Source organism: Artibeus jamaicensis, unplaced genomic scaffold (genome assembly GCF_021234435.1).
Source record: "Artibeus jamaicensis isolate MK-2021 breed Jamaican fruit bat unplaced genomic scaffold, CSHL_Jam_final contig_585, whole genome shotgun sequence".
Classification (NCBI taxonomy): domain Eukaryota; kingdom Metazoa; phylum Chordata; class Mammalia; order Chiroptera; family Phyllostomidae; genus Artibeus; species Artibeus jamaicensis.
Genome location: NW_026521894.1, coordinates 8357497 through 8421537, shown reverse-complemented (window position 1 = coordinate 8421537; position 64041 = coordinate 8357497). Strand labels below are relative to the sequence as shown.

At 40.6% G+C, this 64041-nt stretch overlaps 1 protein-coding gene across 1 annotated transcript; it reads left to right on the top strand.

Moving 5' to 3' along the window:
* The first annotated feature begins 30943 nt into the window (after window positions 1-30943).
* RAB39A (RAB39A, member RAS oncogene family) lies at window positions 30944-62243 on the top strand. Its single transcript, XM_037153590.2, has 2 exons — window positions 30944-31263; window positions 60999-62243. The coding sequence occupies exons 1-2, from the start codon at window positions 31037-31039 to the stop codon at window positions 61423-61425; spliced, it is 654 nt and encodes a 217-aa protein (XP_037009485.2). The 5' UTR covers window positions 30944-31036; the 3' UTR covers window positions 61426-62243.
* Window positions 62244-64041: the final 1798 nt, after the last annotated feature.

Sequence of the window (64041 nt, the reverse complement as noted above, 5' to 3'; positions counted from 1 at the left end):
GTGCCCTGTGACTTCTGGATTTCCCTAAAACTAAAATAACCTTTGAAAGGGAAGAGATTGCAGACCGTTGATGAGATTCAGGAAAATATGATAGGGCAGCTGATGGGTATTGGGAGAAATGTGTGAGGTCCCCAGGTGCCTACTTTGAAGGAGACTGAGGCATCATTGTCCTATGTATAATGTTTCTTGTATTTTGTATCTTCTTCAATATATGTGTCTGTTTTTTATATTACATGGCTGGACACCTTCTAGACAGATCTTGTATGTGTTTATCCTTGTTCTTTTCTAAAACCTCAATGAGTGACATAGTAACTCAGATTAATAACAACAAAAAAGTCTAATACCTCAAGGACAAAGATAACAGAAGAAAAGACAACAGGAGGAAAGGTGTCCATCAAATTTTGGTAGATAAAAGTAGTAAACAAGTGGTAACTGCACAGAACTGAGGAAACTGAAATCTCAGTGTGGAAAGTGAGAGGCCAAAACCAACCACCAGAGAGAATGAAAGGAACTCAGAGGAAATAGAAACTAAGCAGACAACAAAAGAAAACTTTAAAAATAACAATTAATATCATCAGAGAGATATTACAATAATGTATTCATGAAACAAGAACAGTATGCTGTTAAAAAATAATCAGAGAACAAGAATAAAACAAAAGCCTTTTGAAAATTAAAGTAGGATAGCAAAATTAAAAATTCAACAGAAATATTGAAAGATAAAGTTGAGGAAATACACTAAAAGGTAGTGGAGATAGAAAACGGGAGATAAACAGTAAGACAATCCAAAAGAAGATATATCCAAAAGATCTTACATCAAACTTTTACGCCAGGCATTTCAGAGTCAGAACAAAGAAATGGAGAAAAGGAATTTCTCAAAGAAAAAAACAAATACAAAAAACCCTAGAACTGAAAATTAAGAGTATCAATAATGAAAGTGTTGAGATCTGACAAATTGAGAACTAGCCTGACCACAGCAAAACAGGCTGATTGTAATCTGTTTAGTTTTAAATTTTGAAACCCCACCCTGTTCCCGCTCGCGGTCTCTGTCAGCAAATAGCTAACTGCCACGTCTGCTTCTGTTCAACGCTTGCTTGCTCGTCCCTATATAAGGACTTAGCTGTAAGCGCTCAGAGCGACTCCCATCTGCAGCCCTCCGGGCACTGTGCCTCTGGACACCCCGAGAGTTCGCCCCTGCGCAGGTTAAGCTTGGCCAATAAAATAAGATCAAAACCCTGAAAGGTCTTTGAAAATTATTCTCGCGTCCAGTGGATATAACAAAAGAACTTATAGTGAAGCAAACAAAAAATAACATTATTGTAAAACTTTATAAAATTTGGACTTCCGCCAAGATGGAGGCATAGGTGGATGTGTCGTGCCTTCTCATACAACCAAGTTTAGAGACAACTAAATATTAGCAACAGAAAACACAGCCAGAACACAGAAAATTGAACTTTTTGGAAGTCCATTAACAACAAATTCTTCAGCCTGACTGATAAGGGGCGAAACCAGCGGCTGGTGAAGCGGGGTGGCACAGGAAAACTTGGTCAGACGGACTCAGGCGCAGAATCCAGATACGCGGAATCCAGGCCCAGGGTTGGACCTAGTGAGCGACCCAGCGAGCCACCAGGCCAGCGACCGCGGGGGAGACAGCGGGGGAGCGGGACTGCGTGTTGACTGTGGTCGCGCATTTGTGTGCGGGCGGACAGGTGAGGGAGTGGGCTGTCCCGTGGCAAGCGGCTGTGGAGGGCGCGGCCATTTCCCTGCTCGGACCCCACCTCCACATACAGTGTCATAAACCAGCGACTCTGAGTGGCCTGGCCCAGGGGAACCACCTAAGGCGCTGCTTCTCACCCCGCTGTGAGAAACAGCAGAGGGGGTCGCCATTTCCCGTTCTGACCACGCCCCCACATATAGTGTCACAACCCAGAGACCTGGGAGTCCAAGGCGCGGCTTCTCACACTTAAAGGGCACGAACAGACCAAAAATAGCACAGGAAGATCTCAAAGCCCCAGAACCTATAGATCTAAGTGATGAAGAAATAGCAAAACTCTCAGACGCACAATTTAAAACACTGGTGATCAAGATCCTCACAGAACTGGTTGATTATACCCACAAATTAGACAAATATATGAAGGCGAAACTAATTGAAATGAATGGAATTGCACAGGGCACCAATAGGAATGAAAAGGAAACTGAGACTCAAATCAATGGAGTGGACCAGAAGAAAGCAAATAATGGCCAAACAGAAAAGAGTCAAGAAGCAAGAATTCAAAGAAATGAGGAGAGTCTTAGGAACCTCCAGGACATCTTTAAACGCTCCAACATCCGAATTATAGGGGTACCAGAAGGGGGAAAAGGCACAGCCACCAGTGGAAAACTTATTTGAACAAATAATAAAGGAGAATTTCCCCAATCTGGCAAAGGAAATAGACTTCCAGGAAATCCAGGAAGCTCAGAGAGTCACAAAGAAGTTGGACCCAAGAAGGAACACACCAAGGCACATCATAATTACATTAGCCAAGATTAAAATGAAGGAGAGAATCCTAGAAGCAGCAAGAGCTAAGGGGACAGTCACCTACAAAGGAGTTCCCATCAGACTGTCAGCTGATTTCTCAAAAGAGACCTTACAGGCAAGAAGGGGCTGGAAAGAACTATTCCAAGTCATGAAATCCAAAGACCTACAACCAAGATTGCTCTATCTAGCAAAGCTTTCATTTAGAATGGAAGGACAGATAAAGTGCTTCTCAGATAAGATCAAATTCAAGGAGTTCATCATCACCAAGCCCTTATTATATGAAATGTTAAAGGGACTTATCTAAGAAAAAGAAGTTAAAAAAACATGAACAGTGAAAGGACAACAAACTCACAGTTATTAACAACCACACCTAAAACAAAAGCAAACTAAAAGGACAGCTAGATCAGGAGTGGAAACATAGAAATGAAGATCTCAAGGAGGGTTAGCAACAGGGGAGTGGGAGAAGGAGAAGGGGGAGAAGGTACAGAAAATAAGTAGCATAGACAGTAGATAGAAAATAGAAGGGGGGCAAGAATAGCATGGGAAATATAGAATCTAAAGGACTTGAGACACATGGTCATAAACTAAAGGGGGGTAATGGTGGGGATGGGCAGGTAGGGTGGCGGGGAATGAAAGGGGGAATAGAACAACTGTAACAGCATAATCAATAAAACATTTTTTTTAAAAACTTTATAAAATTTGATATAATGAAAGGATCTAAAAAACTTCCAGAGAGGAAAGCAGGTAGTCTCCACACAAACATTTAAGAATGAACAGGGCCATGGCTGTTGTGGTTTGGTAGACTGAGGGTCAGCCTGCAAATGAAAAGGTTACCAGTTCAATTCCCAGTCAGGGCACATGCCTGGGTTGCGGGCCAGGTCCTCAGGGGTGTGCGAGAGGCAACCAATCAATGTATCTCTCACCCTTCAATGTTTCTCCCTCTCTCTTTCTCCCTTCTTTTCTTTCTCTTGAAAAATAAATAAAATCTTTTTAAAAAAAAGAATGAACATGACATTGACTTCTCAACCACAACACTGGAATCCAGAGACAATGCAAAAATGCCTATGAAATTCAAAATTCCTATGAAAATTATTTACAAAAATAAAATACTACATCCAGGCAGACTATTAAGTAAATATGAAGGTAAAATAAAGACATTTTGAAAAATAGGTTTCCTTTTTTTTTTTTAAGGTTTTATTTCTTTATCTTTAGAGGGTAAGGGAAGGAGAGGGGGAGAGAAATATCAGTGTATGGTTGCCTCTCATGCATCCCCTGCTGGAAACTGGCCTGCAACCCAGGCCTGTGCCCCGACTGGAAATTGAACCACGATCCTTTGGTTCGCAGTCCGGTGCTCAATCCACTAAGCTACATCAGCCAGGGCTAAAGACATTTTTAGACATGAAAATTCTCCAAAAAATTCTTGTCAATGCATCTTTTTGGAGGAAACTGTTGGAGAATGTGATCCACCAAATGAAAAAGTGTATCAAGAAATAAGGAGATACAGTATGCTAGATGCAGCGATGGGCTCCCTAAATAACTGTCCTGACCCCCCCCCCCCAGTGTACTTCTTTGGTTGTGTAAAGGTTGGGGAGATTAATATTGTTATTCACCTGATTCTCTTGAATATGCATACATGCAAGACTTGAATTCAGAACTGAATTCAGTGGAGAAGGGGTATATAACAGGTATGACATCTGTTTTTGCTGGCATGGCCATAGCAATTGTGACATGGCTGTGACAGTACTGTGGCAGCATCCTGATTTCTGTGCAAAGCTCAGAGGATATGTTCCTGGAGACAATCGTTGCAGCGAGGCTTCCTGATTCACCAGCTTCCTGGTCAGAGCAGCTGTGGCAGCACCTCAGTAGCCAGTCTTGTTCTGAGGGTCATCTCTGGGGGCCCAGCCTAGAGTCTGCTCCTCCAGCCCTCTCAGCAATCATCTTCACCACAGAATTCTTGTCTAAAATCATGTTCTGCTTTAAATAGCTAGAGTGATTTGTGTTGTCTATCTGTACCCAAAAGAATTGTAGGCGACAGACATTCAAGGGAGGATCTGGGATTATGTGACCTGGATATATCTGAAAAACGTGAGGAACTGTTACAATTGGAAGATGGGATACAGATAGTCTGTGCCACCCAAAGGCATGTTACGTAACTTGTCACTTGTGTTACAGTGAAGTGCCTTTTGTAGTTACAGCTTTGATGGAATGAGTAACCAAAGCTCCTCATAATACATAATACAGTGAGATGTACACAGAATATATAAGGACTGAGAATTTCAGGTTATTTTTTGACTCCCTGGGTTCCTTTAACTACACTCTATTGCCCTTCACCTTTAGGTAAAAACTGAAGCCATGGACTTTTCAGGCCACCCTTGTAGTCCTCCAAGTCACACAACACACTAATTCAATAATAAAAAGCTCTTGTTCCAAGATTCAGTTGTGGCTTCTCCCCAGCTCCCCGCCCCACACATACACCTGCTCTGGCCTTTTGTGTGAGAGGCTGCAATCAGGGAAGAAAAGGAAGGCAGCTTCTCCCCCTACACCACCTAGTTCTGCTCTTTCTTCTCCCACATCTTGCCAATCCTGGGTTTTGGCTACTCTAGCGTGTGAGGGCATGAGAAGGGAAGAAGAAAGGAAAGCAGAAAAAAAAGTCATACCTAACTGGAACTGTTGTGGTAATACTGTTACCAAACAAGAGGTCCGAGGGCGGGGGGCAATATTTGGCCCACCTAGGGATGCCAAAAACTGCTACAGAACAGGGGTCCCTCCCAAAGACAGAATACCAATATCTACTGGGCTCTTCTGTCCCCTGCTAATTGGAAAGACATCTCTCAATGCCAGAGATTTGTGAAAAGGAAATGAAATGTTTATTTAATGCTATTTAGGCTTAATGCCTCCACTAAAATATCAAAATCTTTTAGGGTATACACCTACACCCACCCACACAGCTCTCCCTTCTCCCACTGTCCCAACTCCGGGTACCGTAAATCAGGAAAAGAGCACACGTCTGTGTTGCAGGCCGCTGGCACCATCAGCTGTGTCACAGGCAGGATCTCTCTCTAGTTAATCCAAAGTACTGTGGTACCCTCTCATGGTCCACTGGCAAGAGTTCTTTGTACTAAGTTCCAGTCAAAGTCTCTCCTGCTTTGTAGGCCACACGGCCAAACGGGGCACCCCAAAGTTGCGTGGGCCTCTTCTACCAAAGCTGCAGGGGTTCGCACTCCACCAAAAGCATGTGGATTTCTTCTTCACCTGGCTACAGGGATCTCCATTCTGGCAAAGCTGCATAGTTTTCCCTTTCACCTGGGAAAGAGGGGGCCAGCACTCTGCCAAAACCACGTGGCTCCCTCTTTCACCTCACTAAGAGGGGATCCTCACTCTGCCCCAAACCGCGTGGCTCTCCCCTCACCTGGCCAAGAGGGGACCCTTACTTTGCTGAAACAGCATGGCTCCCTCCTCACCCGGGCAGTTATCACCTCATGTCTTGGAGCCAATCTTTTCCAAGCTCTCACGCAGTTGCTCTCACTCAGGGGAGCAGCCCCTAGTTACACCCTGGGTAGAAGCCACTCCCTTCTCCCTGGCTCAAAGCACTGCCACAGCTATTTAACATATCTATGAAACCAGTTAAGGGTTATAGATATGTTAAATGACCATTCCAGAGGTTAGCTGCAAAACTGTTGCTATGCAAAATAGCTCTCAATGGCCCTGGCTCTATTTGTCCCTTCCCCCAGGGGGAGGGGGGTGAGGACATCTTATATGTCTCTCCAATATTCCTTACGCTTTGAATTCTGGACACCATTCCAAATCTTTTTTTGCCCCCCCCCCCTTGGCTGCACCCTGTATCAATACGGCAAAACATTTTTTTCCCGTTTATAGAAAACACTTCCTCATCTTTTGCCCAAATCAAGAGGAGAGATGCAAGTTAGTTCCAAGATATCGGCAACCTCTCCTTTGCTCTTGCACTGTAACAGAGAACCAGCAAGTTCTCACTCTAGATTTCTCAGGGGAAACTCAATATCCCTACACTGGGCAGGGGGTGGTCCTGTGTTGAGCTCTGTAAGTGGCCTTGCTGAGGCCCTTTCCCTGCACGTGAGAGCAGTGGTGGGCGTCCCTTGGGAGGGAACTAGGGACACACAGAGCACTTCCAGCTCTCTCTAAAACTCTCTTCTCATCACTAACAACCCGTGACTTTTTATATTCTCTTTATAGCTGATTTTTAAATATTCTCTATATAAGAAGAGGTTTATGAGTGAAATGACCCAGTTTGGGGCTGTCTTCTTTGAAACTTTTTAATCTTGGTATGAATGTAACAGGGTGCAGCCAAGAGGGGGGCCCCAAGAAAAGGATTTGGGATGGGGTCCAGAGCTCAGGGTGTCCAGGAAATATTAAGATGTCCTCACACCCCCCCCCCCAGGGGGAAGGAACAAATGGAGCAGGGCCATTGAGAGCTGTTTTGCATAGCAACAGTTTTGCAACTAACCCCTGGAATGGTCATTTAACATATCTATAACCTTTAACTGGTTTCATAGATATGTTAAATAGTTGTGGCAGTGCTTTGAGCCAGGAAGAAGGGAGTGGCTTCTACCCAGGGCTGCTCCCCTAAGTTACAGTGCCTGCGTGAGAGCTTGGAATTGATTGGCTCCATGCCATGGGGCCACATCTGCCCAGACTAATGATGGCAGCCCAGTAAAGATGGGAGGGTATGAGAGTCCTGGCAGGTGTAACCGATTGTAGGAGGAGTTGGAAATGGGGCTGCAAAGGAGGGTGGGTGTGGAGATTTAAACAAAGATGCAGCAGCCATTTTGGGGAGAGCCACATGGTTTCAGCAAAGTAAGGGACCTCCTCTTGGTGAGGTGAAAGGAGAGAGCCACGCTGTCTTAGCTGAGTTAAGACCCCCCTCTTGCGGAGGTGAAGAGGAGAAGGAACCATGCGGTTTGGGGCAGAGTGAGGACCCCTGCAGTCATGTAGGAGAGAGTCACATGGTTTTGGCAGAGCGAGGACCCCCTCTTTACCAGGTGAAAAGGAAAACCACGCAGCTTTGCCAGAATAAAGATCCCTGCAGCCAGGTGAAGAAGAAAGCCACATGCTTTTGGTGGAGTGTGAACCCCTGCAGCTTTGGTAGAAGAGGCCCACGCGGCTTTGGGGTGCCCCTTTGGCTGCATGGCCTGGAAAGCAGGAGAGACTTTGACTGGAACTGGATACAAAGAACTCTTGCCAGTGGACCATGAGAGGGTACCACAGTACTTTGGATTAACTAGAGATCCTGCCTGACACAGCTGATGATACCAGTGGCCGGAAACACAGACGTGTGCTCCTTTCCTGATTTATGGTACCTGGAATTGGGACAGTGGGAGAAGGGAGAGCTGTGTGTGTGTGTGAAGGTGTATACCCTAAACGACTTTGATATTTTAATGGAGTCATTAGGCCTGAATAGCATTAAATAAACATTTCATTTCCTTTTCACAAATCTCTGGCATTGAGAGATGTCTTTCCAATTGGCAGCGGACAGAAGATCCCAGTAGATGTTAGTATTCTGTCCTTGGGAGGGGCCCCTGTTCTATAGCAGTTTTTGGCATCCCTAGGTGGGCCAAATATTGCCCCCCCCCCTCGAACCTCTTGTTCTGTAACATGAAAACTTACTTTGGAATATGGTCTCTGTTTACAGGAGATTCTGTCGAAACTAGCATTATATCTTGTTACGTTCTGGCAAAAATTTCAATTTAAATGATAGGCTTTCAAAACACTAGATAATTTTTAAGGTTTCTTCCAGCTCTAAAAACAGTATGTTTTTGGGTGGGGGAAGGTGTATATGAATAGAAGAGGAGGAAAGGGGACCAAATGTGTGTAGGGTAATGTGATCAGGGAAGAGTGTAGCAATAAGCCATGCAGAACATCCTGTTGACTGTCCGTGAATGCCACTAAGGATGAGGCCAAAAAGATGACCATAAAAGATTTCAAAGAAGGATTGGCCAGCCACTGTCATTCAAATATATGTTAAGAAGGTGGTTTGGGGGTGGGAGGAATAAGCTTTTTTCTTCTTCTTTTTGAGATCTTTAGGATGTTAGGGAAATGCAGTTCAATATAGTAACACTAGGGAGGACCATAATAGTGACTCTTTTATAATATGGTAGGTCTCTATATTTTTAATAAAAATAAATGGGTACTCTTTTGCAGTAACTCCATGAATGCATTATTGAAGAATGCAGGCTATATTCAGGTTGCCTATTCCTAATGAAATGTTGCTTGGTAGCAAATGTAGTAAAAACTAAATCATTTCTTAAGGAATCATCAGAGTCCAGGCATTTAGCTCTGATGAGGTGAATAGGTCCCGAACACTCTTTGGTAGACTTCCAGTCAGAAATAACTGGCATCTGAGAAGGCTTAGAACTGGAAGAGAGCCAATGCTTTCTCTTTCCTCTTCCTTAATAATATTGATTTTTGGAGCATATCTGTGAAGCAGAATTTTCTAAGTGTTTTAGGCTACTAGAGGAAAATTTGTGTCTACTTTCACAGTTCAGAAATTCCAACAAAATTGCTTTCTTAACAATCTTGAAATTCACTGTGATGATTCATATACCCTGACCGTTGATTCATTTAATTTTCAGTGATGGGAAAAGTGAGGTAAGGAAAAACTAGAGTGATCAATCATCAAGTTAGTCACCCTCAGCAAAACTGTCAATTTGATAGGCAAAAACAGCATATCATTGATTTAATTTACATCTTTTTTATTGCTAGTAAGGTTAAGCATTTTTTCAGAGCTTAATGGCCATTGTATTTCTTCAGCTGTGAATAGCCTCTTCATAGGTAGAGTGGTCTTTTAATAAATCAGGTAACAATTTCCAGTGAGGTAAAGACAAATTGGTCCCTCTCTTTCTGACTTTGCTCCTTAATGATAACGCTCTTGGATGCGTGGATTACAGGCCCCTAGCCATGAAACAAAACAAAACACCAGCCTTCATCTCAAATGTAAATTACTTTTAGTTTTTTTAGTAGTTAGTTATTTAGTATTTTAGTATAACCAATCTCCTCTCTATTTTCAGACAAGAAATGCTTCTGGAAAGTCAACTGTTCCAAAGGTAAATTCTTACCCTTAGATGCCAATGTTTAACTTACTTGTATCATAAACGTATACAAGTTAACTCATTCAGTTACCTACACATATTTTCACTTTGATTAGTTGAGATAGATATTAGTTTCATCTAATTTAAAAGTTTTCTGGGTTGACTTATTACAGTCATGCTCTAGTATATTGAACAAACTAGTTCCTGAGGAACATCTAGTCCCCAGCCAAGCGTACTTTCTTGGCCTACTCCATGCCTTCATAAGGCTTTTCTGCCTTCAAAAGATTTAGTTCTATTTCCAGCCCAGCTGACTGTGAAGACTTATGGCTCTACCTTTAACTACACTCCAGGTGCCTGGCAATGAGAATAGCATTAAATTCACAATACCTGTCCAAATGAGACAAAAATAATATTTTATGGAAGATTGAGTGAATGATCTATTCTCCTAATTCATGCTCAGGTCTATTATTAGTAAAGTCCACACTAGAAGGGACCTGGACCTCAGCCTCTCATTATCTGTTCTTGCTGAATTAAGCTATGACTTTGATGCCATTGGCCTACACCAAGGAGCTTTTATGTGAAATAATCAAATTCACTGGCCTCTCACTTTCCTGACCTCCTCATCTCCATGGACATTTTTTATCTGCACTACCTGAGGTATACCCACTTTCCAGAGTCATGTTCTGGATGTCATCACCAGAAACTGCACCACAATGACAAGTCTAACATCTCAACCTCTGTGCTGTCCACCCAGCTCCTTTACTCCAGTAGCAAACTGCCACACTCTTCCCTCACGCAGAGCAGCTGTCCGCTGACACCACCAAGACCACCAGCACCACTTGCCACCTATCAAAATTTTTTTGTCGTTACTTTCTTTCTTATCCACCTCAGGTACCATGGCCAAAATTTATCATCACAACCTCAGAGATATTACTGGTTCGGTTCAATTCCAGGCCACCACAATAAAACAAATATTGTAATGAAGCAGATGTTATCATAAAACAAGTCCTGTGAAATGTTGTGTTTTCCAGTACATATAAAAGTAATGTTTACACTGTAGTCCTTTAAGTATGCAATAGCATGTGTTAAAAAATAATGTAGGTAGCTTATTTAAGAATATTTTATTGCTAAAAAATGTTAACCAGAGTCTTCAGCAAGTTGTAATCTTTTGGCTGCTGAAGTCTTGCCTCAGTGTTGATGACTGTTGATGCGGGTGATGGTTGCTGAAGGTTAGGGCAGCTGTGGCAATTTCTTAAAATGAGACAACAATGAAGTTTGAACATCTAGATGCCATTGTAGGGTTATTAATTGGCCTAATTTCAATATTGTTGTGTCTCAGGGAATAGGGAGGCCTGAGGAGAGGGAGAAAGGGGGAAACGGCTGCTTGGTGGAGCAGTCCAAACACACACGACATTTTTTGATGATGTTTGCCATCTTACATGGCCGTTGTTTGTGGTGCCTGCCTCAAAACAATTACAATAATAATATCACAGATCACGATAACAAATACAGTAACAATGAAAAGTTAGGAATATTATAAGAATTAACAAAATGTGACACACAGAGACACAAAGTAAGCAAATGCTTTTGGGGAAAATGGCACCAATAGACTTGCTTGATGCAAGGTTGCCACAAACCTTCAATTTATAAAAATACAATGTCTACTAAGCACAATAAAGGGAAGCTCAATAACACAAGCTATGCCTGTAATTTTAAAATGCAAGGGTACATCTTGCTTTAGCTATAGTTTAATGCTGGACATCAGACCATATCAAGAGATCTTAGTCTCTTTTCTAGGTTTAAGAGTCTCTGCTTCCTCTAGATTGGCTCCACTCTTAGGCTGGCTTGGTCTTCATGATGGCAAGGAGGATGCAATTTGAAAATTTCAAATCCAACTAAAAGAGCTATTTCCCTTATTAATAGTTTTCACTAAAATTCTGGTATTCAGCCCTGGCTGGTATGGCTCAGTGATTGAGCACTGGCCTGCAAATCAAAGGGTCACCAGTTCAATGCCCAGTCAGGGCACATGCCTGGTTGCCAACTAGGTCCTGGGTAAAGGGCATGAGAGAGGCAACCACACATTAATGTTTCTCTCCCCTTCTTTCCCTCTCCCTTCCCCTCTCTAAAAAAAAAATAAATACAATCTTTTAAAAGAATTCTGGGATTCACTAGGAATCACTCACCAGAGGGTGCATACTTCATCCTTCCATCTTTGGGCTTACTAGAATATGGATGTAATGGCTGGTGCTCACACAACCATTTTGTAGGTGAAAGCCACGTGGAGAGCATGGCCAAGTAGCACAGGCAAAGCCTGGGTCCCTGACCTTGAAAAGCTGCTCTATTAGTCCTGGACACCTCTTTATACTTCTTTTACATGAAAGGGAAATAAACTTTCACCTTGTTTAAACCATTATTATTTTATTATTTTTCTTTCACTTACAGCCTAATCTAACCCTCAACCATTTGGAGTGTATGGTGTTGAGACAGACCATTTGCCCTTCTATTTGCCCTTATGGTGTTATCCGATCCATGGCATTTCAGGAGCCATGGATCCGATAACAACATAAGGGCAAATAGAAGTGGGAGAAGGAAAGAAAGTCCAGTGGTGACCAAAGAAGGTCTTTTATGCCACCCTAATTAATTTAAATTGTATCCTTTAAGCAGTATGTATGTGTACCTACAGGGGAATTTGAAATAGTTTGAGCTAGGTGTAATGTGATTGGATTACTGTATATGTTAGAAAGATTCTTCAAGTGAAATGATGGATATTTTGGAGGTGGGCAAGACAACAGGAATTGAGCTTGTATTGGGCTGGCTGAAAAGTCTGTTTAGTTTCTTCATAAAATAAGAGACAAGTTTTTCATTTTTACTAATAACTTTATTGATTTGGATATTTTGAGCCTGTCAGCTATTTCTTGTCACTGGCTTCTAGTGGGTAGAGGCCAGGGATGCTGCTAAACAGCCTCACAGCAGAGAATTATTTGGCCGAAATGTCAACAGTACCAAGAAACTGCAAACCACTTTTGACATGTTTGATCAGTCACAGCACCTTCTCCATACACTGCACAAATCCTTCTTAGTGTTTCAGTTGTGGTTTTACCTTTCTTGAAATAATCATGTATAATATACCCAAAATGTTGTGTATTTCCTTCCATCTTCAATATTAAAATACCTGCACAAAAATTTACTAATTCTGGTAAGTGGTTTTAAATGCACAGCTGCCACAATACAATCTAATGAAATTGTTTCAAATGAAGTTAAACACAACTAAGTGTTACTAGAACCATCCTATGGGAAAAAAAAAACTAAACAAACGTTGTTGGCCAACCCACTAGCAACTCTAGCAAGGAATAAGGATCAGGATAAGAGCAAACAGTGCTGGGGAAGGCAACAAAGAGACAGATTTAAAAATACATATACAAAGCAGAGTGGGCCAGAATTTGGTCAACCTGAACAAGTTCTAGAGCACTAGAGGCAAACAGGCACAATTAAACAAGAGTACAACTGGCTGGTGTAAGGAGTCCAAAAGGGCATTCCAGAGAGATGATGTGAAAAAATGCAGCTATCCATGTTGTAGATTGTTTATTTACCACTTGTGACTATAGTTCTCATAAAAGTCCTGAGATTCACGTGCATATTGTGTTTGAATGAATGTGCATAATTTTTTGGAGTGTTTTTGAACAGGCAAGATGTCTTCAAACTGCTGCCTCAAGCATGCAAATGAGCTGTAACTATTCTCCTACAACTCAATAGAGTCTTTATTCTTAGCCTCTATTCCAATTAATGGCCTAATATAGTTATTTAGGATATTTTTCCCAGCCATTGTAAGTTTAAATTCTCAGTTCAGGATATTTTCTCCTTGCCCATACTTGTTCAGATCATTTAAACTCCTGAATGTTTATATGTGCTCATTGTATTAGAGGCAGGGTATAGAATTGGACTGAGAGATGACAAAGACCTTCACTAATGCAATGGCTGTAAAGTCTTATCTCTTAAGTACAGAGGAGTATTTAGAGGAAATTCCACCATCTGATGCCCCTCATTACAAATATAACAAAATTAAAATAATGCCTACACAAGTTAAAAAATTATTATTACATTTTTTTTCTTTATTTTTTTTAATTTTTTTTATTGATTATGCTGTTACAGTTGTTCTATTCCCCCCTTCATTTCCCCCTCCACCCTACCCCCCATCCCCACCATCACCCCCCTTTAGTTTATGACCATGTGTCTCAAGTCCTTTAGATTCTATATTTCCCATGCTATTCTTGCCCCCCCATCTATTTTCTATCTACTGTCTATGCTACTTATTTTCTGTACCTTCTCCCCCCTTCTCCTCCTCCCACTCCCCTGTTGCTAACCCTCCTTGAGATCTTCATTTCTATGTTTCCACTCCTGATCTAGCTGTCCTTTTAGTTTGCTTTCGTTTTAGGTGTGGTTGTTAATAACTGTGAGTTTGCTGTCCTTTCACTGTTCATGTTTCTTTAACTTCTTTTTTTTTAGATAAGTCCCTTTCACATTTCATATAATAAGGGCTTGGTGATGATGAACTCCTTGAATTTGATCTTATCTGAGAAGCACCTTATCTGTCCTTCCATTCTAAATGAAAGTTTTGCTGGATAGACTAATCTTGGTTGTAGGTCTTTAGATTTCATGACTTGGAATACCTCTTTCCAGCCCCTTCTTGCCTGTAAGGTCTCTTTTGAGAAATCAGCTGACAGTCTGATGGGGACTCCTTTGTAGGTGACTGTCCCCTTAGCTCTTGCTGCTTCTAGGATTCTCTCCTTCATTTTTATCTTGGCTAATGTAATTACGATGTGCCTTGGTGTGTTCCTTCTTGGGTCCAACTTCTTTGGTACTCTCTGAGCTTCCTGGATTTCCTGGAAGTCTATTTCCCTTTGCCAGATTGGGGAAATTCTCCTTTATTATTTGTTCAAATAAGTTTTCCACTGGTGGCTGTGCCTTTCCCCTTCTGGTACCCCTATAATTCGGATGTTGGAGCGTTTCACAGATGTCCTGGAGGTTCCTAAGACTCTCCTCATTTCTTTGAATTCTTGCTTCTTGACTCTTTTCTGTTTGGCCATTATTTGCTTTCTTCTGGTCCACTCCATTGATTTGAGTCCCAGTTTCCTTTTCATTGCTATTGGTGTCCTGTGCAATTCCATTCATTTCAATTAGTTTCGCCTTCATATATTTGTCTAATTTGTCCGTATAATCAACCAGTTCTGTGAGGATCTTGATAACCAATGTTTTAAACTGTGCGTCTGTGAGATTTGCTATTTCTTCATCGCTTAGATTTATTTCTGGGGCTCTGAGATCCTCCTGCGCCATTCTTGGTCTGTTCGGGCCCTTTAAGAAGTGGTGCCTTGGATTCCCAGGTCGCTGGGTTGTGACGCTGTATGTGGGGGCGTGGTCAGAGCGGGGAAATGGCGACCCCCTCTGCCGCTTCTCACAGCTGGGTGCGGAGGAGCAGTGCCTTAGGTGGTTCACCTGGGCCGGGCCGCTCAGAGTCACTGGGTTAAGACGCTGTATGTGGAGGTGGGGTCAGAGCAGGGAAATGGCGGTGCCCTCCACTGCCGCTTGCCGTGGGGACCTGCTGGCCCGGTCCAATCGCCCACTCCCTCGCCTGTCCACCCTCGCACAAATGCGCGACCTCAGTCAACACGCAGCCCCGGCCCGGCTGTCTCCCCCCGAGGTCGCTCGCCTGGTTGCTCGCGCGGTTGCTCACTGGGTCCAACCCTGCGCCTGGATTCCGCACCTGAGCCCATCTGACCGAGTTTTCCTGTGCAACCCTGCTCCGCCAGCCGCTGGTTTCACCCCTTACCGGTCAGGCTGAAGAATTTGTTGTTAACGGACTTCCGAAAAGTTCAATTTTCTGTGTTCTGGCTGTGTTTTCTGTTGCTAATATTTAGTTTTCTCTAATCTTGGTTGTGTGAGAAGGCACGGCACATCCACCTATGCCTCCATCTTGGCGGAAGTCTGTTATTACATTTTTAAAGTATAAGATGACCTCTAATTCACTTGGATGGTCTGTCCTCCTCAGGAAAAAATTGTAAAGACACAAATCACAATTTTTTAGAGTATCGAAAGTGGCATGAACATACATTCCAAGCTGACTTTTCATTTTATGCAGTTATTTCCATCCACACGATTCACATACTCTGGAACACTGTTTTCTCCAACAGTCCCATTAGATAGTTAAACAAACGAAAATGAAGCTAGTTAATCAGCTGAAATCAGAAGTTTAGTTCTAGTTTAATCTGTCTCTGATTGTGAGGGTCAGGATATTTAGGGTACTGAGGGTTTAAATAGTGTCATATGGACCCTGCAATAGTTTATCTCATGACTCCCTGGTGGAACCACTAGAAAAATATCCAATTTTCACATTAAATTTAATTTATTATCAAGTTAATCTTTGGTAGCAAGAATTATGAAACACTCAATTTACAAATACAAACTTATAACTGATAAATCCCTGTCTCTACTCTCCATACCCAGAAATTTTTTCTTTCATACAAAGTCTAAAAGAATGGTGCTTTCATTTACTAAGCTGATGAAGATTAACAGAGGAGCAGATTCTTTCTGTTGTCTTCTCATGTGTGTATCCTAACAGCCATAGTGAGTATATAAAGTGCTTCTTAGTGTCTAATACAGTAAACACAAAGAGCACATGGAGAATTTCTGAGCATTTTAAGAGACTCCCAAAGCCAGAAGATATATTAGAGGTCATCTAGCTCACTGGCTTTTGAAATTTTTTACTTTGATCCATAAGAAATAAATTTTACATCTTGACTCAGAATACTCACATGAACACACACACACTTACACTCATACTTATGCATATATCATTGAAACACAAGTTTTATGAAACAAACATCCCTATTATATATGATGTACTCTGGTGTTTTATTTTACTTTAAAGCTTGGTAGTTACTCAGCAGATTGATTTTATTACCCCCAGTTTCAAAAACATGGATGCAGCTCAACCTTCTTATTGTCTAAATGAAGAAACAGAAACTCAGAGTAGGAGATTTATAAAAATCCCCCAAATTTGTTCTGTGCCTTGAAAGATGAATAGAAACTTGCCGACCAGATAAAGGGGTATAAAGAAAGAGAATGCTTCAGGAGGAAAAAAAGTAAAACATGAATAGCATGTCATGTAGAGGAATCACTGCTTACTTAGATCACAGATGCAACATTATGATTGGTCATGTGTAACATAATTAATCCTAGGTGAACAACTCATCAAAGGTGTTTAATAAATTAATTCTAGGAACAATGTAGATACTAAATGGCAAGATATTATGCATTGAATTGTATGCCCCCAAAAAAGATATGTTAACATCCTACCTCCAGTAATCCAGAACATGCCTTATTTGGAGATAGTCTTTGCAGACAAATGATGAAGTTAAGATGAAATCATCAGGGTGGGTCCTAATCCAATATGACTTGTGTCCTTATAAAAAAGAGAAAATTTGGACACTGACACAGACATGCACAGAGGGAAGACTATGAAGAGACACAAAAAATGCCATGTGAAAGACTGGAGTGATACATCTACACTCCAAGGAATGCCAAAGATTACCAACTAACCGAGAAAGAGGCCTGGAACAGACTCCCATACAGCCCTCAGAAGGAACCAACCCTGCTGACATCTTGATTTTGGACTTCTAGCCTCCCAAACTGTGATACAGTAAGTTTCTGGTACAGTTGTCCCAAAGTATCTACAAGGGATTGGTTCTAGGAGCTCCTTAATACCAAAATTCAAGGATGCTCAAGTCCTTATATTAAAATGGTGTCATTTTTGTCTGTAGCCAATACATATCCTGTGTTCTTTAAATCATCTCTAGATTTTTTGTAATCCATAATACAATGTAAATCCTATGTAAATAGTTGTTATACTGTATTGTTAGGTAGTAATGACAAGGAAAAACAAGTCTATATATGTTCAGTACAATACAGACACAACCATCCAAGGCCTAACTATGTAGTTAGTACATGTCAACCACAAGGTAACTTCTGATCTGAGTATTTTTGATCCAAGGTTGGTTGACTCTGTGGATATGGAACCTACATACACAAAGAGCCAACTGCATTTTAAGCCACTCTGTTTCTGGTACTTCGATACAACAGCCCTAGGGAACTAATACAGGCTATTGAGCAGTGCAGCGTAAAGTGATGGGACTGAAGACAGTGGCAGTGGGATGTTCAGAAGTATCATAAATCTGAAAGATACTGATGAGGTAAAAGCAACAGGATTTAATGATTGGCTGAATATGCCCAAAGAGAGGGAGGAGTCCCAGATGGATACAGCACAAACCCTCAGCCTCCAAATTCAACACCACATGCTCTCACTTATGTAGTGAGCTAGAATAGGCACTAAAGCCATTAAACAATTTGTAAATATATAGAAAAAGAAAACTTGGCAAGAAAGCTGATGAGTTCACTTTTGGACATTATAGAGAATATATTTTTAAAGATGTTACTTATTTATTTTGAGAGAGAGGGGAAGGGATAGAAAAGGAGACAGAGAGAAACATTGACACAAGAGAGAAACATCAATCAGTCATTTCTAGCACACCCTCAACTGGGGACCTGACCTCCAACCCAGGCATATGCCCTGACAAGGATTCAAACTGGTGACCTTTTGGTTTGTGGGATGATGCCCAACTCACTAAGTCACACCAGTAAGAGGGAGAATATATTTTTGACACAAAGGAGAGGAAGGTATTAACTTACCTTTTCTTCAGGACTGCTAATACCCCATATACACCATCCAAGGATTGCCCTGCTGCATATTCTTGTTCCACTGGCCATATCTCATTGGCACAAACACCTGTTTCAAACTGGGACAACTAGACTGTCTCTGCAGAGAAGTAGAAGTCAGTATCCATATGTATCTACATATTCAATGTGAAAACTGCAGAAAATTTTGTCTTCCATATAAACTAAGCAGCAGGGAAAACTGGTTTGCAGAGAGAGAAGAATTAAGTAGATGTTAGAGACAAAGACACATGATACTTGGGTTCCTTACAGCTTTCCCTTTTCTGGTTCCAATTCCTTTCTAATACCAGTCACATTTCTTCCTGTGGAGTCCATAACAATACCTCTGTATCTTTATGACAAGTTTATTAATCTTTTTATATCCCCTTACCTGGAGTTTATTTCAAAGAAGCCTGACCAAGGCAGATGTGTTGAGTCTGATATGTGTATCCAACATCCAAGAGGAAAAGTAGTTGAAAATGTGGGTCTGCAGAAGGTCATTTCATAATATTTAAGGGAAGACTCCAGCAAGAAGACATAAACATTATAAATATATATGTACCCAACATAGGACCACCCAAATACATAAAGGAAAATCTTGGAGGACCTCAAGAGAGATATTTACAGCAACCCAATTATAGTAGGGGATTTTAACACCCCACTGTCAAAAATGCATAGATCTTCCAAACAAAATATCAACAAGGACATTGCAGCATTGAACAATGTCCTACATCAAATGGACTTAACTAACATATAGATAGATGCTTTCATCCCAAAGAAGCAAATAGACATTCTTTTCAAATGCACATGGAACATTTTCAAACATAGACCACATGATAGGACACAAAACAAGCCTCAAAAAATTCAAGAAAATTGAGGGACTTCCGCCACGATGGAGGCATAGGTGGATATCCGTGCCTTCTCACACAACCAAGTTTAGAGACAACTAAATATTAGCAATAGAAAACACAGCCAGGACACAGAAAATTGAACTTTTTGGAAGTCTGTTAACAACAAATTCTTCAGTCTGACCGGTAAGGGGCGAAACCAGCAGCTGGCGGAGCGGGGTAGCACAGGAAAACTCGGTCAGACGGACTCAGGCTCAAGGAATCCCCGCACAGGGTTGGACCTAGTGAGCAACCGTGGGGAAACAGCAAGGGAGCAGGGCTGTGGGTTGACTGTGGTCGCCCATTTGTGCGTGGATAGACAAGCGAGGGAGTGGGTGATTGGACCGGGACCCAGCTGGTCCCCGTGGCTAGCAGCAGGGAGGGTGCCACCATTTCCCTGCTCTGACCCCACCTCCACATACAGCGTCATAACCCAGTGACTCTGAGTGGCCCGGCCCAAGTGAACCACCTAAGGCTCTGCTCCTCGCCCAGAGTTGCAAAACAGCAGAGGGGGTCGCCAATTCCCCGCCCTGACCACGCCCCCACATACAGCGTCACAACCCAGCAACCTGGGAGTCCAAGGCTCCGCTCCTCACACTTAAAGGGCACGAACAGACCAAAAATGGCTCAAGAAGATCTCAAAGCCCCAGAGCCTGTAAATCTAAGCGATGAAGAAATAACAAAACTCTCAGACACACAGTTTAAAACACTGGTGATCAGGATCCTCACAGAACTGGTTGATTATAGCCACAAATTAGACAAATATATGAAGGCGAAACTAATTGAAATGAATGGAATTGCACAGGAAACCAATAGCAATGAAAAGGAAACTGGGACTCAAATCAATGGAGTGGACCAGAAGAAAGCAAATAATGGCCAAACAGAAAAGAGTCAAGAAGCAAGAATTCAAAGAAATGAGGAGAGTCTTAGGAACCTCCAGGACATCTTGAAACGCTCCAACATCCGAATTATAGGGGTACCAGAAGGGGAAAGGCACAGCCACCAGTGGAAAACTTATTTGAACAAATAATAAAGGAGAATTTCCCCAATCTGGCAAAGGAAATAGACTTCCAGGAAATCCAGGAAGCTCAGAGAGTCCCAAAGAAGTTGGACCCAAGAAGGAACACACCAAGGCACATCATCATTACATTAGCCAAGATTAAAATGAAGGAGAGAATCCTAGAAGCAGCAAGAGCTAAGGGGACCGTCACCTAAAAAGGAGTTCCCATCAGACTGTCAGCTTATTTCTCAAAAGAGACCTTACAGGCAAGAAGGGGCTGGAAAGAGGTATTCCAAGTCATGAAATCCAAAGACCTACAACCAAGATTAGTCTATCCAGCAAAAGTTTCATTTAGAATGGAAGGACAGATAAAGTGCTTCTCAGATAAGATCAAATTCAAGGAGTTCATCATCACCAAGCCCTTATTATATGAAATGTTAAAGGGACTTATCTAAGAAAAAAGAAGTTAAAGAAACATGAACAGTGAAAGGACAACAAACTCATAGTTATTAACAACCACACCTAAAACAAAAGCAAACTAAAAGGACAGCTAGATCAGGAGTGGAAACGTAGAAATGAAGATCTCAAGGAGGGTTAGCAACAGGGGAGTGGGAGGAGGAGAAGGGGGGGAGAAGGTACAGAAAATAAGTAGCATAGACAGTAGATAGAAAATAGATGGGGGGGCAAGAATAGTATGGGAAATATAGAATCTAAAGAACTTGAGACACATGGTCATAAACTAAATGGGGGGTAATGGTGGGGATGGGGGGATAGGGTGGAGGGGAATGAATGGGGGGAATAGAACAACTATAACAGCATAATCAATAAAAAAAATTCAAGAAAATTGAAATCATACCAAGCATTTTCTCTGACCATCAGGGACTGAAACTAGAAACCAACCTCAAGGAAAAAATTCAAAAACACTCAGACTCATGGAGATTGAATAGCATGCTATAAAACAATGAATGGATCAAGAATGAGATCAAGGAAGAAATACAAAAGTTTCTGGAAAAATATGAAAATGAACTTGCAACAATCCAAAACTTATGGGACACAGCAAAGGCAGTCCTGAGAGAGAAGTTCATAGCAATACAGGCTCACCTAAAAAAGATAGAAACATTTCATACAAATAACCTAACCCTATGCCTACAAGAACTGGAGGAACAACAACAAAGACAGCCCAGAGCAAGTAGAAGGAAGGAAATAACCAAGATCAGAGCAGAATTAAATGACATAGACACTAAGAGCACAGTTATAAGGAGCAATAAATCCAGGAGCTGATTCTTTAAAAAGATAAACAAAATTGACAAGCCTTTAAGGAAACTCATCAAGAAAAAAAAGAGAGAGGATTCAAATAAACACAATCAGAAATGAAAGAGGAGAGATTACAAGTGACACCACAGAAATACAAAGGACCGTAAGAAATTACTATGAAGAACTGTAAGCCAAGAAATCTGAAAACCTAGGGGAAATGGACAAATTGCTAGAAAAATATAATCTTCTAAAATTCGATGAAGAAGAAGCAGAAAGCCTGAACTGACCAATAACAGGAGACAAAATTGAAGCAGTAATCAAAAAACTCCCAGCACACAAAAGCCCTGGACCAGATGGTTTCACAGGAGAATTCTGCAAAGCATTTAGGAAAGAGCTAACCCCTATCCTTCACAGACTATTCCCCAAAACTCAAAATGATGGAAGACTCCCAAACTCTTTTTATGAAGCCAGCATCATCCTAATCCCAAGACCAGATACAGACACAACAAAGAAAACTTCAGGCCAATATCACTGATGAACATAGATGATAAAATCCTCAACAAAATATTGGCAAACTGCATCCAGAAATACATTTAAAAAGTGACATACTGCTGTGGCTGGTGTAGCTCAGTGGATTGAGCGCAGACCTGTGAACCAAATGATTGCGATTCAATTCCCAGTCAGAGCACATACCTGGATTGCAGGCCAGTTACCAGCAGGGGACACACAGAGGCAATCGTACACTGATATTTCTCTCCCTCTCTCCTTCCCTTACCCTCTAAAGATAAATAAAATCTTTCAATATTTTTTTAAAAAAGGAAACCTATTAAAAAAAAAGATCATATACTATGACCAAGTAGGATTCATTTCAGGGATGCAAGGATAATACAGTATTCATAAATCAATAAATATACATCACATAAGCAATGGCAAAGACAAAAATCACATGATCATATCAATAGATGTGGAAAAAGCATTTGATAAGGTACAGCAACCATTTATAATAAAAACACTCAGCAAAGTGAGAATACTGGGAGAATTCCTCGACATAATAAAGGCCATATATGAAAGACCTATAGCCAACATCATACTCAATGGGCAAAAACTAAAATCTTTCCCACTAAGATCACGAATAAAACAAGGTTGTCCACTTTCACCACTTCTATTCAACATAGTATTGGAAGTTTTATCCATAGCAATCAGACAAGAAAAGGAAATAAAAGGCATCCAAATTGGAAAGGAGGAAACAAAACTGTTAATTGTTTGCAGATGACATGATAGTGTACATAGAAAATCCTATAGACTCCACCAAAAAAACTGCTTGACCTAATAAATGAATTTGGCAAAACAGTGGAATACAAAGTCAATATCCAGATATCAAAGGCATTTTTGTGCACCAACAATGAAATATCAGAAACATAAATCGGGGAAAAAATTCCACTTGATATAGCAACAACTAAAATAAAATACCTAGGATTAAACCTAGGGACTGCTGCCAAGATGGAGGCGTAGGGGGAAGCACTGTGCCTCCTCCCACAACCAAGTTTAAAAACAACAAAGTTTTAGCAACAAAAACACAGCCCAAACCACAGAACATTGAACTTCATGGAAGTCTGACAACAACAAACCCTTCAGCCAAAATGGTAAGAGGGGCAGAGCCAGCGGCAGAGCCAGCAGCAGAGCGGGGTCAGGCAGGAAAGATCCACCTGACTGACCCGGGCACATGACCCAGGCACCCCAGCAGCCGTAGGCGGATCCCAGGTGTGGAGAAGCGGGCAGACCCACTGAGGGTACAAGGCAGTGGACTCACTGAAGGCTGACCACGGTCACACATTTGCGCACAGATAAACCAGTGAAGGAGCTAGCAGTGAGACAGACCAGGCAGGCCCCAGTGGCAGGAAGTGGCAGAGGGGACCTCCATTGTCCCTCTCGGACTCCATCCCCAAATACAGTATCACAAAACAGCGACCTGGGTGGCCCCGCCCTGGTGAAGAACTAAGGCTCCGCTCCTCATACGTAACAGGCACAAACAGATCAAAACATGGCTCAAGAACAACTCAGAGTCCCAGAGCCAATAAATCTAAACGACCAAGAAATAGCCAAACTTTCAGATGCACAGCTCAAAACACTGGTGATCAGGATGCTCACAGAACTGATTGATTTTAGTCACAAATTAGAGGAACATATGAAGGCTAAACTAACTGAAATGAATAGAAATGCACAGGAAACCAACAGTAATGGAAAGGAAACTGGGACTCAAATCAAAGGAGTGGACCAGAAAGAGGAAAAAAATGACCAAACAGAAAAGAATGTAGAAACAAGAATTCAAAAAAATGAGGAGTGGCTTAGGAACCTCCAGGACATCTTTAAACATCAGAATTATAGGGGTGCCAGAAGGGGAAGAGAAAAAGCCAAGAGTGGAAAACTTATTGAATAAATAATAAAGGAGAATTTCCCCAATCTGGTAAAAGAAATAGACTTCCAGGAAATCCAGGAAGCTCAGAGAGTCCCAAAGAAGTTGGACCCAAGAAGGAACACACCAAGGCACATCATCATTACATTAGCCAAGATTAAAATGAAGGAGAGAATCCTAGAAGCAGCAAGAGCTAAGGAGACAGTCACCTACAAAGGAGTTCCCATCAGACTGTCAGCTGATTTCCCAAAAGAGACCTTACAGGCAAGAAGGGGCTGGAAATAACTATTCCAAGTCATGAAAGGCAAGGACCTACATCCAAGATTGCTCTATCCAGCAAAGCTTTCATTTAGAATGGAAGGGCACATAAAGTGCTTCTCAGATAAGGTCAAGTTCAAGGAGTTCATCATCACCAAGCCCTTATTATATGAAATGTTAAAGGGAATTAAACTAAGAAAAAGAAGATAAAAAAGATGAACAGTGAAAGGACAGCAAACTCACAGTTATTAACAACCACACCTAAAACAAAAGCAAACTAAGAGGATAGCTAGATCAGGAGCAGAACCACAGAAATGAAGATCACATGGAGGGTTAGCAACAGGGGAGTGGGAGGAGGAGAAGGGAGGAGAAGGTACAGAAAATAAGTAGCATAGATGGTAGGTAGAAAATAGATAGGGGGAGGGCAAGAAGAGTAGGGGAGATATAGAATCTAAGGAACTTGAAACACGTGGTCATAAACTAAAGGGGGGAACGGTGGGGGAAGGGGTGTGCAGGGTGGAGGGGAATGAAGGGGGGAATAGAACAACTGTAATGGCATAATCAATAAAATATATTATAAAAAATAAAATAAAATAAACCTAACCAATGAAGTAAAACACCTGTACTCAGAAAATTATACAACACTGAAGAAAGAAATTAAGAAAGACACAAACAAATGCAAGCATGTACCATGTTCATGGATTAGAAGAATTAACATCATCAAAATGTCCATACTACCCAAAGTTATTTATAGATTGAATGCAATCCCTACTAAAGTACCAATGACATATTTCACAGATATGGAACAAACATTTCAAAACTTTATATGGAACTATAAATGACCCTGAATAGCTGCAGCAATTTTGAGAAAGAACAAAGTAGGACTGATCACAATACATGATATCAAACTGTATTACAAGGCCTCTGTAAACAAGACAGTCTAGTAGTAGCATAAGAACAGACACATAGATCAATGGAAGAGACAGAGCCCAGAAATAAACCCAAATCTCTACAGTCAATTAATATTTGACAAAGGAGGGAGAAGCATAAAATGGAGTAAAAATAGCCTCTTCAACAGATGGTGTTGGAAGAGCTGGACAGCTACATGCAAAAAAAAAGAAAAAGAAACTTGAGGGACTTCTGGCCAAGGTGGAGGCACAGGGAGACATACTGTGCCTCTTTGCACAACCAAAATAAGGACAACAATAATTTAAATACAAAAAAACAACCAACAACTGACAGAAAATCGAATTGTATGCCGGTCCGACAACCAAGGCATTTAAGAAAAAACACTCACCTAGACCAGTAGGAGGGGCAGAATCGGGCAGCCAGGGCAGAGAGGACTTGAGGCAAGGCACTGGCTAGCGGACCAGGGCACGCAAAGCTGTAGATTGTGGAATGGGGTGCGGAAGATAGCAGCTAGTGGAGCCAGTGGTCCCACATTTGTGTGCAGATACGCTGGGAGAAACTATTGGGGAGCAAGACAGACTGTGTGGCCCAGAGCTCCAGTTCTGGGAAATAAAGCCTCAAACCACTCATTGAAAACACCTGTGGGGACTGAGGCAGCAGCAGGAGAGACTCCCAGCCTCACAGGAGAGTTTGTTGGAGAGATCTACAGGGTCCTAAAACAAGCACAAGCCCACTCACCAGAAATTAGCACCAGAAGGGCCCACTTAGCTTGTTGATAGCTAGGGGAAGCTACTGAAATCAGTAGAGAGCAGAGCAAGCACCATTGTTCCCTCTTGGACCCGCGCCCCTATACAGAATGACAACATATGGACGCGGGTTGCCCCACCCTGGTCAACACCTAAGGCTTTGCCCCAAACTACGTAACAGGTGAGCCAAGAAAAAAAATGGCGCAATTGAAAGAACAGATCAAAGCTCAAAAAAATATATAACTAAATGATTAAGGGATAGCCAACTTATCAGATGCACAGTTCAAAACACTGGTGATCAGGATGCTCACAGAATTGGTTGAATTTGGTTGCAAATTAGATGAAAAAAATGAAGGCTACACTAAGTGAAATGAGGAAAAATGCACAGGGAACCAATAGTGATGGGAAGAAAACTGGGCCTCAAATCAATGGAGTGGACCAGAAAGAAGAAAGAAACAACAAACACAAAAGAATGAAGAAACAAGAGTTCGAAAAATGAGGAGAGGCTTAGGAACCTCCAGGACACCTTAAACATTCCAACACCCGAATTATAGGGGTACCAGGAGGGGAAGAGGCTTCCTTTCAACAAGAAATTGAAAACTTATTTGAACAAATAATGAAGGAGAACTTCCCCAATCTGGCAAAGGAAATAGACTTCCAAAAAGTCCAGGAAGCTCAGAGAGTCCCAAAGAAGTTGGCCCCAAGGAGGAACACACCACAGCACATCATAATTACATTAGCCAAGATTAAAATGAAGGAGATAATCCTAAAAGCAGCAAGAGAAAAAGACAGTTACCTACAAAGGAATTCCCATCTGTCAGCTGATTTCTTAAAAGAGACCTTACAGGCAACAAGAGGCTGGAAAGAAGTATTCCAAGTCAAGAAAGGCAAGGACCTACATCCAAGATTGCTCTATCCAGCAAAGTTTTCATTTAGAATGGAAGGGCAGATAAAGCATTTCTCAGATAAGGTCAAGTTCAAGGAGTTCATCATTTATTTGATTAAATGTTAAAGGGACTTATCTAAGAAAAATAAGATAAAAAACATGTATAATATAATGACAGCAAATTCATAATTATTAACAACCACACCTAAAACAAAAACAAACTAAGCAAACAACTAGAACAGGAACGGAACCACAGAAATGGATATCACATGGAGGTTTAGCAACAGGGGAGTGGGAGGGAGAGAGGGGGGAAAAGGTACAGAGAATAAGTAGCATAGATAGTAGGTAGAAAATAGACAGGGGGAGGGTAAGAATAGTATAGGAAAAGTAAAAGCCAAAGAACTTATATGTATGATCCATGGACATGAAGTAATGTAGGGGGGAATGTGGATAGGAGGGGGTGTGCAGAGCAGAGGGGAATAAAGGGGCAGGGAATGGGACAACTGCAATGGCATAATCAGTAAAATATATTAAAAAATAAAACTCAATCAGCAGCTTACGCCATACACAAACATAAATTCAAGTTGTATAAAAGACTTAAATATAAGTCATGACACCATAAAAATTGTACAGAAAAAAATAGGCAGGAAAATCTCAGCTAGTCCTTGCAGCAATATTTTCACCGATATGTCCCCTACAGCAAGTGACATAAAGGAAAGAATAAGCAAATGGGATCTCATCAGAATAAAAAGCTTCTGAACAGCTAAGGAAAACAGCATTAAAATGAAAAGAAAACCAACTGTATGGGAAAACATATTTGCCAATGATACCTCAGACAAGGGTTTGATGTCCAAGATATATAAAGAACTCACACGAATACACTCTATGAAGACAAACAACCCAATTAAAAATGGGCAAAAGATCTGAACAGATGTTTCTCCAAGGAGGACATACAGAGGACCCAGAGACATATGAAAGGATGCTCAGCATCACTAGCCATGAGAGAAATGCAAATTAAAACCACAATGAGATACCACTTCACACCAGTAAGAATGGCCATCATAAACAAGTCAACAAACAACAAGTGTTTGAGAGGATGTAGAGAAAAGGGAACCTAAGTGCACTGCTGGTGGGATTGCAGACTGGTGCAGTCACTATGGAAAACAGTATGGAATTTCCTCAGAAAACTAAAAATGGAACTGCCTTTGACCCAAAAGTTACACTGCTGGGATTATATCCTAAAAACCCTGAAACACCTATCCAAAACTGTTGGGAAGTGCCCTTCCTGGTTTCAAAAGCTATAACCCCACCATGGCTAAGGCTGAGTGAGAGACCTTCAGACCTTAAGCCATTAAGGAGACAAAGCTTATCTTCCCAGCAGGAGCACCACTTGTGAACACATTACTTAACCCTGCCTGGCCCCCAGTGCATGGCAGGTTAGCCAATGACAGGTAAGATTCCTCAAAGAAGTGATGACCTAAGACAGGCATGGCCATAAAGGGACCCTCAGGGAAGGACTTGGGGGCTATAGAAAAAGGGGTTGGTGGACCCTTGCCCCTGGGCTTTGACACAGCCTGTGTGCTCATTTTGTCTGCAAGAAGTTTCCTAATCCATTGGCTGCCTTACTTCCCCTGCCTGATTTAAGCCTGAAACAATGACAGAGGGTGGTGCAGTCCTGTGCTGGAAAGTGAGGGTTCCCCAGGAAGATCAGGCCTAAGAAAGAATACATAAAATCCTGTGAAACCTGCTTTACAAAGAATGCTCTCTATTTTTCTAATAAGGGTTTGAGCTGGAAATGGGTTTGTTTCCCAAAGTTTTATAGCCCTTTAGCTAACAGACCCTGACTCAGAATAAGCCCTCAGAGTTCTTTGTATGTTGTCTATTGTTTGATCCTTATTTCCTGACAATGATTGATGAGCTTTACCTATATTCCTATGCAAAATGAACCCAATAAAAGCCCGTTGAGGAAAAGGCTCTTGGCCTTTCTCCTTTGAGAGATCAGCCACCTTTCCTCCCCAAGCAGATCATGTCTTGGTGGACTTATTCTCATCTGTGGTGGCCAGGGGGCCCTGTGGGTGGAGCCCCCAACTGTACTTGAACAACAATAAAAGAAAGAAAAAGAGAGAGAGAAAGAAAGAAAGAAAAGACAAAAGAAAGAAAAAATAAATGTGGGTCTAAAGGCAGAGCTGAGGTTGGGCAGAAGTCACATGGGTTGTGTAATGGAGTAACCAGAGTCAGTGGAGCAGAGAAAGTCACCAGAAACACCTCAAAGTAAAGAGTGGATATATGGATACCTTAGGAACTTCAATTCATAAGAAATGGGTCACGGAAAGAGGAGTCAGTGAAGAACTTTAAAAAGAATGGGAAACTAGGAGAGAGTGGTTTTATAGAAGCCAAGAAATAAGAGTTTTCAAGTTGTACTTAGAGAATATCCAACCACCAGTAGCTTAAACAAGTACTGATTTGCCACAAAGAAGATGTCCAGACCTGGTAGAGCAGATCAACAAGTCTATCAGGGACTTAGGCCCTTCCTCTTTCTCCTACCACCATTGTTAGCATTTAGCCTTCATGTTTATGGTCACAAGGTGGTTGGTATATTTTCTAGATAGAAAGAAAAAGGAAAGGAGAAAGGGTGAAAGGCAGTATAGGTGTCTCTTATCAGAAAAGCAAAAGCATTGCTAGAAGCCCTATATACGTCCCATTGGTCCAACTCTTTCACTTGGCCATTCCTAACTGGAGGAGGACTAGAAGAACTGTGGCTAAAAGTTGGGTTAACCACTCAGTTTTTTGCAACAGAATATAATAAACGAAAGCTACCAGAAGGTCAATAAAGATGAATTGAGGGGTGGGAGGACACTAAAGGAGGACACAGCTGTATCAGAAAGCTCCCCGCACCACAGCCCCACAACTTTATTAAAGCAATTTCAGGAGTTTATTAGGCATGGAGAGAGTTGTTGAAGACTAACTGGTGGATGAGAAATGAGAATAAATGGTTCTTTCCTAATGTTGGAAAAGGAGAAGAATGTAGGAAGCAAAATTCTAAAGGAGAGGTATAATAGAGATATTTTGCTTGGTTAGAATTGTGGGTACTTGAGTATGTTTAAAGGCCAAGGAGTAGGAATAATTGGAAAGGGGGAGATTTAAGGTATAAATGCTGTGAAATAGAGATAAACTGTTGGAAAATGGTCCAAAAAAACCCCCCCCAAAACACCACATAGGTGGCAGGAGATTAAACATATCCCCTTCCTCCAAAACCAGAAAAGGATAACAACGATAGTACAAGTTTAGATATGGGCCTGAAAAAAAAGGTGGAATTGTTGAGAAAATTTTTGGCAAAAACATACTTTAAAACTCTTTTTAAAAATAAACTTTGAATTCACTAGTTTCCAGTTTTAAGAAAGGCATGAGAAAGTTATTAAGATCTCACCAGAATTCAGGTGTGCTTTCTTTATTAGGTTTCTCGACCAGACAAGCTAAATTGAAATCACATTAGGATTTCACTGACGTACTGAACGGAGACCGAGAAGAATGGGATTTTTTTTCTTAAAGCATTTCAATATTTCACTCCCCCCCGCCCCGCTCCTTTCCCGGGTTGGAGAGCCCCGAGCGTATGGAGTTGATACTAGGCATTTTTCTTACTCTTCTGTGGTAACGGAAAGGAGTGAGGAAAAGATGCTAGTAAGAGCAATGGAAAAAGCCCTTACAGAAGCATCCCTAACTTTCTCTGCAAATTTACTTCGATTGTGCTCTTAAACTAGAGCGCCTGGGAGGTGACGCTCAGCAAGACTACAGAGCATGACGCCGCAAAGAGGATCTTCAGAAATCTGGAAAATAATGGAGGCCACGGAGTTGGTCAAACTTTATTAAAGAAGAACGGCCCGTGACTTCCAAAATCAGAGCCAGAATTTGACAAGCCCGCCCTGACGCTCGCCAGAAAATACTTCTTACTTTTCATTGACCGACAGTCCTGAAGTTAGAGCCTTGCTTCATTTTCATTGGCTGTTGCTTCTGTCTCGTCCTTTCACCACACCCACTTTCCCACCGGCGCCCAGTGAGCTTTGCGGGATAGTGATTTACAGAAGCCTGGGCGGGAGCCCGCGCTCGGCGGGAGTGCTCCCCCTCCCCGGTGCCGCGGCCCCGCCCCGCCCCCTGGCCGAGGCCCGCCCTGCCCCGCCCTCCCTCCAGAGAGGGCGGGGACCAGGCGGTGGCCGCAGCTGCAGGAATGTGCTGGAAGCCTGGGGGCGGGCACTGGAGAGGTGCTGAAGGGACAGTTCCCGCGGCGGAACTGGCCGGGGGCTGTTGGGAGGGTGTGGCAGCCCTCGGAGCCGGCCGGGCACGTGAGCGATGGAGACAATATGGATCTACCAGTTCCGCCTCATCGTGATCGGGGACTCCACCGTGGGCAAGTCGTGCCTCCTGCACCGCTTCACCCAGGGCCGCTTTCCCGGGCTGCGCTCCCCCGCCTGCGACCCCACCGTCGGCGTGGACTTCTTCTCCCGCCTGCTGGAGATCGAACCCGGCAAGAGGATCAAGCTGCAGCTCTGGGACACGGCGGGTCAGGAGCGGTTCAGGTAGGGCCGCCGGCGCCGGTAGACCCGGGGACCCCAGGGACCGCGCCGCCCGCCTGTCAGCCCCGGCACCCCAGCCCGGAGCTTCGGGCGCAGGAGCCCTGGGCGGTAGAGACTCTCTGGCCCTTCCCTCTTGAAAGTGCAAACACTCCATTCTCGCTTCCCCTCGCCCCTCCTCTTCCAGGAACGACTTCCTCCTCCGCAATTACTCACTTCTTTCTTTGGCGCCCATCTCCTGCGCGCCCTTTCGGCTTTTCCCTACCCGCCCGAAATGGGGTCACCCTCACGGACCCCCCTCTTCCCCAACTCTCTCGGCCCCAGCTGGTATTTTGGTTTCCAACTCTTCGGCCCCCTTGCTGCCTTCTCCCCAAACTCAGCGTCCCTCGCTGCGCACACCCTCCTCCGAGCTCGCTTCTTCCTCTAACCAAGCTGCTTCCCCGCTGTGCGGCCCGGCAGAACTGCAAAGTAGGGTTCCCAGGTTTGTGCCTGACCCCCTTAGCTTCACAGCAAGCAATGCTGAGGCCCCGTTATTGCTTGAGCTCCCCGAGCATCGTTCAGAGGGAGATGGATGCGGTAATGGTTTGAGTCCCTCACGGCACCGAATGTGGTCATCAGAAATACCGGGCAGTCACCCGTAGGAATGAGTGTTGTACAACAACGAGGTGTAACATCGGGGGCACAGGCACAGCTGAGGGATTTTTGTTTTGTTTTGCTTTTTAAAGGTTGGGCTCTCTTTAGAAGTTTGTCGTCATGGGTGCTTTGGTGGGAAAAAGAGATGCTGAGGTTTGTTGGGAACTTTTATTTCTTCTTTTATAATGGGTACTTAACATTCCGAATATACATTTCTAAACAGAGAAGGAGGGATCCAAATGAGTAGTCTCACTCCAAATGTTCGCTGAGACCCTGAAAGAAGGATTTCACAAAGGTGACTCATGTTATGCAAATAAAACCAAATGTAAATTGTATGTATTTTCTGGATATTTAAGACTAAACCAGAGACAAATCACATTTTAAATTTCTAGGGTTCGGGGGCACTTTTTTTAGTGGAAGGTGGGAAATCAGATATATTTGGGTCTTTGGGGTTTTTTTAAGGTTTCAAATCCGTAAGCAAACATTTTGCAATCTTCAGCAAGTACATGGCCTGTGAAATAACAGTGCCCCAGGAAGGGACTTCCCAACCATGGCTCCTCCTCACCCCCAGCCAGCATCCCATTCTCTGTGAGATCAGCCTACTTCTGTGAGATTGCTCCAACATTTAAAGTTTTGGCTTCCATTCCCAGCTATGACACTGATTCATAGAGATAATAGAAGTGAAGTGCTTGGCTTGCTTATTCCTTAGTTCTCCTATGTGCGAAGTGGAAAGATGGTAAGACCAGCCCTTCAAAAAGGTGTTAAAGATTATTGAGTTGAATTACATAATACCTAGAATTTCATGAAGAAGTTTTTTCCATTTCAAGAAGCTTCCTTTAATTAAAATAATTTTCAAACTTCTGATTCCTCATCTGTGAAATGAAGGGGCCATTGAAATCTCTAAGATTCTTTGCAGTTTTACCATTATAAGGTGGATTGCAAATTCTTTGTGATGCAATCAGAGATGATCCTAAGATATATCAGGGTTAGGAAAAAACTCATTCACTAATAGCTCTTGCTCCGCCCCTCTAAAGTGAATGTAATAAAAACATGTTTTTTATGCTTTAAACTTTTAGCATCTACTGTGAACTGCAACTGCAAGAAACATGAGTAGTAAAATCTCATTGTATCTAATTGTTTCTTAAAAGTAGCTCCTGAACTTATTAACAAGAAAGTAAAGGATAATTAGATCTTAAAGACCTTTTTGCTAGACAGATAATTAATTACCTTAAGAAGAATGTAAATAGTAATTCATTTTAATGTTATTGAAACCATTTTATGTATATTATTATGGGAGTTAGCAGACAGTAACTCCCAAAATAATGCAAGGATATGTACAAAATGTCTATTGACAGTGACTCATACCCTATTTTTGTCTGGCTCTTTATTAAAGGTACATTTACAAATAAGAGGGGGCACCCCAAAAAACCCCAGAATTTATTTTTTTTAAATTATTTATTCTTCCATGCTTAAACTTCAGTCACCTTCAAAGCATTCTCCATAAGATGCCTATCAAGATGTTTTTTTCCACTGCTGCTCAAAAGAATTTTTGAACTTGTTGGTTTTGATGCCTTTTAGTGCTTCTACCGTTTTTTATTCTACCTCTTCCACACTGGCAAAACATTTCCCTTCGAGGATTTATTTCATTTGGGAAAATACAAAAAAAGTCACTTGGGGTGCAATTAGGTGAATAGGGAAGATGGGGCATGGAGGTCATGCCATTTTTAGTCAAAAACTGCTGAAAATCACCCATCATGAAACGGGCAAATGCATTTAAAGAGTCTTCAAAAACATTTTCTGAAGTCGAATGCAACCTCTTACAACAATGCCAGCTGGTACACCGATACAGATGGGTTCCTAGAATACTCACCTAATGGGGAAAGCCTGTACTATAAGGGGCCCGCTCTCTAGGAGATAATTCTCGTTTTGGGGGGGAGTCTCCCCATACATACATATGTCAGTAACTACATCCAATTACTCGATTTTCTCTCATTTAGAAGAATGTTGCACCATAAAATTCAACATAAAACATTCTGTTAAATCACTCTGTAACTTCAGGTAAATACAGATACTTATTTTGCATAATAGATATCCCTGAACATGTATTTCATAGAAAGATATGATAGCTCACAAAATATATTTCTGTCATTCATAAATCATACCATTAGGAATTTGGGAAATTTCATATTTGGAGGTTTATTACTGATTAGTTTTAAATTAACAAAAATGAACCTTCTTTAGAGAGCTTGGGGTGTAGCTTGAAAACATAGACAAATATGTTACAAAATAAAGAGTGGGCCAGTAATTATAACCAAAATTAGTCTTAGTTTCCCCCCATCCAGCTTTATTAAAATATAATAGATAAATTTATTTATTCCTTAGTTTTCAATGTTCTGATGAATATGCTGGCAGACCATAACTTCTTGAAAAAATAAAAGGGAATAAGGTAAAAATTAAGAAGGGTTATGAAAGGTTTTCTTAGGCTCCGCCGAAGAAGAAATGCCAACCTACCACAAAGTTAGGCAGTATAGAGTTTTACTGGGGTTTGCGCACCCTGGCGAGGTTCTGTGGTCTGAAAAGTGAGGCAGAAGAAGTCATGCCCAAGCAGGGAATGTGGCCGGGTTTTATTTTGGTTGGTTCTCTCCGTGGGAGCTGGAGATTGGTCCCCTTTGAACAAAGCGGCAATACATCATTGGTGGTTCTCTTTGGGCTCAGGTTGCTATGCGGATATCCGCTTTGGCAAAGCCTCTGGCTCCGGCTCCCTGGTTTGGTTTGACGTCAGCTGTCTTTTCTGGGTTGTAGTTCAGCTGCCATTTTGTCCCACCCCGCCCATCCTGACAGGTTAGAACAGCAATTTTCAACTGATATGCTACAAGAATTTTGAAAATATGCAGTACTGACTGTTTAGTCAGGGGCACTGACCTCTGTTCCTTTGGATTGTGAAATTTTTTTAAAAAATGACAACAGCCAACACAACAATAGCCATTGGTGTGAGTGAATAAAAATTACACCTATTTTTTGTCAGATCAGCAAAAAATATATTTTTGGTGTGCCGCAGAAGTTCAGTAATTAGTTTATGTGTGCCATGAGATAGATAAAAAGGATGGAAAATTGCTGCTTTAGAAAAATAATGTGTATGTGAATATACTATAAGTTATGATGTAATACTCAAACATTAAGTTTTTATTATTAACACTATTTTAGTGAGGATAAATGTTAAATTGCTATGTTAAGGAGAGTCAAAATTACAACTCTTTCATTGAAGGTAGAAGTTTATGTCTTTTGCATGAGTCTTAGGTGAAGGGGTCCCAGTTGGTGGAGTGGCTCTCCTCCAGACCATCATTCAGGTACTTTCCCTCTCGTCTTCCTGTTATCCTTAGGACATAATCATTTTAATGGACACTGTGTTCCAGCTCAGGGGAAGGGAAAAGCAAAGATCTAAATTAAGCAATGTTCCTTTTAAGCAAGTGAGATTAAATGGTACAAATCACTTCAGCTCTCAATTCATTGGAAGAAACTAGTTGGTTATAAGGTCAGACTTAGACTGGCCCACCATGTGCCCAGGAAGAAAGGAAGATGGATTTCACCTTGTGGGAGTTGCAGGGAAACTAGCAATCACCACGTTTAATTTTTAATTATCATAGTGGAAAGGAAACAAGAATATTATTTAACACAGTGTTAATAAGGATAAATATTGGAAGGGCTAGAAGTATGGAGGGAATCAAATGTAAGAATATCAGTTTTAGCCCTGGCTAGTGTGGCTCAGTGGATTGAGCTCCAGCCTGCAAATTAAAAGTTCACTGGTTCAATTCCTGGGTCAAGGCACACACCAGGGTTGTGGGCCAAGTCTCCAGTTGGGAATGTATCCCACCAGCATGCCCTACCCTTAGTTCATGTCCATGGGCCATATACACAAGTTATTTGGCTTCTACATTTCCTATACTACTCTTATCCTCCCCCTATTTATTTTGTACCTACCATTTATGCTTATTCCCTGTACATTTTCTCCCATTGTCTCCCCTTGCCCTACCTGCTAATATCCTCCATGTGATTTCCATTTCTGTAAATCTGTTCCTTCTAGTTGTTTCCTTAGTTCATTTTTGTTTTTGTTTTTTTAGGTTCAGTTATTGATAGTTGTGAGTTTGTTGCCATTTTACCGTTCATAGTTTTGATGTTCTTTTTCTTAGATAAGTCCCTTTAACATTCCATATAATAAGAGCTTGGTGATGATAAACTCCTTTAGCTTTACCTTGTCTGGGAAGCACTTTACCTGCCCTTCCATTCTACATGATAGCTTTGCTGGATAGAGTAATCTTGGATGTAGCTCCTTGCCTTTCATGACTCCAAATACTTCTTTCCAGCCCCTTTTTGCCTTCTCCAGGTTTCTTTTGAGAAATCAGCTGATAGTCTTATGGGAATGCCTTTGTAGGTAACTGTCTCTTTTTCTTTTGCTGCTTTTAAGATTCTCTCCTTATCTTTAATCTTGGTTAATGTAATTATGATGTGCCTTGGTGTGTGCTTCCTCAGGTCCAACTCCTTTGGGACTCTGGGCTTCCTGGACTTTCTGGAAGTCTATTTCCTCTGCCAGATGAGGGAAGTTCTCCTTCATTATGTTTTCAAATAAGTTTTCAATTTGTTGCTCTTCTTCTCCTTCCAGTACCCCTATGGTTTGGGGGTTGGAATGTTTAAAGTTGTCCCGGAGGTTCTTAAGCCTCTCCTCGTTTTTTTGAATTCTTGTTTTTTCATTCTGTTTTGGTTGAATGTTTATTTCTTCCTTCTGCACCAAGCCACTGATTTGAGTTTCCTTCCCTTCACTGTTGGTTCCTGTACATTTTTCTTTATTTTACCTTTTTCTATATTTTGCAACCATACTCAACCATCTCTTTGAGTATCCAGATTACTAGTGTTTTGAATTGTGCATCTGATAAGTTGGCTATTCTTCATTGTTTAGATGTATTTTTTCTGGAGCTTTGATCTGTTCTTTCATTTGGGCCATATTTTTTTGTTTCTGCATGCCTGTTCTGTAGTAAGGGGTGGAGCCTTAGGTATTCACCAGGGAAGGGCAACCCTCACCACTGCATTGTGGCACTGTCTGTAGAGGAGGGGTCCAAAAGGGAACAATGCCATTTGGTCAACTCTCAATGGGCTTTTAGTCACTTCTTCTGCTATCCACTAGCAAATTGGGTCCTTCTGGTGCTGATTCCTGGGGGCGTGGGTGGTTTTGTGTTTGTTCTAGAAACCTGTGCATCTCTCCAATGAACTCTCCTGTAAGTCTGAGAGTTTCTCCCACTGCTGCCTCAACCCCCACAGGTTTTTCCAGTCACAGGTTTTGAGGTTTTATTTTCCCGTGCTGGAACCCTGAGTTGTGCAGTTTGTCTCCCTACCCAGTTGTTCCTCCCAGTTTATCTGCACACAGATGTGGGACTGCCTGCTCCACCAGTTACCACCTTGCTGCACATCCTCTCCACCCCAGCTGCCTGTCTCCACCCCTCCTACTGTTCTGGATGAATGTTTCTTCTTGAACTCCTTGGTCGTTAGACTTCCATACAGTTCTATTTTCTGGAAATTCTGGTTATTTTTGTTTTTAAATTTGCTTTTGCCCTTGTTTGGTTGTGCTAGGAGGCCAAGTATATCTACCTATGCCTCCATCTTGGCTGGAAATCCGGATTTTTATAGTTCTGAGTCTGACATTTACCTTTAATCAATTTTAAGTTTAATCTTGTGTATGGTGTAAGAAAGTTATCTAGGTTCATTTTTTTGCATGTATCTCTCCAATTTTCTCCAAGTCAGTTATTGAATAAACTGTCTATACTCTTGTATGCTTTTGCTTCCTTTGTCAAATATTAATTGACTGTATAGACATGAGTTCATGTCTGTGCATTGACCTGTGTGTCTGTTTTTATGCCAATACCATGCTGTTTGGGTATTTTTTAAAGATTTTATTTATTTATTTTTAAAGAAAGGGGAAGGGAAGGGAGACAGAGAGGGAGAGATATCAGAGTGTCATTGCCTCTCATACACCCCCTGCTGGGGACCTGGCCTATAACCCAGGCATGTGGGAATCAAACCAGCAACCCTTTGATTCATAATCCAGCACTGAGCCACACTTGCTAGGGCCAATACCATGCTGTTTTGATTACCTTGGCCTTGTAGTATAGTTCGATATCAGGTAGTGTGATTCAAACACACTTAGGGCAATGTGAAAATAAAATGAGATTAATAATAGAAACGTTGGCTGTAGGGAATAGGAAACTTTGAGGCTTCAAACCAGATTTGGCCTTTTCTTTTTCCTTTCATGTTGTCTGAACTTTGAGGTGTTATATATACAGCTACTAGTTATGAAGCTCAGAAAATAATGTCCTCCGAATTCAGTGCTTCTCAAATCATGATCTGTTTAACACTCATCCCATTGGATTCATTTTAAAAGATGGGCTCTGTGCCCTGAATGGTATACTCAGTTGGTTAGGCATTGTCCTGCAAAGCAAAAGGTCTCTGGTTTGACTCTGGTCAGGGCACATGTTTGGGTTATGCGTTTGGTCCCTAGTTGGAGTGCATGCAAGAGGCAAGTGATATTTCTCTCTGACATCAATGATTCTCTCTCCATTTCTCCTTCCCCTACACTGTCTTTAAAAATAAATAAATAAAATCTTTTTTAAAAAATGGATTCTGTGATCAAATAAGTTTAGAAATCCCGTAATCCATGTAGCACTGTCTTAGAAAAGCATATCATTGAGGCTTTAAGAAGTACTGTGGCAAGGAGGTCTGTTTAACTTTGATTAAACTACCTTTCAAAATGTATTTGAGGGACAATTTTCGCAATGAGGAAATCTATGATAACCGGTGTTCTAAGAAGTATAATTTGAAAAACACTGCCTTAATGAGTTGCTTTAGTCACTTTTTTTGAGCAGAACCACTAAACTTTGGAGGTCTGGAGCAGTGGAAGTCCTGTAGACATTAATTAGTTACCCAGCAAACTTAGCTTAGCAAAGGGTTATAAGCAGTAAATGCTAAATAAGGGGCAGCCTTCCCCCTCCAACCCCACAGAAAAATCTCAGGTTGGCCACTAATTCTACCGAGCATACTAGGCCTCTCCCTTGCCCTCTGCCTGCTTCTTCTCTTTCCCTTTAGCTGCTCTCTGTATATCTTTCTCCTCCACATGTGTGTTACCTGTCGTTCACCTTATTTTAGTTTTTCCCTTGTCTGTTTCTACTCATTGTTTCCTTTCACCCTTCTTTTTCTCTCCTTCCTTTTAATTTCAATGTGTCTCGTACTTGCATTTTCTTTTTAGCTTATCTCCCCTTATTTATCTCTCTGGTCCCCTCTGTCTGTTTTTTACTCTACTGCTTTGAAATATGAAGTTAATATTTAAAGGTGGTTTACTTTATGTTTTATGCTCTTTAAAAATAAGCAATGGGAACATTTTATATTTCTCCTTAAGAGACCTTTTAAAATGACTACACTGAACAGTTTTGTGTGCTTTGTTTAAAGGGACCACATTTGATGCTTACCCTCTTTACTGTAGCTCTTCACAGTCTTCAATATAAAAAAAGATTTTCTGATTCTGGATTGGCGGGTTCATAATTACACAGTTAACAAAGTAGAGATTGTCACAATTAAGTACCGTTATCATTGCAGTCTACTGTAGTTCCAAGTTACTAGAAACAATGGAAAGCTAGGCTGTATTTTTATATTGAGAAACCAGATAATATAGTATCTTGGTTAAAATTAAGTTGTAATATGTAATAAATAACAGAAATGTAGCCAAATTTCTGGCTACAGGAATTATTTTATTTCATCTTATTTTATTTTATCCTCATCCAAGGAATTTTTTTTCCATTGCTTTAAGAGAGAGAAACATCTATGCAAGAGAGAAGCATTAACTGGTTGCCTCCCAAACATGTGCAGACCAAGGATGGGCCCCCAGGTCCCCAGATCAGGGATCATACACATCTGAGCCAGGGATGGTCAGCATCTGAACCCATAGGGTCACATGCACCCACACCCAGACAGGGAATCAAACCACAACCTAGGTATGTGCCCCAGCCAGAATTGAACCCTCAACCTTTTGGTTACACCACAACACTTCAACCAACTGAGCCACATTGGTCAGAGACTAGCCAAATTAATTTAGATAATAAGGAATAAATTATAAATAATACAGATCTTATGGAAAACAAAAACAGATTACACAGGTAATATTAGTTTAGATAATAAGGAATAAATTACATTAGTTTAGATAATAAGTTTAGATAATAAGGAATAAATTATAAATAATACAGATCTTATGGAAAACAAAAACAGATTACACAGGTGTCTGAAAGCACGGAAACTCCAACGACAAGAGTTTGTGGACTTTCTTTCTAGTTTATTTTCATTTTCCAACTTTGTTGGCTCCAAATTCTTTCAACCTCTGAGCCTTTTATTTAATTTCTTGAATGAAAATATCTCATTGGCTACTTGAATGACCAGTGAATCAGCTCCCCCACAGTTAGTTATTAAGATGTACTTACATATAATATAAATCTATTATAATATAAATCTGTTAGGTACGTATTAAGTACATATGTACAGATACCATGCACGTGAATCTGTGATGGTCTACCTTTTGGGAAGGAGAAATTCACAGAAGGAAGTGAGCAGTCATCCCAAAAAGTGTCTGTTTTGTGGTGTTTCAGAGTAAAATGATATATAAGAATAAGCCAGCATAATTTCTAACGAGTGAGACAGAATGTGGAAAGATGACTCATGTAGTCCAATATATTTTATACTCTAAAGATTTTCACTGTCCACTCAGGCAATTCAGACCATTTTGAGGGATTGCATAGTCAGTATAGTCAAGAAACTGACCAGTAATTTGAAAAACCTGTAATTGTTTTTTTGAATTTTTTTCTTCATTGGTTTACCATATGTGGACACTGCCTCCATGCTGAATTGCAGTGTACACCCTGAAGTAAACTAAACGGTGTACACCAAATGTTTAAAGGGCCTGGTCCAGCAGTAGGCAAAATTGCTAAGTAGGTAAAGCTCATTTTGGGTATTTTGGGGCTTTCCCACTTTCCTTTCTGGTTTTTAGAAAAACTAGTAAGAATAAAAGAGTTCTGTTTCCTGGAACAAGCATTTCTTATTCCTAGTTGTAGGGACCCCTACTTTTACTTTCTATTACCATTTTGATTTGTTAGAAATAATGTTACATTTATGGTAACTTCATCATATAAGCTATTTATTTGTAGTCATGACTGAATACTGTATTTTTTTTCTGTGCATTGCCTTACTGTCAAAATGTTTTCCTAAGGCTGTATGTTTGTTCTCCTGCAAAGGAAACTCTATACAGACCCAGACAAAAAAAAAAATAAACAAAAGTACCTTCAGATTCTGAGAAAATGAGGCAGAGAATGGAAAAGGAATAGGAAGGAAAAATCAGTCATGACTTGAAACACAGACATGGCGTGAAAGTCTACAAAGCCAGTGCAGGATTGAACAGTGGGCCTGGGCGAAGGGTCACATTGGTAGGACCAATAAAGAATAGATGGAGACTTGCCTTGGGGTGGTAAACACACAATACAATGTACAGATGATGCATTGAAAATTGTGTACCTGAAACCTATATAATTTTGTTAAGCAGTATCACCCCAATAAATTCAATAAAAATGGGGAGAAGAATAAAACAAAGACAAAAAAGTAAGGACTTTTAGTACAAGTATGTATATTGGGGATTAAGATTGTCTGGTCCTTTCTGCCACTCAGCTCCCAGAATGCTGCCAGTCAGGCCTTCACCCTTAAAACAGAACATGGTGGGATCATTTCTGAAAAGTCTTACCAGGCCAAAACAAAAGACTTATGATGGCAACATTACAGTTTCCTCAATTAAGTAATCCAGTCTGATTATCTTACAGTGGGGTTTAGTCTCAATTATGAACATTTCTTTTAATATGAAATCTAGAGACCAAAATAAACAGACCAAAAGCAGCTGGAGAAATAATTTAATAAGGGAGAAAGGAATGTTGATACAAACAAACAAAGCTAGTTTTAATTTCTTCAGAGAGGTAACAGGGAAATACTGTAATCACAAAAGAAAAGCAGTATACTATTTTTTTAAAAGAGAATATTCTGAGAACAAAAGATCCTTTGGAAACACAGTAGAAAATATAAAACACCCAATATAAAGTTGAGGAAATTTCTCAAAAAGTAGGACGAAAACACAAAAACTTAGAAAATAGGAAAAAGTTTTTTATTAAAAATTAGAGGACTATCCAACAGTGCAATACGCAAATAACTGGCACTACAAAAAGAGAAAACGGGGGAAAATCCAGAGAGGGAAGATCATCAGAGAAGCAATTCAAAACAATTTTTCAGTATTTAGAGATCGAGTTTTCAGATTGGAAAGGCCCAATACAATAGATCAAAGCAGACACATTCTAAGGCACATTGTCATGAAATTTGAGAACCCTGGGGCCACAGAAAAGATCCTACAAACTTTCAGAAGGGGATAAAAGGTCACATAGAAAAAAGATCAGGGACATCAAAATTACTACTATACTACAGAACAACCATCATTCAGAACTGTGTAAAACTTAAGTGAATGAAATTCCTACAAGTAGCGATTTAAAGAAAAGGCCACACTGAGACTGATAGGAGCTGTGGAGCCACAGAACAGGCTGGTCCCACACTCGTGTATGGCAAATAAAAATTGGGAGGAGTATATCTGCTGTGGAAGGTCCCCTGAGGAACAGGGTCTCAGACCAGGGATCCAGTGTCGGGAAGAGAAGTCCCCATAACTTCTGGCTATAAAAACCAGCAAAGATTGTGGCTGAATGAGTCAGAAGGCTTCTGGAGCCCCAGACAGTTCCTCTTAAAGGGCCCACATACATATATATACTCTCGACTCACTCACTCTGAGCACTAGCACTGCGGCAGCAGCTCCAAAGGCAACAAGGATATATGGGGAGAAATGGAATTGTCTGGCATCAGGATGAGAGCTGAAGATGTCCAGCTTTCTGCTAGACAACAGTGCTGGCAGAGGCCATTGTTTGTTTTCTGAGCCCTCCAAAGATCCAGCAGGCAGGAGCCAGATCTGAGTCTCCATCACTGGCTCACATTGTTCACTGTTCCCTAGTGATTCCCTGAGACCCTGCCCCACCCAACTTGCAGGCTGATCCAAGCTGTTTCCAGTGGCTTTTCCATACAAATGGACTGTTGCTGCTCATACTTCAGACTTTCCCCAAATCTGAAACCAGCAGCCTCAGTGTGCCCCATACCTCTCACCAAGTGGCCCCAGGCCCAGCAGTAGCAGCAGCCAGCCTTGTTACACACCTTGGCCTCACCTGGGCACCTCCAAGCCCAGCACTAGCAGCAGCCATTTGCAGATTGCTTTGTACGCTCATGCCTGGTGGTCCTTTGCAGAACAGAGGCAGCGGCTGATTTTGGCCTGTCTCCCAGGAAGCCCCAGAGCCAGCACTCCTAGTGGACAGTTTAAGACCAGATGGAAGCACCACCCAACAACCTCCACAAACAGCACACTCAAAAGCGGACTCAGCAGGCATCAGAACCCCACAGGAGAAAGGTCCTGCTCTGTGGGTTGCGTGCCTGCACAACTGATCCTCCACAGTAGTCAGTGCTCATAGCCGGTCCCTATTGCCTATCAGCCTGGGGATAAATCCCTCCCATTGACATGCCAACAACCATCAAGGCTTAACTACAACAAAGGGTGTACATCCATGGCGCACATAGATGGGGTGGGTGAACCTGGAGTACCCAGCTTGGGTGACTGGGGAGTCTGTGCCACTGGATCCTACAGAACACCAACCACATTAGGCCACTCTACCAAGCCCAGGAGATGTAGCAGCTTTACTTAATACATAGGAACAAACAGGGAAGCAGCCAAAATGAGGAGACAAACATGTCCCAAATGAAAGAACAGAACACAACTCTAGAAAAAAGCACTAAACAAAATGGAGATAAGCAATCTACTAAATACAGAGTTCAAAACACTGGTTATAAGGATGCTCAATGTACTTAGGATAAGAGTGGTTGATTTTAATGAGAACAGCATTGAAAAAGGACATGGAAACCATACAAAAGAACCAGTAAGAAATGAAGAATACATTAACCGAACTGAAGAATAATTTACAGGGAATCAACAGTAGATGAAGCCAAGAATCAAACCAGCAATTTAGAAACATAAGATAGCAAAAAAAAAAAAAAAAAAAACCCAATCCGAAGAGGAAAAATAAAAAAGAATTTAAAAAAATGAGGATAGTGTAAGGAGCCTCTAGGGAAAATTCAAGCGTCCTAACATTTACACTATGGAGATGCTGGAGGGAGAGAGAGAGAGCAAGACATTGAAAACCTATTTGAGAAAATAATGACAGAAAACTTCCCTAACCTAGTGAAGGAAATAGACATATAAATCCAGAAAGCACAGAGTTCCAAACAAGATGGATGCAAAGAGGGCCCACTCCAAGACACATCATAATTAAAATGCCAAAAGTAAAAGACAAAGAAAGAATCTTAAAGCAGCAAGAGAAAAACAGTTACCTACAAGGGAACTCCCATAAAACTCTGCTAATTTCTCAAGAGAAACTTTGCAGGCCAGAAAGGATTTGCAAGAAATATTCAGAGTGATGAAAAGCTAGGACCTACAACCAAGATTATTCTACTGAGCAAAGCTATCATTTAGGATCTAAAGACATACAAAGAGCCTCCCAGACAAGAAAAAGCTGAAGAGATTCATCACCACCAAACCAATATATGAAATGTTAAAAGGTGTTGAAGAAGATGAGAGGGGTTGAGCAAAGAAGAAAGAAAGAAGAAATTCATGGACACAGACAACAGTGTGGTGATTGAGGACAGGAGAAGGTTGGATGGATGGATGTTGAAGAGGGTATGGGAAGATAAATGGTGATGGAAAAAATAAGAACAATTAAAAATACAAACAATAAAATGGCAATACATTTATTTGTATTAGCAATTGTATGTAAAAATAAAATAAAAACAGATTCATAGATACAGAGAACATTTTGTCCATTGCCAGATGAGAAGGGAGATGGGGGGATGGGTGATAAAGAGAAGGGATTACAAAGTACAAATTTGTTGTTATGGAGTAGTCATGGGGGTGTAAAGTACAGCATAGTAGATATAGTCAGTAATATTCTTCTAACTGTGTAGTGTCAGATGAGTCAGATTTATCAGAATGATCACTTAATAGGTTATTTAATGTCTAATCACTGCATGTGCACCTGAAACTAATATAATATTGTATGTCAACTGTAAGTGCAAAGTAAAAAGTGATTTAATTTTTTTTAAAGATTAGGGATCAGATTGTCCTCAGACTTTCCTAAAGTAGTTGATGCTAGAAGACAATGGAAAAATGACTTCAAAATTTTGAAGGAATTCTATATCTAACCAAACTGTCATTCAGTTGTAAGAGCAGAAACCAAACATGAAAGGTTTCAAAATATTACTTCATGAATTGTTTTTAGGTAGCTACTTGAAGAAGTGCTACACACACACACACACACACACACACACACACACACACACCCCAGTAAGGGAGTAAACCAGGAATGAAAAGGAACTACCTGTGAAGAAAGGCAAAGCTAAATACATAGGAAGATGGTGAAGAGAGAACCTAGGATGATCTCTCTGCTGCAGATACCAAGGCCAGATTGAAGCAAAAGGTTTGTAGGAGAGGCCTCTTCAGAAAGGGGAAATTGGCAGAAAAGCTAATGGGAATGAATGTCTTAAGACAACTGGTAGAGAATTTGGAGTTGGGTTATTGAAAAATCCATGGAAAACTTAGCAAAAGAAAGGAAGGAAGAAAAAAATGTGGCAGAGACCTAGTGCTCACTCATATTTGATGCCTCTTCTGGACACATGAGAGGAATAAATTTCCCTTCCTTTTCCATTTAGTGGAATTATATGACAAATTGTGGCCAGTGGATCTGAGCAGAAGTTTCATGTGATGGTTTTAAAATACAGCCCAGATTCTTTAACAGTCATCCTATCGAGAAGTAGGTTGTCACTGCCCATAACCTAGTCTATCTTAAAAGATAATAATGAAAGATAATTATTAACTCTAAAGAAAATAAGTCATAGATTACCCCAAGGCTCAGTGATGGAAGATATCTACATGGTCATAATAACACAATTGCTACAAATGATCTTTCTAAAATTATGATTCCGTGATACCGGCACGTTGGGGGGAAGGGAAGAGTAAGAATGTGTGGTAAGTGTGCACATATAAATTTGATAAAAACACTAACTTAGAGAAAGAAAGAAGGTAAAGAGCATAAAAGAAAAAAGACTTGATAATAAAACCCGCATAATTGTTTTTATCCTTACCCAAGCACATTTGTATTGCCTTTAGAGAAGGAGGAAGGGAGAGAAAGAGAGAGAAAAATAAAAAAAACACTGATGCGAGAGAGAAACATTGATTGGTTGCCTTCTTATACATGTCCCAACCAGGGATTGAACCTACAACCTGGGTTTGTGCCCTTACCAGAAATCTAATCCACCACTTGTTTTGTGGGACGATGCTTCAACCAAATGAGCCTCACTGGCCAGGGCAAAACTGCTGAATTTCAGAGGTAGAGCAAAATGAGGAAAGTATAAACGTCAGTTATAAATTCCAAGATGTGGGCAGATATACTGAAGCAAATGGGACAAAACAGTGTAGAGGAAGTCATATGGGAACAGACAGACATCACAATAATGTTTGGAGAATTATAACTCAAGGGAAAAATATTCTTTTTTTAAAATTATATTTTATTTTATTTTTTTAATTTTATTTTTTATTGATTATGCCATTACAGTTGTTCTGTTCCCCCCTTCATTCCCCTCCGCCCTGCACACGACTCCCCCACCATTCCCCCCCTTTAGTTTATGACCATGTGTCTCAAGTTCTTTAGATTCTATATTTCCCATACTGTTCTTGCCCCCCCCATCTATTTTCTATCTACCATCTATTTTCTGTACCTTCTTTCTGTACCTTCTGCTACTTATTTTCTGTACCTTCTCCCCCCTTCTCCCACTCCCCTGTTGCTAACCCTCCTTGACATCTTCATTTCTATGTTTCCACTCCTGATCTAGCTGTCCTTTTAGTTTGCTTTTGTTTTAGGTGTGGTTGTTAATAACTGTGAGTTTGCTGTCCTTTCACTGTTCATGTTTTTTTAACTTCTTTTTCTTAGATAAGTCCCTTTAACATTTCATATAATAAGGGCTTGGTGATGATGAACTCCTTGAATTTGGTCTTATCTGAGAAGCACTTTATCTGCTCTTCCATTCTAAATGAAAGCTTTGCTGGATAGAGCAATCTTGGTTGTAGGTCTTTGGATTTCATGAGTTGGAATACCTCTTTCCAGCCCCTTCTTGCCTGTAAGGTCTCTTTTGAGAAATCAGCTGACAGTCTGATGGGAACTCCTTTGTAGGTGACTGTCCCCTTATCTCTTGCTGCTTATAGGATTCTCTCCTTCATTTTAATTTTGGCTAATGTAATGATGATGTGCCTTGGTGTGTTCCTTCTTGGGTCCACCTTCTTTGGGACTCTCCGAGCTTCCTGGATTTCCTGGAAGTCTATTTCCTTTGCCAGATTGGGGAAATTCTCCTTTATTATTTGTTCAAATAAGTTTTCCACTGGTGACTGTGCCTTTCCCCCTTCTGGTACCCCTATAATTCGGATGTTGGAGCGTTTCAAGATGTCCTGGAGGTTCCTAAGACTCTCCTCATTTCTTTGAATTCTTGCTCCTTGACTCTTTTCTGTTTGGCCATTATTTGCTTTCTTCTGGTCCACTCCATTGATTTGAGTCCCAGTTTCTTTTTCATTGCTATTGGTGTCCTGTGCAATTCCACTCATTTCAATTAGTTTCGCCTTCATATATTTGTCTAATTTGTGGCTATAATCAACCAGATCTGTGAGGATCCTGATCACCAGTGTTTTAAACTGTGCGTCTGAGAGTTTTGCTATTTCTTCATCACTTAGATTTATAGGCTCTGGGGCTTTGAGATCTTCTTGTGCCATTTTTGGTCTGTTTGCGCCAGTTAAGTATGAGGAGTGGAGCCTTGGACTCCCAGGTCACTGGGTTGTGACGCTGTATGTGGGGGTGTGGTCAGAGCGGGGAAATGGCGACCCCCTCTGCTGTTTTGTGCCGCTGGGTGAGGAGCAGAGACTTAGGTGGTTCACCATGGTAGGGCCACCCAGGTCACTGGGTTATGACGCTGTAGGTGGAGGCGGGGTCAGAGCAGGGTAATGGCGGCGCCCTCTGCTGCCACTCACTGCTGAGGCCTGCTGGGTCCTGTCTAACCGCCCACTCCCTTGCTGGTCTATCAGCGCACAAATGCGAGACCACAGTCATATCTCGCCCTGCTCCCTCGCTGGTTCCCTGCGGTCACTTGCTGGGTTGCTCCCTAGGTCCACCCGTTGCAACCCTGCGCCTGGGTTCCGCGCATCTGAGTCCGTCTGACCGAGTTTTCCCGTGCAACCCCACTTTGCCAGCTGCTGGTTTCGCCCCTCTTACCGGTCAGGCTGAAGAATTTGTTGTTAACAGACTTCCAAAAAGTTCAATTTTCTGTGTTCTGGCTGTGTTTTCTGTTGCTAATATTTAGTTGACTCTAAACTTGGTTGTGTGAGAAAGCAAGGCATTTCCACCTATGCCTCCATCTTGGTGGAAGTCTCCTAATTATATTTTATTGATTATGCCATTACAGTTGTTCTATTTCCCCCCTTCATTCCCCTCCACCCTGCACACCCCCTCCCCCACCATTCCCCCCCCTTTAGCTTATGTCCATGTGTCTCAAGTTCTTTAGATTCTATATTTTCCCTGCTATTCTTGCCCTCCCCCTGTCTATTTTCTACCTACTATCTATGCTACTTATCGAAAAATATTCTTTAATGATGTTAGATCACATAAAGCATTATATTATGGAAAGTAAAATAATCATGAGAAGCGGGTCATCGTCTCATCTTTGTTCTGCAAAAGCGTGCCAGGAAGCATTGGGATAAGTAAAGTCTGTTATTACACTTTCTGGTAAAATATCAGATAGAAAATAAGCGTCCTTTCATAATCACCTTCTAGGCAATTGATGAAGCTGGAAACATTTCTCACTAATTTCTATATAAATTATTTTGATTTTCACACAAACTTGTTTGCCTCCCAGAATCCAGTGCAAAGAACAGTTTGAATTACTAATTACTTCTAATTTAAATAAAGTTGTTTTTTAGAAAATGTGGATTACTTCACTTACATGCTCATGGTGTTTGTAATCCTTCAGCTTATTTCTCTCCTTTTGATTTTACAGATCCTTACTATAAATATCAAAAGGAGATAAGGATTTTTTTCCCTCTGTTATTCTCCCATTTGCTCAGCATTCACATGCTGGGTGGCCATGATATGAGAAAATCTGAATTTATTAATCTGGCTCTTTCTTCATATATAAATACTGGTAGGATTCATGTGTGCCCAGCCTGTTTTAGACACTTAGGGATGCTGCATTTCAAAAGAACTTACAAAAATTCTTGCTCTCATGGAACTTACCTTCTAATAGGGAGAGAAAAGCTGTGACCAGAGACAAACTGGAAAGAACTATATAGGATACCAGAATGTGTGTAATTACTACAGAGGAAAATAGATGATAAAAGATGAATAGAGCGTGCTGGGGATGACAAGAGTGCCTCACTCTCATAAAATGATGATCTTTCATAAAAGGAAAATACAAGGTGGTCAAGGGAATAAATTCATGTGTTCAAACAGAATATGGCCCATTAGGTCTTATCAATGTTATATATAGTTCCCACAGCCACAGACTTAGTTTGTAATGAAAAGACCCTAATGAATTACACTAATGAACTATAGAAATGATCCCTGAAAGTACAGTCTTACAAAATTATAAAAAAATGAATTTTAATGTTTATATATATAAAGAAAAATATGTTATAAACTTCAAGTTTCAGAATCTTAAGCAAGTGCAGGGACTGTTAACGTCAGTCATAAAAAGAATGGTGAGACTTGTTTAGTCTCGTGAAAGCAGTTCGAAAGGCCCAGATCACAAGGCAAGTGACGCAGTTAAATAAAACACAATGACTGTTCCTAGAAGGGAGGCAGCAGCGTACTGCCATGATGAACAGAGGCTCTTCTCACAAGACTAATGCTTTCCTGGGTGCTTGCTGCCAACAGCCTTTGGCATCAAAGTACTGTCCTCTAAGTGCCTATTTTATAGTTGGCAAAGCCACAAGAAGGACATTTCCAGGATGGAACATCTGGTTCATTTTTCCTAAGTCAGTCCACAAGTGCTCTATGTTTGTTGCTTTTTAAAGAGGTCTGCATACATCCAACCACATTCATAATAACAGCATATAAGTTGTATATAATCTTGCCACTTTCGGATAAAATTTTATATATAACCAGTGTAAAATAATATTGAACATTTTATAGCTTATGAACTTTCGTCCTTCATATGACAACAGCATCCTGTTTCTTAACACCATTGGGGAAACTAGATAACTGTTTAATTTGAGATCATTTACATGTTTTAGAATCTGAGTAATGTCATTTGTGTAAAAAAAATTTCCAAATTCGCCAAGGAATATCATTCACACTTGATTGCATTGCTCGTATATTAAATAACTCAGTGTAAATGTAAGCAGACATCAGTGCTCTCAGTACAATTTGTCTGTGTATTTCCTGAATAAAAGAGGAAAAACAGTTAGAAATGTTTACATAAACAAGGTGAGAATTCTTTTTCTATTCTAAAGCAAATATACCATATTTTTAGGACCAAAAAACCCACCTAGGTTTTAGAGGAGGAAAATAGGGGAAATTTTTTTTGAAGCAAAAAAGTGTGGTGAAATAGCCCTTGCTGGAGTAGCCCAGTGGATTGAGTGCAGGCCTGCGAACCAGAGGAGCGCAGTTCGATTCCCAGTCAGGGCACATGCCTGGGTTACAGGCCAGTTCGGAGCAGGGGACCCAGGAGGGGCAACCATACATTGATTTTCTCTCCCTCTCTCCTTCCCTTCCCTTCTAAAGGTAAATAAATAAAATCTTTTTTTAAATGTGGTAAAATATTTAATAACCTGTGACCCTGCTCCACTGTGGGCCCCCTGCCCCTCTGCCGCCACAGAGAGCCAGGTAAGCTACATTCGGACTATAAGACACACCAGTGTTTCCCTCCCAAGTTTGTGAGGGGAGTACATCTTATGGTCCGAAAAATACAGTGCATAGAAGAATAAACTTTGTGGATGAATCAAAATGCAGTATATACATATTATTGAATATTATTCAGTCATTTTAAAAAAAGAAATTCTCTAATATTCCTCAACGTGAATGAGTCTTGAAGACCTTATACGGAGTAAAATAAGCTTGTCACAGAAGGAAGGGCAAAGGATGCATAATACTGCTTATATGAGGTATGTGGTCAAAGTCATAGAAGCAGAAAATAGAAGAGTGGCTGCCCCAGGGCGGGAGGAGAAGGAGATGCACTGGTGTTCGGTGGGTATGGAGTTTATCACGTGTCATAGGAAAAGTTCTAAAGAGCTGCTCTGCAACTTGTGTATATAGGTAACAATACTGTACTCTACACTTAAAAATTGTTAAAAGGAGTGGATCTTGTGCGTTTTCCAGCACAATAATCTTAACAAAGAATGAAACTGTTGAAAGTTTAGAAATATTTGTGATTTTGCTTTGTGTCATTCTTTCTTACAAAATATATGCAGGCTGTATCAGTTGGATCTTTGTTGCCAGCTACAAAATCAACTTGACACCTTGATCAAAAATGAGGCACAGAGACTTGATGGGAAACTGGAGGGACCGTGCTGGGAATGAATCAAAAGATCCTAGGAGTTCTGGGCAGCAAGAACCACAGAAGGCCAGTGTGGTCCCCACAAAACCCTTGTTTCTTTTTTGCCTGTTTACCTACTGCCATAAGAATCCCCAGATAGCCAGCTGGCAGTCTCAGCCAACTCAGTAGAAGCATCACATAGTTGTCTAGTGAAAGCTTTTCTCCCTTGCGTACTTAAACCTTTATATCAGCATAATTTAGAGTTATGGGGATTAGGGGCAACAAAAAAATTTAGTGACCGATTAAATATAATTGTGAGAGGCACTATCACCCCACTTTCACCCCTTGTTTCCCAAGCCTCATTGTCTACTCATTGGGGAAAAAATACCATCTGCTCTGCTCTTCACTGTTTTAGAACATAGATCCTGAAGGATCATGATAAAATTTAACAAATCTGAACATGGGCATAGCTGATTCTTAATACCCATTCCACAGTTTTATAGGGCAGGGCGCTTCTATGTGGCAGTGATGAGATCGGTGAGTTCCCTGGCATCCACCCATTTCCCTATCTCTTCCTCTGTGAAATGAAGTCTTTGCTCTGTATCAAACTATGAGATACCATGGCTGTACAATGTATTTCATAAGTTCATGGATGGTGGTGCTAGTATCATGAGTCCAGATTCAATGTCTTACAGTATCCATTTCATGATGGCCCACCCAGAGTACAGTACCATATCCAAGGTGTCAGTAGCTGCTGGGAAATAGGGTATTAAGCAATGAAAATCCAGGTAAGAAAAAGTCTGTTGAGCCCAGTCACACCCTCCATCTCTCTACCATGACTACTTTGAGTCCAAACTGGGGTGAAAGTGTACTTGACTGTTAACTATAGGACAGAATGTTTTATTTCACTGATTATTAGGAACTTTTTCATGGAGGGGGTTTTTAGTGAAATTCACATAGGATACAAGTATTCACATACTGTAAACCCTTCAACATACCTCTTCCCCAATACCTCCGTGTCACTAGTCCTCCATTCTTGTTTTTTCCAACATGCCAAACCCTCAGCCTCTGCTTACGAATTGATGTAGGTTCTTACCTACATCTCTCCATCTCTTCCTCTTGGAGAGGTTCCACAAATTGGAGGGTTTCTCATTTCCATTGACCTTCAAATTGAGTGGGGCGGACCAATGGCATCATATCATTCTGAGCCATCTATAAAGCAGACTTGAAATTTTTTCCTCTTTAATTATAGGAAAATCCAAATAAGGCCATACATTGAGAAGGTACTGCAGGAGTAAGCACGTGGGTGTTTGAGCTTTGTTACTTTATGTCCCCTCAGGTTGCACCCCTATTCCTGCCTATATATGTGACTTCTGTTCGATGACACAGTACCAGCCTAATGAGTCAGAGAACATACAGCTCTTGATGAGCATTTAGATTGCACAATCACTTGGTGTTCCACAGCCAGGCATTTTGATCTCTTACTAAAGAAAGATCACAAACTATTTCTCAAAATTGAGATTGCTCTTGGCAAAGAGCATGCCTTAACTCCAAAATTCCACTCCTGTAATTGTCCAGTGAAACCTTCCTTAGGCTTGATAGAGCATCCCAGTCTGCAACAGGTACTTCAGACAGGCACCATTAAACCTGGCGGTCCATGGGCCAAGTGAAAAAGCTGCTTGCATTGTAGCTTCAACAAGCTTAAGGCACTTACTTCCCTTGTTTTCAGTCCTATTAAAGCCAGTGGTAGCCTTTTGGGTCTCCCACTTACTGGGTTATAGAAGTACATCCAAATATTATACAAATAGCCTCCCAAACCCAAAAAGGTCCACCAAGTATTATGCTTCTTCTTGGTAGGGGGCATAAGATAACCACACCTTGCCTTTGGAGAGGTTTTTTCAGAATGCTCTGGATTAAGGGATTCTCCTTCACCAAAGAAAATTCACAGAGATTACTGGCCATCATATTTTTATATGATAGACCTCAGTGAGGTCTGTCTGGGAAAAGTCCAACTGTTGTTAATATAACCAGGAGGGTTTGTACAACATCAGTGTAATCTGGCAGTCAAGGAGAGTGGACTGGAATGTGCTTGCATGAACAATGGCAACTTCACTGTACTAGTCACTGGGGGCAGTAGATGGTGTTACACATGCATATGTATCGTGTGGCCATTGCATTCAACATGACTGAGCAAGTACAGTAATGAATATGAATCAAATTTTGTGTTAGGCATAAACATTCCTCCATGGAAACTATTCAGATGATTCAGAAGGCTGCAGCTATGGACAACTGGTGATTAGCAGCTTCATCACAACAGTGCTCCTACTCATGTATCATGTTTCCTGCAGACTCTTGGCAAAACATCAAATCGTCCAGGTGACTCAGCCCCCTAAAGCCCAGATGTGGCACCCTGTGAGCTCTGGATTTTCTCAAAACTAAAGTCACCTTTGAAAGGGAAGAGATTTCAGATTGTTGATGAGATTCAGGAAAATGTGTCAGGGCAGCTGATGGTTATTAGGAGAACTGTGTGAGGTGCCCAGATGCCTACTTTGAAGGTGACTGAGGTATCATTGTCTTATGCACAATGTTTCTTATATCTTCTTCAATAAATATCTCTATTTTTCATATTACATGACTGGATACCTTCTGGATAGACCTATATTTAGGATGCAGTATATTTAATTTATATTGTATATTTAATTTATCCACCCTCCACTGACAGTGACATACTCATAGCAACTTAGTGACCTAGCGATGGGCACCTTTCTTTTTTTATGCACTGCTAGTATCTCGTTCCCTCAAACTTCCTTAACTCCCTCTTCCATTTCTTGTTTCCCCAACAGCTGTATTCCTGGTTCATATCAAATTAACCATTCACCGACTAAGAATGCACTGAGTGCCCACAATGCGCCAGACACTTAAGAATTACTCAGTATTCAGTGATGAGCATAGACATGGCAGCTGCCTACCTTTCACAATTAGCAAACCAATGTAAGGATTCAGAAAGTGGAAAGGAGAAGAAAAGGATGCTATACAAGGGTACTATCCTTGAACACAATGATTCTGCCCACCAGCCTGAGAAACAGACTCCAATCACACAGAGAGCCATGTTTCCTTCTATGGAGGAATCTAGTAAGAGAAGTAAAATATTCCCATACTTTTCTTGTGGGGAGAGGAAGGTTGGGTGGAATTTATTTTATTTTATTTTTAAATATATTTTATTGATTATGCCATTATAGTTCTTCTATTCCCCCCTTCATTCCCCTCCACCCTGCATACCCCTTCCCCCACCATTCCCCCCTTTAGTTTATGACCATGTGTCTCAAGTTCTTTAGATTCTATATATTCCCTACTATTCTTGCCCTTCCCCTATCTATTTTCTACTTACCGTCTATGCTACTTATTTTCTGTACCTTCTCCCCTCTTCTTCTCCCACTCCCCTGTTGCTAAGCCTCCATGTGATCTCCATTTCTGTGGTTCTGCTCCTGATCTAGCTCTCCTCTTTGTTTTTGTTTTAGGTGTGGTTGTTAATAACTGTGAGTTTGCTGTCCTTTCACTGTTCATATTTTTTATCTGCTTTTTCTTAGGTAAGTCCCTGTAACATTTCATATAATAAGGGCTTGGTGATGATGAACTCCTCTAACTTGACCTTATCTGAGAAGCACTGTATCTGCCCTTCCATTCTAAATGAAAGCTTTGCTGGATAGAGCAATCTTGGATGTAGGTCTTTGGATTTCATGACTTGGAATAGTTCTTTCCAGCCCCTTCTTGCCTGTAAGGTCTCTTTGGAGAAATCAGCTGACAGTCTGATGGGAACTCCTTTGTAGGTGACTGTCCTCTTATCTCTTGCTGCTTCTAGGATTCCTTCATTTTAATCTTGGCTTATGTAATTATGATGTGCCTTGGTGTGTTCCTCCTTGTGTCCACCTTCTTTGGGATTCTCTGAGCTTTCTGGACTTTTTGGAAGCCTATTTCCTTGCCAGATTGGGGGATTTCTCCTTTATTATTTGTTCAAATAAGTTTTCCACTTGTGGCTGTTCCTCTTCCCCTTCTGGTACCCCTATAATTCGGGTGTTGGAACGTTTAAAGATATCCTGAAGGTTCCTAAGCCTCTCCTCATTTTTTCGAATTCTTGTTTCTTCATATTTTCCTGTTTGGTCATTTTTTTCCTCCTTCTGGTCCACTCCTTTGATTTGAGTCCCAGTTTCCTTTCCATTACTATTGGTATCCTGTGCATTTCCCTTCATTTCAATTAGTTTAGCCTACATATGTTCCTCTAATTTGTGACTAAAATCAACCAGTTCTGTGAGCATCCTGATCACCAGTGTTTTGAACTAGGCATCTGAAAGTTTGGCTATTTCTTGTTCGTTTAGATTTATTGGCTCTGGGGCTCTGAGTTGTTCTTGAGCCATGTTTTGATCTGTTCCTGCCTGTTACATATGAGGAGCCTTAGTTGTTCACCAGGGCAGGGCCACCCAGGTCACTGGTTTGTGATGCTGTATGTGGGGGCGGGTCAGAGAGGGACAATAGCGGTTCCCTCTGCAGCTTCCTGATGCTGGGGCTTGCACAGTTCGTCTCACTGCTCGCTCCTTCACCGGTTTATCTGCGCGCAAATGTGTGACCACGGTCAGCCCTCAAGGGGTCTACCCGCTACTCTACACCTGAGATCTGCCCACAGCTGCTGGCGCACTTGGGTCACAGGCCCGGGTCAGTCTGGTGGATCTTTCCCACCCAACCCTGCTCTGCTGCTGGCTCTGCCCCTCTTACCAGTTTGGCTGAAGGGTTCGTTGTTGTCAGACTTCTGTATAGTTCAATTTTCTGTGGTTTGACTGCTTTTTTGTTGCTAAAACTTTGTTGTTTTTAAACTTGGTTGTGCACGAAGGCACAGTGCTTCCACCTATGCCTCCATCTTGGAGGAAGTCTCTGGAAATTGTTTTTTCTTATAGTAGAAACCTAAATGTGAAGAAATAGGGAGAAAACTTTCTCCTAATACCAGTAGTATTCCTAGACAGTGTTGAGTATCCATTTGGTATTGTTTATTATTAACTCGTAGGGGTACCAGCCTATCTAGTTGAATGGTTTTCCTCAGGAACATTCAGCTGCATGCTGGACTGATCTAGATATAGTTTTCCCAACTGAAGATGACAGAGGGAGAGGGCTTTGGAATTGAGATGTTTCTAAGAGAAAAACTGTAGTCATGTTTCATAGAACTAAGACATGGGAGGAGGTAAAGACAGCAAGATATTGATGGATAGAACATCATAGAGTTGGGCAGTGGATTAAAAATCTTAATAAAATTAAATAATTATCAAAGTAAAAATATGCTGTTGTGCTGTGAGATTTTGATTAAAAAGTAGATTAAATTTTCAGTTTTGGGGTGATGCACATTTTTGATGATGAAAAGGAAGTGAATGAGAAAGGCAGAATGGAGGGAAAGTCCATCCTTCCTCATCATGGAGAGATGAGGAAGTCAGGAAACTGAGAGATTACATCAGAAAGTTATATGGATACTGAAATCAGTGAGCAGAATGACGAGAATTGAGATAGAAAGGGAAACAAAGTTCTAGTCTTCAGTACATGGAGAATGACCAAGCAGTTGGCAGATGGCAGCAAATGACAGAGCCAGATGACTAAGCCTCAAAGGAGCAGGGGTTTTTGTTTGTTTGTTTGTTTTTACATCAGGGTTGGAAGAGAATAATTATCTGCAAGTGGCATTGGGGAGGCAGAAGCCACCTGCTGAGCCTACAGAATGAACAACATGAGCATGCTGCAGGGAAAGCTGTGTTCTCGGGAACTAGCCGTTTTCAGTTAACACAAGGAGGAGGAGAAAACAATTCTGAGAGAAGACTGTTCTTTGAAAATGGAATGAGAGTTGCTAATACTGTAGCTTTCTAGGCATGAAAGAATCAGTAGGGCCCTGGCCAGTGTGGCTTAGTTGGTTGGAGTGTCATCTCTTATACCAAAAGGTTGGGAGTTCAATTCCCAGTGAGGGTACATACCTAGGCTGTGGGTTCAATCCCTGGTTGGGCACATATGAGAAGCAACCAATTGATGTTTCTCTCTCACATTGACATTTTTTCTTGCTCCCTTTCTCTCCCTCTAATATTAATAAAATATATATATATATTTTTTACTTTTAAACATAGTTTTTATTTTTATTCATTTTGTAAAAAATTTTATTGTTGTTCAATTTAAAAAAGAACCAGTAGATTTTTTTGTTTATGTGATGAAAACCAGATCTTCCACATGGGAGGGATAAGATGTGACTAAGAGCTTATAACCCTGATCCTTGTCCTCCACAGTTCACCTTCCCTGTCATACCACCATCACACTGGTTTTAGGGGGTGCAGTATCCCCCTTACCAGTAGTGCCAGAGTGTAGTCTTATAACTCTTAATTCTCCAATAACACACTTGAGGCCAGATTATAATCCATTATTTTATTTCTCCTTTCTTCTCTAATTTTTTTCTTTACATCATCCATTCACTCAGTGAGACTTTCAAAGCCCAGAAGGAAATGTAAAGTAACATGCGGTAAGATGGCATTGCTTATAAAGAACTGTTACTCGTCATCAACTCTTAAATTCTTTACAGGGAGGCCTACCTATTTAATTCTTTTAGGGTCTGTTCCCTATCTCTTTATAATACCTTTAAGAACTTCTAGAGATCTAAGTGTCCTGACGCAAGAGAAGAAATCCAAAGAAAAATAGATGCTCCCTTGCCCTCCCTGTAAAAGCTGCCTTTCAAGTTCCAGTTTTCAGTCTGAAGGACTGTCTTTTCCCCAAAATCAGTGATTTTCAACTGGCGTGCTGCAAAAAAATGGAAAACATGCAATACCTGACTATTTAGTCAGGGGCACTGACTTCTTATCCCTCAGATTGTCAAATTAAAAAATGACAACAGCCTATATCACAATAGCTGACCAGTGTGAATGAATCAAAGTTATACCTATTTTTTTTTGTCAGATTGGCAAAAAAAATTTTTTTGGCGTGCCACAGAATTTTAGTAATTAGTTTATGTGTGCCATGAGATGGAAAAGGTTGAAAATCACTGCCCTACATGATTGACAGCAGGGGTGCCCAATTGTTTTAGGGAAAACCTACCTGCTAGGACAAATAAAATCTTGATGTGAAGCCTAACCATATCAGAATTTAAACCTAATATCCATTTCTGCAGAAACTGGAGATCAACTAATTATATAGAAAGTGGCAGATGTCATACTGAAACCCTTTATTCTAGCTAATCATTAATAAGGGCTGTTGTATAGCCTAATTGCATATACTGTACTTTTTTGTATTTTATTTTCTAGAATTATTCACCAACTGTATTCCAAACGTTTTCAGCCACATATTAGAAAACATGATACTTCCTGGAGTGTAAGACATGTCTCTGCCTAATATACCAGCATTTCAATATTGAGTTTTTAACCACAAAAGCATGTCTGTAAAAATCTTACGAATGGTAAATTAACTAGGGAGGGAAATAAAATCAATGAAGATGTGGTGCTGAATAAATTAAAGCTTTCAGCCTAATAACATAGCTTTATCTTAAGGCACTGTACATCTACCTAAATTCACACGTATAAAGATGAGTAGCAGAACAATAACAGATTAATTATCCCTCAAAAAATGTTTAAAGCAACAACTTAAATGAACTCCATTTGTACTTATTTGTAGCCTGCTAAAGATAGTGGGAGGTGAATTTTTATTATCAGTGGCTATATAATACAGTAGTCCTTGAGAAAACTATTTAAGTGTAATCACTTGAGAATCTCTGGTGGAAATTCTGAGGATAAATAGGAAAGCAGAAGAAATGGCAAGAAAGGGAGGTGAAATACTTTTTTCACACTTGCATAATAAATGGTACTTGTGGTATCAGGTAACAGAACTGAGCCGTAATTTCAGCAATAAGGATGATGAAAGTATGCAGAGGTTGAGAGGACCCAATAATCCATTGGTCCTTTACAAAGACCTTTAATGAGTCAGGAAAGTAACAGACAAGTTTGCTTATGGATGATCTCAATGCTCAGAAACACTGACAACTTGGAAACTGAGATACATGCTATATTAAGTGACGTCTATCATTTACCAGGCTATGTAATTGTTAAGTGCAAAATAGGTTAAAAATATTTGATCCTCAAGGAGCCTTGAATTTAATGGGAGACACACTGGCATCTCCTCCAATCAGAACATTATGAAAATTGATATAATCATAATGGCAGTGTGCCTACCTAAGGTCTAGTGGAATATAAGAGGATACCCAAGAGAGGTGGAGGTGGGGAGGTCAGTGGCAGGGGCGGCTTCTCATGTACATGATTTTTGATCTGACACTTGAAGGAGAAACATAAGTTTGCTACGCAAAAATGGAGAGAAGACATTCTAGGTAAAGAAAATAACATTGTAAAGGCAAGAAATATGAAACAGTATATGGCCTTGTCACCTTGCCTCATGATTCTATCAGGAAAATGGCACAAGTGAAGGTTAACTGAAAAGAGTTTAATGAAGTAACCATTTCAGAAATGTGGGAAAGGTCAAGGGCACCAACAATGAATGGTGAAGCATTCAGGGATAGCTACAGCGGGAAGCCAGGTGGGGCAGGAGAAGAGGATGAAGTCAGCAGAATCTGGGGAAAGCCATGGGAGTGGGCCTACCCAACAGGAACCTTGGCCAGAAGCAGAGGAACATAACCACTGCCAAGTCACAGGCTGGAGGGGGTGGGGGCATGGGGGTGTCAATACCTGTCTTCTCTTTCTTCTAGGCTCCAGCTGGCACCTCACTTTGGCTGGACCCCACTGCAAGCCACATAGCAAGGGTGTTTGGGAAAGCTTTCTGTAAAGGGTCAGCTCCCTGAGGCCCAGGGAGTGGAGACTAGATCTAGAGAGGCAAAACTCATTAGCATACCTCCTCCCATATCCAAACAATTTCCTTTTTCTTGCATAAGTATAGGAGAGGACTCTAACTGTGATTAACATAACCAGTTTTCTGGTAGCCTCTGCCCTTCAGATCTTTCTGTGTGTCTATTTTTAACTACAATGATGTAATAATTATTATAGAATTATAATTATTCTTTCAGATAATTAAAAATAATCCTAAAATTGTGTGAGAAGACATACCATGTAGGTGCTTGTCTGTCTAAAAATAACTTCTTGTTCAGTGGTTGAAACTGGCTTGCATATTTAGTCTCAGAATATATTTGTTCACTTAAAACACTTTGTACTCGATTTATAAATTCTAATTAAATCACACTAAGGTATAGTCAAATTTTATTGTAGTGGTACATTATTTGGGATTGGGAATAAGAACAACTTGTTCTTTTACAACCATTTTTTCTATTTATTTTTCAGATCAATAACTCGATCTTATTACCGCAACTCAGTTGGTGGATTTTTAGTATTTGACATAACTAACCGACGATCTTTTGAACATGTGAAAGATTGGCTAGAAGAAGCAAAAATGCACGTACAGCCATTTCGGATAGTATTTCTGCTAGTGGGACACAAATGTGACTTAGCTTCACAACGTCAAGTTACAAGAGAAGAAGCTGAAAAACTGTCAGCAGACTGTGGTATGAAGTATATAGAAACCTCAGCAAAAGATGCTACAAATGTTGAGGAATCCTTCACTATCTTAACCAGAGACATATATGAACTTATCAAAAGGGGAGAAATTTGTATTCAGGATGGCTGGGAAGGGGTTAAAAGTGGTTTTGTTCCAAACACTGTGCATTCTTCTGAGGAAGCAGTGAAGCCCAGGAAAGAGTGCGTCTGCTGACTTCAAACATGCCAAAGAACTAACAAGAACTGATTAGATGTCATTTCAGGATAAACACCAACGTTACCAGGAAAATGATGCAATGAAACAATTATAAAAAAGTGCTAAACCTGTGTTAACACTATTTTGTAAGATATTTGATTCAGAGCATGATGCTTACTTATATATAACACTACAAGATTGAGTATTTTGCTAAGATATCAGGCAAAGAAGACAACTTTTTCTTTTTTTTAATTTTAAAAATTTAATTGTTATTCAAGTACAGCCTCTGTCTTCTACTCCCATCCGAGCCCACCCCCCGCAGTGTTCCCCACTTCCCTCCCATTTCCCACCCCCCTTAGTTGTGAAGACAACTTTTTCTTGAAACTACCAAATTACCCCTGTTCTCACTTTGTCGGCATATAGCTGAACTTAATTTCCAAATATGTCAATATTACTCATTTTTATTGACATATTGAAATGGGTTTTTTGTACAAATACAGTCTGATTGAAAAGATTTAACAAGAATTACATTCTGAGTTAATTTATTAGTATTGAATAGTAAAGTAGATTTAAAAGTGCACTGTTCACATACAAATTAAACAATCTTAGAGGTATCAACTGAGACTAAAATAGCAGTTTTTTGTTTAAGGTACCAGATTTTTATTCTCTGAAATATTTGTCTTCCCTTAATTTTGCCTGAACATAACAAAATAAGTTTTATACTCATTTTTGTTCTCTAATTTATTGCTCCTGAAAATTTTATGTTTTATGAAGCTATGTAAGGATCCAAGCAAAATATTTTATTGCAAATATTTATAAAAATAAAAACAAAGGACCACTTATCAGCAAATGTTTTGATGTTATATTATACTGTCCTTATTTAGACAAGAAAAACAAATTTATTTATATACTGACATTCTCACAGAAGTACATGAAATTTACTTGAACTAAATGCAATTTACTTAGAATTATTGTCAAAATTATCAATATTAAGTAAATATGGAATGTTTTTAGTCCAAGTAAATTTCTAAATTTCCAATAGAAGAAAATCGTAGTAAAGATTTTCATGGACAAAGTTAGATGTTTGACACATTTAGCATTCAAATTGTATTTTATATCTCATCAGTCAAGGTAAAGATAAAATAATGAGCTAAGGCTACAAAATGACTTTTGAGTTTCCAAATTTTTAACTTACTGGTTAAATTCCCCTCCTGGAAGAGACAGTTTGATAATGTCAAATGTTCTATAACATACATTTCTATTCTGTTCTCTAAACCATTTCTATCACAAAAGGGCACCATGAGGCTGCCTTTTTGGAATCATGAGGTTTGTACTGTTAAACTGTAGTAGCTTCATTTTGTTTGAAAACCAAAATGGTATGGTAGGAAGAATATTTAAGGAGAAATTTTAAAAACCTGAGTTCTAAGCTTGTCTTTGCTGTACCAGCATTTGTACACAAGTAAGTCACTTAATCTCTCTAAGTATCCATTTTCTCATCTGTAAAATGAGGCTAATAACCCCATGTATGGGGTTGAACTATGTGAAAAAGCTTTATAAATAGAGAAAGCAGCATACAAATGTTAGAATCAGTTGAACTATGTGAAAAAGCTTTATAAATAGAGAAAGCAGCATACAAATGTTAGATTGGTATCAGCTGCTCATGGGCATGCTGTTATATTTACAATGGATAAGCACTTGGATTTCTCATGTTCTTTCCTTACATTCCCACATTCTGCAGAGAGAGCAAAAAAGGTGCATGTTCTCATGGACCTGAGGGAGTTCTTGGTTTGATGTACAGCCTCTGCCCTCTTAACCTGGAACACTGCTCCTCCAAAGGGCAAATGATGGAAAGGGAAATCCCAGGAGACTTGATTGAATCAAAATCATGTTTAAATCTATATTCTGTGCATCTTAAAAGTGGAAATTTAATTATACTTTTAAATAGTTGTAAGGTTCATGTAAATATTTTTAATAGCACTTATAGAGAGAATCAAATTTTTGTATATTTATACTGTCAATATTTTCTTGATATCCTTAGGTTAATTTCACTTGAGTAAGTTCAAGCTATAATTGACCAGATAAGAAAATACCTGTTCCCCCCAAATGTGAAGTAATCTATTTTTATTGTTAAAATTTTACATCTTATATTACAATTTTCCATGAGCCCAAAATGGCATAAACTCAAAAACTGAGAATGTAACAGCAGTTTAAAGTATAGTCACCTGTGTCTACTTCTAAAGTTCAAACAGCTAAAATACAAAATGTGATTTAACTTTTAGTGGACACCCTTTGTGATGCTAATTAAGATTAATATTTGGGCTAAATGGTGTGATGTGTTCCAAGATTCAGAATAGAATTAAGGAATCAGAAAAAATAAATGAGAAGGCAGGGCCTCCAAAAATTGATAATTACCAATGCCACACATGAGCAGAAAGAAGCAAGCCTAGAACTCTGGTTCTCCTTCCACCTTCTTTCCCATAGTAATGGGTTCTTTCCATTACTATGCTGTGTTGGGTGTGTATGTGTTTGTGTGCTGAAGAAAAGGGGAAATGTGATTTTAACTGAATCCACAAAATACTAAAATTGAGCTAAATCAGTATGGTGTTTTACAGGAGCTATATATGGTAAAACAAT

Excerpts from the sequence above, each read along its gene's own strand:
- RAB39A (XM_037153590.2), top strand. The coding sequence starts at position 31,037 with ATGGAGACAATATGGATCTACCAGTTCCGCCTCATCGTGATCGGGGAC. Across the intron at positions 31,264-60,998 it reads GCGGGTCAGGAGCGGTTCAG|ATCAATAACTCGATCTTATT; the intron begins GTAGGGCCGCCG and ends TTTATTTTTCAG.